General features: G+C 33.7%; 8 protein-coding genes and 1 pseudogene across 11 annotated transcripts in view; 4 read left to right on the top strand and 5 right to left on the bottom strand.

The window, feature by feature from the left end:
* The window catches only part of LOC124846855 (calcium-transporting ATPase 4, plasma membrane-type-like), an 11947-nt gene extending 2993 nt beyond the window's left edge, over positions 1–8954 (top strand). The window contains exons 2-7 of one of the 3 annotated variants that reach the window (XM_088116337.1): positions 4579–4633; positions 4736–6681; positions 6804–6962; positions 7229–7400; positions 7482–7780; positions 7954–8954. In XM_088116337.1, coding sequence (XP_087972463.1) covers positions 4579–4633; positions 4736–6681; positions 6804–6962; positions 7229–7400; positions 7482–7780; positions 7954–8259 — 2937 coding nt within the window. In that variant the 3' untranslated portion in view covers positions 8260–8954. Of the gene's footprint in view, positions 1–4578; positions 4634–4731; positions 6682–6803; positions 6963–7228; positions 7401–7481; positions 7781–7953 lie in introns of those variants that run through there. The other 2 variants (XM_088116336.1, XM_088116335.1) reach the window with 2 other exon arrangements.
* A 1251-nt stretch (positions 8955–10205) lies between these two features.
* LOC124835978 (putative disease resistance protein RGA1) lies at positions 10206–13327 on the bottom strand (annotated as a pseudogene).
* Positions 13328–22181: 8854 nt separating this feature from the next.
* LOC148197935 (uncharacterized) lies at positions 22182–22568 on the top strand. The gene has a single exon (XM_088115683.1). The coding sequence runs from the start codon at positions 22182–22184 to the stop codon at positions 22566–22568; it is 387 nt and encodes a 128-aa protein (XP_087971809.1).
* A 2110-nt stretch (positions 22569–24678) lies between these two features.
* On the bottom strand, positions 24679–26297 carry LOC148197934 (uncharacterized). The gene is made up of 2 exons (XM_088115681.1): positions 25820–26297; positions 24679–25742 (listed from the first exon to the last, which is right to left on the bottom strand). The coding sequence occupies exons 1-2, from the start codon at positions 25932–25934 to the stop codon at positions 24679–24681; spliced, it is 1179 nt and encodes a 392-aa protein (XP_087971807.1). The 5' UTR covers positions 25935–26297.
* Positions 26298–28925: 2628 nt separating this feature from the next.
* Positions 28926–32044, bottom strand: LOC124835979 (putative disease resistance protein RGA1). Its single transcript, XM_047311031.2, has one exon. The coding sequence runs from the start codon at positions 31760–31762 to the stop codon at positions 29153–29155; it is 2610 nt and encodes an 869-aa protein (XP_047166987.2). The 5' UTR covers positions 31763–32044; the 3' UTR covers positions 28926–29152.
* A 902-nt stretch (positions 32045–32946) lies between these two features.
* Positions 32947–33518, top strand: LOC148197933 (protein HAPLESS 2-like). Its single transcript, XM_088115680.1, has 4 exons — positions 32947–32968; positions 33124–33208; positions 33286–33384; positions 33503–33518. Exons 1-4 carry the CDS (start codon positions 32947–32949, stop codon positions 33516–33518), a joined length of 222 nt encoding a protein of 73 aa, XP_087971806.1.
* Positions 33519–36569: 3051 nt separating this feature from the next.
* LOC148197932 (putative disease resistance protein RGA1) lies at positions 36570–39522 on the bottom strand. Its single transcript, XM_088114904.1, has one exon. It carries the CDS (start codon positions 39410–39412, stop codon positions 36797–36799), a length of 2616 nt encoding a protein of 871 aa, XP_087971030.1. The 5' UTR covers positions 39413–39522; the 3' UTR covers positions 36570–36796.
* A 10424-nt stretch (positions 39523–49946) lies between these two features.
* Positions 49947–53323, bottom strand: LOC124825286 (UDP-URONIC ACID TRANSPORTER 1-like). The gene is made up of 5 exons (XM_088091439.1): positions 52923–53323; positions 52305–52784; positions 51420–51523; positions 50372–50600; positions 49947–50263 (listed from the first exon to the last, which is right to left on the bottom strand). The coding sequence occupies exons 1-5, from the start codon at positions 53001–53003 to the stop codon at positions 50117–50119; spliced, it is 1041 nt and encodes a 346-aa protein (XP_087947565.1). The 5' UTR covers positions 53004–53323; the 3' UTR covers positions 49947–50116.
* Positions 53324–65605: 12282 nt separating this feature from the next.
* Positions 65606–71364, top strand: LOC124846858 (uncharacterized). Of its 2 annotated transcripts, XM_047324229.2 has the most exons (8): positions 65609–65797; positions 66073–66129; positions 67020–67085; positions 67174–67472; positions 68712–68897; positions 69636–69830; positions 69932–70241; positions 70324–71364. In XM_047324229.2, the coding sequence occupies exons 1-8, from the start codon at positions 65791–65793 to the stop codon at positions 71016–71018; spliced, it is 1815 nt and encodes a 604-aa protein (XP_047180185.1). In that variant the 5' UTR covers positions 65609–65790; the 3' UTR covers positions 71019–71364. The 2 variants fall into 2 exon arrangements, with proteins under 2 accessions (XP_047180183.1, XP_047180185.1); XM_047324227.2 differs by having other exon boundaries at positions 65606–65797; positions 67020–67472.
* Positions 71365–72089: the final 725 nt, after the last annotated feature.

Genomic DNA, 72089 nt, shown 5'->3' with positions numbered 1-72089 from the left:
CAAATGTTACTTTCATGTTGAGCACTACCAATGCCAATCTATCATGCGGGATTTGAAATTTCCATCGAATCTATTTGTTACACATTTTATTATTTTTAAAATTAGGAATGAGATTAGGAAAGGTAACCAGTCTGAAAATTACAAGTTTAGCTATATTGGCCGGTTTACTGGAGAGATTAGATCAACACGTTTTTAACGTAAATTCGCAAGAATCTACGCTTACCTTGTGACTTTTGGGTGCATGCATGGCCAACATTCTTCCTCTATTTGTCATTAGTTTTGAATATTCATCCTCATAATTTCCTTTCTAACACTATATTTTTTAGTAATACAATCTCACGAGTTTCTCCATCCCACAAGATGCTAACCCTCTTTCTCTCACTGTTTAGGTTTCATCTAAGTGAATGAGAATTACAATCTCTTTCCTTTTGGTAGTGTGGGCTGTTTAGCTATAGCAATTTGAGTGTGTTCAACATGATGAACTTTGGTTTGGTTGTACGTTTGTTCCAACCAATTAAAAGTGTCAAGATATTAGTTTTATATATTAACTTATCGAGACTTATTTAGATAAGACAATCTCTTAGAAAATTTTTTAACTTATCTGTAAAATTAAAATTAGTTTATAAATATCATAGAAATTCTTTAATATTTAAATTTAACTTGTAAATAAGTTAATTTTATTTTATAATTAATTTATTTTTTTATGTTATTTTTAAGAAGTAGCCACGAAGAAGTTTGCTCATATAAGCATTTTCTTCCTAAGCTCTTCTAGGAAAGAAAAATAATTTAATTTCTTTATAAGTTAATATTAATTTATGTATAAGTCAACATATAAGTTAATATTAATTTATGCAAAAGTTAAAAATAAAAAGGTATGCTAGAGAACTTTTATAATTTAATAAAACATTTTTAATTTTTAATTATTTTATTTCCTGGTTTGTGAAGAAATCAGTCTCAATAAAGTCTACATATTTTATAGTTAGAAGTTGATTAGAACTTTTTTTATATTTTTATTTTTACGTTTTTGTTCCTTTTGGGATAAAATCTCAGATCATTTATACTATCCTCGGTTGTTTTTACTATTAGACTATTTGGTTTAGTTGTTTTTATTACCTGTATTATTTAATATATTGTTTTAATGAAATATACAATCTTTTAATTCACTTAAATTTTCCATACATTCCTTCTAATCCCTAATGTTGATTAGTTATGAAGTATGCAGAGTCTAAGATATAATTTCACGAACAAAGAGTAAATATATACTAGTTGAAATAAAAAAGATTAATAGAGAACAAAATTTACAAAGTCAAACATATTAAATATTGCAAATTAAAAGTATAAATATAGTAAATAAATAAATAAATAACATTTTAATAATTCTTTCTTTCCTTAAAATATATTTGACCCAGTGTTTTATATTATACTATGTATTTTAGGTTGTTACATAATAATTTAAATTTTAATAAAACATTTTATCTTATGGAAATATTCATAATTATTGAAAAGTTATGGGAAAAAACTAAAATTATAAATTTCTATAATTTTCTTGAAATTTTTAATGTAAAACATACGCATGCACACACTTTTTTTTATCATCCAATTATTAACCTTTAAATTTTTCAACCAGTTTAAGAGTCGTTCTTATTAAATACTTCCTTCTTAAAGGTGATAGCTTGTAAATTTTAAATTTAAACTTTCGGTTCATATTTTTTAAAGCTTTAAGTTTATCAACTTTCAATTAATGTATCAAGTAGTTTTATCAAATACTCCATTGAAGGGTGTACATTTTCTATTAAAATTTGTGGCTCTTCTGTCTTTTCTTCTCATTTATGTTTCCTTGTTTGTTGCCATGTAACTTGTGGTCCTTTTGGACTACTAAAATTGTAAGTCTCTGGCCCTATTGAGAAATAAACAATGAAATAAATTTGAACAAGGTCAAAGCAAACTTAAAAGAAGGTCTATACTTAAGCCTTGTATTTCAAAAACAAGTTACTGTCATCTACACTGGGAAGGTATGTAGACCTTTCTTTATGCGGAATATGTAACAATTTTACAGTTTTGATAATTTATTAGTTTTGACTTTAACAACATTCAAGGCTTGACTTTTTTTGAAATCTAGGATGTAATGTTAATATTTTTTTATTATATTGTTGGTACCTTAGCTTTCTACACTGGAAAAATAAATGCTTTTTTCTCATATAAAAACATATATTTTAATATGTTTAAAATATTATAATTAAATTAATAGAAATTATATATATATATATATATATATATATATATATATATATATATATATATATATATATATATATATATATTTACGTGTGCGTGAGAGAGAAGTGTGAAATGTCAAGGTATCTTGGAAGTATTTGGTACGTACATAATTGACCTCCGCTACGAAAGCATATTATAAATTTATATATCCTAGCAAATTAGTTTAATACTTAAATTTATTTATGCAACCACGGTAAGTGGAAACTTCCTGGAAATTTCGTTGCTAAAAGAAGAAGAGCCAAGTACCTGACTAAAACATTAATTAGTTAATAATTGAAATTGATAGACATCAACCGCAATCAGACAATGAGACAAACAAATGCTGGAAATAAAATGAAAAGGCAGTTGGTATTTATTGTTGCACAACCTATGAAAATGACATTCGTGTCCTGTGTTTGATGACATGTTTGGTCTAATGACTCTAAAAGAGGTGAAATATGATATAGTTTTGTAGGTTATTTACAAAGGAGACGATGAAGATTGATGGAATTGAAAATAAATTTTAAGTATAAAATAAAATTATTCGAATTAAAAATGAGATAATTTTGTTTATTATTTTTGTAATAATTTATTATTTTATTATAATAAAAGCAGAGAAAAATTATCCGATTATGTGCATAAATAATAATTGTATTTTTTTCTTTCTCGTGGTCTTCTACCGCAAATCTTTCCTCTCAAATATCGTGGCCTACATTTCATCCTATAATTTCTTTTCCAAGTGGAAACAATCCAATATACACCGGAAAATGATACTTGAACAACCATTTTTGACAACATTTAGACACGCACACACGTATCAAAATCTGAGTGGTCCAGTTAGAAAAATTAAATGAAAATGAACCACTCAGATTTTGATACGTGTGCGCATGTCTAAATGTTGTCAAAAATGGTTGTTCAAGTGTCATTTTCCATATACACCCTTTCAAGTTGGGAAAAAAAATGATCTCATAGCGTGTATCGTGCTGCACGATCACGTAACCATGACTTGACATTTTTTTGAGTTGAGAATGACTTCAAACGCGCTTTAGACGCGTCTGTTGGACTGTTCCCCATTTCAACAAAGGCACAGCATCAGCAATGTTAGGAAATGTAAGAACACCTTTGAATTGAATTTGCTTGCAAATGTAAACTGTCGCCGAATTTTCTGCTGCCGTATTCATGTCAACGATGGCTGATGCGAGTTCCTTAAACTAAATATTTCCTCTAAAAGGGTTTTCAGACTAGAGGAAAAACATGGTTTACCCTGAATCTTGGTCCTTCTCATTGACTAACAGTTAAGGAAGAGTATAGTATGATTTTTTTCAATCAATCAAATATTGTCTTCCAGTTTATTCAATATTTTCTTCACAAAATTAGTGATACAGTTACAAACATTTGTTTGCTCAGAGAGTATCAGTTTGTGTCTTTACGAAAAACGTGTTTAGAATAAGTTGGGAAGTTATAAATTAAAAGACAAAAATTGAAGAATACAACCTTTGTAACTTGATAATGTAAGAAATTAATTTCTTATCAAGATGAATACTACAAAATTTTTTAACCTGAGACTTCCTTCCACAACTTCCTCTGATAACCTTTTTATTTCTCTCGTCTTTTATATTAAGAAAATCATGCAATTTACTTTTCTGTAAATGAAAATATCCTGAAATCAGGATATTTGCACTGCAGTGTAAATGTGTAACAGCAACTTTTGGTAATCTTGGATATAAGATGAGTGAGATAGCTTAAATAAAACACATGATTTAGGGAATTTAAATTCTGCTGCACTGCAGTTCGGTTGAAACATCATTATCTGAGTGATTGACAGATAAGTGTATGTTTAAGAGGAAATAACGAGACTCGAAATTTAAAACCTTCTCCGAGTTACATAACAGTTGAACTCGAGTTGCATATGGCCAAACTACCTAATGATGATGAACGAAAAATTGAAAATGTCTTTCATTTCATTATTCTTACATGTTGACACATTAATAAAGGGATTTCCCCTCCATTCTTTTAGACAGAAATTATAGTAATGATCACTCAGTGTTATGATTAATCATCCCTTTACTGGCTGACTAACTCGTTTCGGAAACAGTCGTGACTAGATGAGAAAAACTGGCATATTTGCTCTTAAATTTTAACCGAGGCTTCCTGAAAAAAACTCTTCTTAAACGTTGTCAAAATTTTATTTCAGCATTCATTTCACGAAATACCATTTCATGTGATAAGATGTATGACGATATCGCTACTATTTTTTTTTTTTGTATATTGTCAATTCGCAGTTACCAATTTTAACACACCATATTTGGCTTACCCTGTCAGGAAAAAATTCGAATTGCTCTCTATGTCCAAAAGGCAGCTTTACAATTTATCGATGGTATGGTGCTCCAATTTCAGTAGTCAAAGTTCTTATCACTGCATTAGAACTGATCACTTTCTCTTTATGTGTTTTCTAAGCTAAACTGGTTTCCTGTTGCAGCTGGTAATCGAGTTGAATACAAGCTACCGAGTGAAGTGAGAGAGGCTGGTTTTTGTATTCATCCGGAGGAGATTGCTTCTATTGTTCGTGGCCACGATAACAAGATCTTAAATAATATTGGTGGAGTTGAAGCCATCGCAAGGAAACTGTCAGTTTCAGTGGATGGAGGTGTCAGCGAAGAGAGTATAAATAGCCGACAACAGATTTATGGATTCAATCGTTTTACAGAAAAACCTTCTAGATCGTTCCTGATGTTTGTGTGGGATGCACTGCAGGACTTAACATTGATCATTCTCATTGTTTGTGCTGTAGTTTCTTTAGGTGTAGGGATAGCCACTGAAGGGTGGCCAAGGGGAACGTATGATGGTGTGGGCATCATACTCAGTATATTCTTAGTAGTCACAGTTACAGCTGTGAGTGATTACAAGCAATACCTGCAGTTCAGGGATTTGGACAAAGAGAAGAAAAAGATATTTGTTCAGGTCACTAGGGATGGGAAAAGGCAGAAGATCTCAATTTATGATATAGTAGTTGGTGATATTGTTCATTTGTCAACTGGAGATCAAGTTCCAGCAGATGGACTTTTTATATCAGGATACTTTTTGCTTATTGATGAATCGAGTTTGTCAGGTGAGAGCGAACCAGTAAATGTAAATGAAGAAAAACCGTTTCTTCTTTCAGGAACCAAAGTGCAGGATGGTCAGGGGAAGATGTTAGTTACAACTGTTGGCATGAGGACTGAATGGGGAAAATTGATGGAAACTATTAACGAGGGAGGAGAGGATGAGACCCCGTTGCAGGTTAAGTTAAACGGAGTTGCTACTATCATTGGTAAAATTGGTTTGACATTTGCCATTCTGACATTTGTGGTATTGATCATAAGGTTTCTGGTTGAAAAAGCACAAAATGGTGAGTTTGCCAACTGGTCTACGGCTGATGCACTGAAGTTACTAGACTTCTTTGCTATTGCTGTAACCATAATAGTTGTTGCGGTTCCTGAAGGATTGCCACTGGCTGTGACACTCAGTCTTGCTTTTGCAATGAAAAAATTAATGAATGACAAGGCACTTGTAAGACATCTTTCTGCTTGTGAGACTATGGGTTCAGCTAGTTGCATTTGCACAGATAAGACAGGGACACTGACCACTAACCGAATGGTGGTTACTAAGACATGGATATGTGCAAAAGCAATGCAAATAACCGGTAACGAGAGTGCAGACGAACTGAAAACATCTACACCTGAAGGAGTTCAAAACATCCTTTTACAGGCTATATTTCAAAATACTTCTGCTGAAGTAGTTAAGGATAAAGATGGAAAGAACACAATATTGGGGACCCCAACAGAATCGGCATTATTGGAATTTGGCTGCCTTTTAGGTGCTGATTTTGATGCCTATGGGCAGCGTAAAATGTACAAGATACTCAAAGTTGAGCCATTCAATTCAGTCCGAAAGAAAATGTCTGTGCTTGTGGGTCTTCCTGATGGAGGGGTCCGAGCATTCTGCAAAGGTGCATCAGAAATAATATTAAAGATGTGTAACAAAATTATTGATTGCAATGGGGAAGTAGTTGATCTTCCCGAAGAGCATGCAAATAATGTCTTTCGTATTATAAATGATTTTGCTTCTGAAGCTTTGAGAACTCTTTGTTTGGCCTTCAAAGATATAAACGAAATGCATGGGGAAGCCAACATTCCTGATAGTGGCTATACTCTAATAGCATTAGTAGGAATCAAGGATCCTGTACGCCCTGGAGTTAAGGAAGCTGTTCAAATTTGTAAAGCTGCTGGAATAACTATCCGCATGGTTACTGGTGATAACATACATACAGCAGAAGCTATAGCCAAAGAATGCGGTATACTTACTGAGGGTGGTGTAGCCATAGAAGGTCCAACGTTTCGTGACCTTTCTTCCGAGGAAATGATGGATACCATACCTAGGATCCAGGTTCTTCTCTCATCGCAAATTCTGTGATTAAGTTCTTGAGGATAGGGGAAAGGGATAGGATTGGTGATTTGTATCCTCTCTTGAGATGCTTGACTTTTCTTTTGTACTTGATATGGTTACAGGTGATGGCACGATCCTTACCGCTCGACAAGTATAACTTGGTAAACAATTTGAAGAGTATGTTTGGTGATGTTGTTGCTGTTACTGGTGATGGATCTAATGATGCTCCAGCACTTCGTGAGGCAGACATTGGACTTGCAATGGGCATAGCAGGAACTGAGGTTTGTATCTCTTGTTTACTATGTGGCAGTTAAGCGTAGTCTTAGTTTTGTACAATTGTCCTCCATTATGTTTAAGTTATAATTTATTAACTTATATTCCTGTTACATAGTTTATATAATTTTTTTCCTTTGCTGTCTTATCTGTCCTCCCCTAGAATTGTATGCCATACGTGGAGGTATCTTTTTCCCTTTTTATATTGATGACAATTTGCTGCAATTGATTCCTAATAGCACTTTTTGCCCTTGTTAATTAATAACATTTACAGGTTGCAAAAGAAAATGCTGATGTCATTATCCTGGATGATAACTTCACGACTATTCTGAATGTTGTCAAATGGGGACGTTCAGTATACATAAACATCCAAAAATTTGTGCAGTTTCAATTGACAGTTAATGTTGTTGCTCTGGTTATCAATTTCTTTTCTGCATGTATCACAGGTTTGTTTGTTAATGAAATTTATTTTTATTTAGATATTCTTCTTTTTCACGCAACATCGGTGATAGTCTTCCTTCTTTCAGGATCTGCTCCACTCACAGCTGTTCAGTTGCTTTGGGTGAACTTGATCATGGACACTCTTGGTGCATTAGCCCTAGCTACTGAACCTCCTAACGATGGTCTTTTGGAAAGACCTCCTGTTGCAAGGGGAGCAAACTTCATCACCAAACCTATGTGGAGGAATATCATTGGACAAAGCATATACCAATTAATTATCCTTGCGATTCTAAATTTTGACGGGGAGAGGCTCCTCGGAATTAGTGGTTCGGATGCAACAGAAGTTCTCAACACTCTGATATTCAACACCTTTGTATTTTGCCAGGTACTCTCTGCAAGCATCATGTCCGAATTGTTGGTTATACTTTATAGACTCCAAACATGAGAAATTCCGAACATGGATGCTAAAACAAAAGTTCATACATGTCAAAAGAAGTGGCATGATACATTGTTTTGTCTTTATTTAGCTTGTTGTTTTTCCTTTCTCTCTACGTTCAGGTGTTCAATGAGATAAACAGCAGAGATATTGAAAAGATAAACGTTTTCAGAGGCATGTTCGACAGCTGGATATTTTTGTCGATAATTTTCGCCACTGTGGCATTTCAAGTGGTGATAGTTGAATTCCTTGGAACGTTTGCCAGCACCGTGCCTCTAAACTGGCAATTCTGGGTACTGAGCGTGTTAATCGGAGCAGTTACCATTCCTATAGCTGCTATCCTCAAGTGCATCCCAGTTGAAAGAGATAACAGTAAGGAGCACCACGATGGTTATGATGCATTGGCATCTGATCCCGAGGTGGTATAAAGTATAGGAAAAGTATGGTCTCGTTTTCCTTTTCTTTGTTTTTGGATCAAGAACATTTATTTTGTTTTATTTTCCTCATTTTCTTATTGGGAAACTAACCATACAACAACTGGATGAGTGTTGAGAAGAATGCCTAACCGTGTTACTTTACATGAAGACATTATCTGGGTTGCTTTTGCTGATTTCTCCTAGTAATGCTGTCGTTCTTTGCAGCATGTCATTTTACGTAGTTTTGTAAAGACTTGATACTATACTGAATTTCCAGGCAAGACAAAACATACAAGGGTTTTGGGAATGATATGATTGAAGGCATATATCAACAATGGTCCTCTCTGCTTATCAGAACCAGCTGTTTGAGGAGCCTTTTTATTCGAGAACAGTTCCAAAATTTTACAGCTTATAGTTCTCATAAATATTCATAAAATTCATTCGAAAATATTGTTATGCAATTCTCTAAAATTCCTTTCATGGGCTCTTGTTACCAGCATTACAAGGGGACGATGTTATCTGATACCGAGCAAGATGATGATGGAGAGCCTCTCATTATTAGCAGCTGCATTTGAGCAGAGTTTTGACCGTTTGGTTTGTGATACAAATATATTTGTTGAACTATAGTGCTTACTGGTGCATTTTTGTAGTGTAAAATATACTTTGTTAAATGTTTACAAAATATATTTTTGTGCCTTACCTTGGAATTTATTTTAGTTCTGAATCTATACCCTACCATATTCAAAATAAAGTGTGTTTGGTTGGATAGGCTATCTTTTCGGCTAAAAGAGATAGAATTAAGTGGTTAAAAGATTATATTTGATGGAATTAAATATTCATGTTGTTTTTAATTGATTTCCCTTAAAATAATTGGGTGTTAACGCTTTTTTATTTGTCATTGGTTTCAAAGGAGTACTCTTCATTGAAAATTATAATCAACGATAATTATTTTTGGAGAAAAATGAATATTTTGGAAACCACGTCATTTTTATATATTTTAGTAAAGATATCGTTTGTGTTATAAAGTTTTAATATATTTCCTACACTTAAGTGGCTCCGAATCCAAAATTTTGTGATTTTCTTTATCTGTATGGTTTTTTCATTGTTTTTCATAATAGACTACCGTAACAATCTTGTTTTTTAACTATTTAATTTTCGGTCGTCATCCCCGTTGCAATTGCGACACCCAATGTCATTATAGTATTGAAATGTGTTTGGATAAGCTTAAAATGAGATGGTTTATTGAAAAAAAAGCGTGGGATGGGAGGATTTGAGTTTAACAAGGGTGCCCCACTTGATGATGAAGTTGAAGAGGTTAGAAGTGAGGAACTATAAATCTATTAATATTTGTTATGATATCAGAATTTGTAGAATATTCTATATTTTTGGATATTTAAAAACTTTTTGTTATATTGATGTAATTGTCTAATATACTTTTTGTAATGATAAACCAATTAATGAAAAAAATATGTTGGTTATTTTTTGTGTGTATTCACTCTTATTTTGATATGCTTTTTTATCTGTTATTACTAAAAGTGTATTTTATTAAATTACGAAATTAAAAGTATAAGGGGATAATTATAAATAATAAAATATCTGAATTACGACAAGACAATTGATAATAAAATATTTTATTTAATGTAATTATAATAGTGACAATTGTAATTATCCTGATATAAAGAAAATAATCATGTTTTTATGTGCTGTTATTTTTGTTGGATTTGTTTTCTAATAGAAAAATTATGTCAGTTTTAATTTAAGTTATTTAACTATTTTATATATATTGTATAAAATGATGAATGTTGTGATAGTTCGTCTTAAATCACTATATATCACATTTTTTTAAATTATATCAATAGTATATAGTGGCCATTAAAAACGATTAAATAATCTTTACAATTTACAGGATTGTTTGTAATGTATTTATCATTAACCGATAAATCATGAAAAGTAAAAGATGCAAAGTAACTGTGTGGATTTTTTTTCTAAATAGCAGTCAATACAAAAAAGTAGCACTGTTACACAACCACCTCTTCTAAATTGAATTGTCTTAACTAAAAGTTACAATTAATTTTCACAAAGACAAAATGAAAAACCATAACAAGAAATCAACATTATGGAAAACATCTTAATAAAAGAATAAATAAAGAAAACAAGGGACTTTGGACAAAGTCTTACTCTTCAAATATATCTTCTGGTTCATCCATGAAAATATTGTTGATGTGTGATATTTTTGGCAAAAACTCTTCATCTAAATCTTCTGGTTCATCCATGTCAATATTGTCGATATGTGTGATATTTTGGGCCAAAACTCTCCAACATGCGGCTCATACTTTTTATGTAAGTCAGCTGCACAATCTACAATCGTCAAATATTCAAGGGTGGTGAAGAGATGAATGTTATCCGGGAGCGCAACCAACTTTGGACAATTTTTTATAGCAAGAGTTTTCATATCAGTCAGAACTGGCAGCCAGTCTGGAAATGATTCAAAATTGTGGCAATCCACAACAATCAAACACTGTAAGGAGTTGACAACTTCCTCAAACCATTTAGGTAAGGTCACTAGTTGTGATAAAGTTGAAAATATAACAAATTTTAACTTCAGCTTGGGGCTTTGTTCTTCATGATCTCCCTTCCACAGTTCCAAATCCAAATTACTGCACTCTACAACATACAATGTTTCTAATTGAGGAAAATTTTTACACTCCAGCAGCAGAAACTTAAGACTCTGACAGTCTTGAACTATCAAAGTTTTAAGAGTAGGAAATTTCATCCCTCCAAATACGGATTCCACATTATGGCATGATCCAACAGTCAATAATTCAAGCGACCCCAAGTTGGCGATTTCATTCAAAGGCAAAACAGTTTGCTTTATGGAAAACTCAAAACAATAAAGACTGATAAGTTTTCTTAATCCTTTGGGCAATGCTTCCAACTCCACGCATCCTCCAAGGTTCAACACTTCCAAACATTGGAGCTTGCAAATAGAGTCGGGGAGTCTCTTAATGTTAGGATTTTTGCTAATGTCCAGATATCTCAGATGTTTCAACTTGCTAATTTTACGAGGCAAAGTCTCAAATGTTGCACCACTCAAATCCAAAACACGCAAGCATTTGAACTTTTCCAGACAAGTCTTTAGTATAGCTTTACCGTTGGCAGCTGCTACCTCATTTGGAAACAGGACGGTTCTCACAGCTGTTGATTTTTTGGTGACTAAATTGCTAAACAAACCCCTTTCGGCAAAAGACAGATGCCGAATATTATCAGGAATATTTTGAATGTTGGAATTGATATGTAGACACTCATCCATAGCAACAAATAGGGCGAGATCATGCACCAAATCATGTATTCTGAATTTATACACAGTGCCGAAGTTTTGAAAATCTTGAAGAAAGGATCTTGACAGAAGTTCATGCAAATATTGATTGGCTACATCTTCACGTTTTCTATCCGTTTTTGGTAATGCGATGAGTCCAAGTGCCCCCCAAAGCCAAATTATTTCATAACTAATATATTCATAATCTTTTGGGTAAAGGGAAAACAATGCAAAACATTGCCTCAAATAGGAGGGCATGAGATCATAACTCAATTTAAGGGCAGGTAAAATGTCATCCTTTTTCTGAGGCAAAATCCAGATTTCATTTTGACTCACATATTCCCATTCATTGGCCTCAAATTTTGAGAATAGTAAACTGCCTAATGTTCTCACTGCCAAAGGAACCCCTCCGCATTTTTTCACAATTTCTCTCCCAATATTTACTAAGTGAGGATATTTTTCCTCTTCTCCTTCTTTAAATGCCCATTTGACTAACACAGAAATTGAATCCTCCTCAGAAAGACCTTCTAAAATATGAGAGGGAATTGTGCCCATCATGGAAGCAATTGAACGACTTCGTGTAGTCACAAGGATTTTACTTCCTGCTGCACTTACTTGGATTAAATCCCTCAACTCATACCATTTAACACGGTCTTCGTTCCATACGTCGTCCAATACGAGTAAGAACTTTTGACCGGAAAGTTTGTTTTTGAGTTGATTTTGCAGTTGTTCCAGATCTAACATGTTCAAATTCATTTGGTGAATAGGAGCATGATCAGATTCTGAATCATTCACGGAATTGATGATTTTGATAATCAGTTGTTTAATGTCAAAGTCATCAGAAACACACACCCACATCTTCAATGGAAAGCACTCCTGGATCTTCTTATCATTGAACACAAACTTTGCAAGTGTAGTTTTTCCCAAGCCTCCAATCCCCACAATGGGGATAACAGAGAGACTTGTATCATCATCATCATCAGGATTCTGCTGCATCAAAAGCTCTATGATCTTTTCTTTATCGTGTTTCCTTCCTATCACATCTGAATCACTCACACGAGAGTGTGTCATATCTCTCCGATGAACAACACGTGTGTCAACATCACTCATTTGAAGACTAAACTTACGCTTATTAGCTGCAACCTTGTCTAGTCTGTTGTTGATATCTTTAATTTGTTGAGCCATTTTGTAACGAAAAACAAGTGGATTAGAACTTGAGAAGAAGTGACTGACCTTGTCTTTGGTGCTACCATGAGCTTTGACCACTTTCTTTCGGAGTGTTTGGCACTCAAATTCATCCAAAACATCTTCGGCATCGGAGAAGACAGTTTTGAGTTGAGAGAGCCATCGACGGAGCTCATGGTTGTGTTCCTGCTTTTGCTGAGCATCTAACAAAACGTCCTTGACTAAAGAGAGAGTGTTGGTAAGGTCTTGAAGATCGTCGTATAAACCCACCAATCGAGAAGCTTCTTGAAAAGTACGAGAAGTAAGATTTGCTATGAGTGACTCTGCAATGCTGAAGATAAATGATTCGGCCATAGTTGTCTGAAATGCAAACGGCGGAGATGAGATGGGAAGGCAAAACAGTGTTTCGAAGTCAACTGTGTTGATGAATGGATTCGACAACAACTAAATAACGAATGCCACTTGCTACTATCTTTTAGCATATAGTATTGAAAGAGGAGGAAGACTATGAAGTATTAACTATTTTTCTTCTACGAAACGACACGAACGTCTTCCACAGTTAGACAGAGGCAAAATACGATAAGGCTTCTTTAACAACCAACCAATTGGTGATAACATTTTAACAACAGCGTTTCATTGGTGCATTTCAAATAAATTTAAAAAAATTGAAATATGACGTAGAGGACAATTTCGGAAGAAAGAAGGGTTTCGCAGTTTCTTCCATTTCACCATTTGTCCTTTGTTTCGCATTCCGCATCTCTCGCGTTCTCGACCATGCGGTGTCATTTTCTCCACTTGTTCAAGTTCTTGTTGTGGGAAGGGGTGTCTTGCTTAGACGACCAAGCCACTACTGAAATTATGCATATAAAATATGATTAGAATTAAAAAATTATTTTGTAATTTTTCAAAAAAAAAAAAGTAAAATATATTATATGATGACAACATACCCAAACAAGTGGCTGGCATTGGACAAAATGGCGTAGCAAGCACCCAAAGTAGAAAACCAAAGATAGTTTCTGCTCCATTTTCTTATTCATACTTCAACAGTGATTTTTGAGCAATTTGATTGTGCAATTTTAATTTCACTGATATTGCAATATTTATACTCAACTAGCTGCAAAATATGTTGATTTTTGGTTTAGTTTTGTAATCTTTAATGTTCATTTACCATAAGTTGTTTTAGTTGAAATGAAATATGTAGTAATCAGCTGAAAGAATATAAAATTTTATTTCATTTATAATATAATTAAAATAGTGACTGTTCTGTCATTTCAGTTTTGGGATTGGCAGATCCCTTCCATGCTCTGGGATTAAATCCTATTGTTGTGTATTTGTTGAGCAATATCCTTGGACCTTTACCTATCACCTTTGCCTTCTGACCTGAATTTTCTTCTTCTGTCAAATAAACTAATAATACAATCTGTCTGCTTAATGTTGAATGCAACAAAGCCCTTTTGGACCTGCTTGCATAATCAATTGTGGAATTTTCGGGAGGTTGGTACTGTAACTATTTTTTTTTTCTTCTTCAACTTTTATTCTTATCTTGCTTTTTGGTTTCGTTTTAGTCATTTTCTTTTCACTTCTATTTTGCAACTGTATTAATTTCATTTATTGGTGTATGCTTGTCTTTCCTTCCTCTATGGGGACCATTTACCCAAAATCTTAATTTGTCAAAGACTCATGGATGACTTTTAATAACTCTAACACCAAACCTGACCGACCATGTATTTATTTGGGATTTCCGGTTCGCTTAAGTTAGCTTCTTGAATTGAGCTAGTTTCAGTTCATTTCTAATAATTTCAAATCACATTGTTTATCATCCAATATTTTTATTGAAACTTTGTATGTATTTTTCTTATAATTGTTGAAAATTTGAAGAATCTTTTTTCTTCATCACAGGCTGACCTGAATCGAATAAGATTTTGTTTTTATTTATTATGGTGTCATCTGTTTTAGAATTTTTTTTTATATTTTATTTATCTGCAGAGTGTTAGGAGTTATTCATTCTCCATAGGATTGACAGAGGTTCTTAATACAAACCTTTACTAGAATTAAGCGCGAATGATGTAGAGTATGTTTATCAAAGGTATTATAATTTATTTGGTCTATATATGATTTCGAAAACGTTCTTCATAAATGTTTATCAAAGGTATTATTATTATTTTATTCGTAGATCTTTAATGATTTATCTTTCATGAAAGTTGCAGATATGGAAGACATTAGAAAAAAACTTAATTTTTTTTATTTTAAGTGTTAGTAGAAACTTGATTTCAATTCAGTAGTGTATGTACGTTAATTTAATATATAGTTTTATGTATAAATGATGTATTAAATATTATTAGACAATCTAATATTTGAAATGAATTATATTTTGTTAGTTCAATTGAATTTGTTCATTTGAGGCTATATTGATTATAAATTGATTGGATGAGAGAATAATACGTTATTATAATTTCATTGTATGTCAATTGTAATAATCAATTTTTTTTTTATAAAAAAGACATATTATGACATACTAAACCATGTATGTCATAATACATTCAACATATTATGATTGTTAACAATATTTATGTCATAATACATCACATATTTTAACATATAAATACATCTATGTCATAATATGTTTCGCCATATTATAAGGGACAAATGAAAATTTATCATAATAAATTACGTATATTATGATTGATTACAGAAACTACGTCATAATATGAGCTATTATGACGTAAATTTCTGCTATGTCATAATATGTGCATACTTACTATATCACCCAGAACTATGTCACCAGTAACTACGTCATAATATGTAACTTTTGTACTTCATAAAATGTTATTTCTGCACCAGTGTTAACAAAATAGTGTTTATAAAAATGATCGTATAGAATAACATACTAAGTGCAACGAGTATGTTAAACAATATCTTAAATGCGATGTCTATCCTAAACATTAAAGAGAAGAGTCTAGCATGAATGCAATAGATTACATTAAAGAGAAGAGTCTAGTATGAAGATGGAACGAATGTTTAAATATACTTATCCACACATTGAATTTAAAAAATGTTGCATTACCAATATGCATATTTCTATCCTATCATGCAAGTGCTCCATCAAAATAGGAAGGATTTTGGATAATATTCACGTTGATAGGTTTATTTTTAATCCTAATAGCACATCAACCACATTATACTAGAGGGCAGAGGAAACATTATGCAAGAGAATGATATTGTTGGGCGTATAGAAGAAAAATAAAGTAACAGAGGAGAAAAAAAAGAACACAGTGGATACTTTTAAGAATGAAGATAGGAACTTAACTTATTCAACATATGTTTATAATAATTCTAGTAAAATGGAAAGCACCCAAGCACCCACTAACCAAGATTTTAGTAAAACGTGGATACAAAACTGACTTGCTCCACTTATTAACTGAGTGTTATCTAATAAATTGAAATAAATTAAGGCAGTTACAAAAACATAATTTTAACACTCCTCCTTGTCTTTTTATTTATATTTATTTTGTTGCCTCGTAAAATTGTTTTATTAATCAATTATTTATTATTTATATTTTATTATGTAAAAATTAAACTAATATTTATTAATTATTATAATATAATAAATGATGATACTAGAAAAATTACTCTTAATAAACGTTTGTTAATTTTTTTGTCATTTGATATTTCTATAATATTAATTATTTTTGCTACATTACTATTTTTTTATGATATTTCATTATATAGTCATTTAATAAAATTTAACGTTAAAAATATATTTAAAGTAAGATGATTTTAGTGTGTGCGCTTACACATATTGATATTTATTTTAAAGTAAGATGATTTTTAAAATAATAATATTGATAATTATTTTAAAGTAAGATGATTTTTAAAATAAATAGTTATTTTAGTGTGTGCGCTTACACATATTTTAATATCATTAAAAGTTTTTTTAACATATTTTTACATATTTAATAATATGTTAAAGAATATAATATATTTAAAGTATTATTTTTTTTATATAGTCTTTTTTTTCTTTTATGATTTCTATTACTTAATCATTTAATAAAATTAAATTTTAAAAAATATATTTTACTTTTATTACTTAAAATAATATTATTTAAAAAGTAATATATGTTTATTGATAAAAAAAATATAAAAATTTGTGATAAAAAAATTTTGTCTTAAAAAATTCATTATTAATTTTTTATTTGAACGGTTTCTTTTATTATATTTTATTATTAAATAACGTTTTCTTAGCAACGGAGAAGTTGAACGGGAACTAGAAAAGAGAAAAGAGTATATACAGTTCTCACAGTTAACTGAACCGAAACTGTTATAAGTTCAGTTTTTAAAAACTAAACCATAAAATAGTATACTGAACTTTTAGTAAAAGTGGATTAGTTTTTTTTAAGTATAATATAGTATAGTTAACTATAGTATAGTACAGGTTATTTTTGCCCAACCCTACACATACTTACTATATCACTCAAAACTATGTCCCTAGCAACTACATCATAATAGGTCATTTTTGTACATCATAAAATGTGATTTCTACACTAGTGTTAACAAAATAGTGTTTATAAAAATGATCGTATAGATTAACGCACTAACATATATGTTAAACAATATCCTAAATGCAATGTCTATCCTAAACGTTAAAGAGAAGAGTCTAGCATGAATGCAATAGATTACTCTAAATGCAACCATTTGATAAATAGACTAGCATAAACGCTATAGTACATGGACCTTGCTAAAGGCTATAATGAACGTCTAATGTTTTAAATTCAAATGTACGAATAATACTCTTTTGTTTGATGTGTTATTTCTTTTTATTTATGCAGATACATAAAAGACAAATGCTTTATTCAAAAGTTATGTGTTGAAGGTTAAGAGATATGAAGACATTATAGGAATGCTTCTTCAATGCTTTATGTCTGGTCAATCCATACAAGCAACATAGTTGCCTTTGCAAAAGCAAAGTAGCATCTGACTTAGTACAAAGGCTATAACACCTACATCAAAGTCAATACTTCTGAGTAACAAATCTTTTTCGAAATTGTCCATATAAAGAAGACCGCATGAAGAGAAGAAACGAGAATAGAAATTGCATATATGTTGTCATTCGCTTGCATTGATAATAAATAAATAATAAAATAATAAACGAGAATCAACAATAATATAATACTAATTTAAAAGAAAAAAATATTAAAATATCTAAAAAATAAAAAGATAAGAAAAAATTATCTTTCATCGTTACATTTTTTGGATGCTTGTGTGGTTACTGAATAGACACTTTGCATGGTTGTCTTCCAATGTGGGTTGGTTCTGATACCACTATTGGGTCTATTGAGGAGGAGGTTCCCATGTGGGTTACACGAACACCAATAACATCTGAGCCAACTATATAAGGGATCGACACCACTCTTTACCCAAAATCTTAAGACAATAGGTTAATGGGTTTTTCATCTTTATATATTGCTCTACTTTCTCAATTCTATCCAATGTGGGACTTGGACTCACACTTGGATACCCAAGAGTCTGTAATCTCATATTTGCCAAAATAAAGGTATCAATACTTGGGTGACCATATACGTCGTCCTAATACCAGGCCTTATTTCTTTTTCAAATAATTCACAATACAAAAAAAAATATATACAAAAGGTTTTGAAAACTAAAAAATCAATCAAAAACATAGAAAATATAATTTTTTCAAAATTAGAAATACCAATATTTTCAACCGAACAATTCCTCATAAAAAACAATGTGATCCTTACTTAATTTTTCATTATAAATGAAAATGCGTAGAAGCGATGGCAGTCATTATTGAATTCACTTAAAAAAAATAAAAGATATTTTCAATTAGTTTTTCACTTAGAATTACATAATTTTGTTTATCATGAATAGAAATACGTAATAGCAAGATTAATTTATGACCCAAAAAATTAAAAAAATAATTTTGTTTTTGGATAATATTTTCTTATTTTCGGGAAAAATAAATATTTTAAAAACTACATTTTTTTTCTTTATATTTTAGTAAAAGTATATCTGAAAGGTGTTATAGAATAACCCGTGGCGCCCACCGTGGGACCGAGATTTGATATCCCCAAAAAAGACCACAAGAGCTATGGGAGACAACAACACTTTAGATCTAATCAGGCAACTGCAGGCGCAAATCGAAGCATAGGCTCAAACCATACGGGAGCAGTAGGAAATTCAACGTAAACAACACGAAGAAATAGCGGCGTTGAGAACGCCACGTCCCCCGCCTGAAATATCGGCCTCCAACCACCAGGACGATAATGAAGGCAGCCACCATGGAGGACCCTCTGAACCAGCCGGAGAGGGAAGGAGGGGACCCACCTCTATACGGCTTACTAACTTGCTTCCCTTTACGGAAGCCATCATGCAAGCCCATATGCCAGAAAAGCCCCCTCCGGTATTAGAACGGTATGACAGTTCAGCGAATCCCGACAATCACCTTCGCAACTTCATAGATGCCATGGCATTCTACACGGATAATGATCCCGTCATATGCTGCGCTTTTTCGTTATCTCTGAAAGATGAGGCACTGGAGTGGTATCACACCCTCCCTCAAAATTTGGTTGATTGCTTCGCCACCGTAGAAGCTCTATTTCGTAAACAATATGCTACCAACCGGAGGCCATAAATGACCCCCGCTGAGCTTGTCAACACCAAGCAGGGGAAAGATGAAACCCTGAAAGCCTTTATGCAGCGGTACAACGAGACGGCCCGACGTGTGAGGAACGTAAATCACACTTTCATAATCAGTAACCTACCTTCCTGCTTACGTCCAGGGTATTTCGTTGAACAGCTATACGCAGATCCTCCCAAATCCATGTAGGAGCTCCAGGCAACGATCGCGAAGTTTATTCGCATAGAGGACCTCAGGAACTCTCGGAAAAAACAACAGGAAAGTCCGACCAATAATCATAGGAAGGACATAAAACGGTCGTCTAACGACCATAAAAGTGATCGACCCCCTCGAAAAGAGTCGGGATGGACGCCCAAGTACGAGCGTTATACGTCACTCAACGCACCCAGGGCAAAGGTGCTCGAAGAGGCTTTGCATGCTGAACTCCTGACCGTTCGACAAAGGACTACTCCAAAGAACGCTGACGGCAGTAAAGCCTGTCGATTTCATATGAACCATGGGCATGATACAGAAGAATGCAACATGGTGAAAGATGAGTTGGAAAGACTCATCCGCGCCGGCTACCTCCAAAATTATGTAAAGGAGAGAGCATCTCACATCGCAGCAATTCCCAACCGGAAGGCATCTTCCTGACGAAGCCTAGAACGATCGCCTCCAAGAGACGACCGACGAAGACGCCGGTCCCGAAGCCAACCTCGACGCTCAGAAAGGGAGAGATCAGTCCGGGGGCGAATCGATACCATATCCGGCGGCTTCGCAGGGGGAGGATCGTCAGCATCCGCCCGGAAACGACATTTGAGACACTTGAAGTCGGTACACATGGTAGATCGACAACCTCGATCCATACCCGACATTACATTTACTGACGACGATTTCTACGCTCCCGACCCTGATCACGATGATCCCATGGTCATCACAGCCGAAATAGCCCGCTACGACGTAAGCAAAGTCCTCGTTGATCAGGGCAGTTCAGTCAACATTTTGTACTGGACAACCTTCGAAAAAATGGATTTGTCCGAGGACCTGATAGCCCCTTTTAATGAGAAAATTGTCGGCTTCGCTGGGGAGCGAGTCGACACTCGGGGATACCTAGACCTATGGACTCGACTCGGAACAGGCAGGGATGCGCCCGAGCTTAGAGTCAGGTTCTTACTGGTAGAGGCAAACACCTCGTATAATGCTTTGTTAGGCCGACCTTGATTGAACGCTTTTGGAGCCATCGTATCCACCCCTCATCTAACCATGAAATTCCCCATGGAACGAGGGACTATATGTACCGTAAGGGCTGATCAGCGAACGGCTCGACAGTGCTATGTCGCCGGTTTAAAGGTCACCCCTTTTATACCATCTAGGAGGGCAAGAGGAGCCGAAACAGTGGCGATTGATTTGGATCCCAGGACCAACATAGACGAACGTCTTCATCCCCAAGGCGACGTCAAAACATTTCAACTAGGGACGGACGCATCCAAAACCACGACCATCGGTGGGAGTTTAGCACCACATGACGAACGCGATATGACGCAAATACTACGTACCAATGCTGACTTATTTGCGTGGGTGGCCGCCGACATGCCTGGGATCCATCCGGGCGTCATGGCCCATAAAATGTCGATCTTCCGGGAGGCGCGCTCGGTTGCGCAGAAGAAACGATGATTTGGGGAGGAAAAGCGCACAGCCATCCAGGCAGAGGTCACCAAACTGATGACCGCTCGGTTTATCAGAGAGATAACTTACACCACGTGGTTGTCGAACGTGGTCATGGTCAAGAAATCCAACGGCCAGTGGAGAATGTGCGTGGACTTCACCGACCTCAACAAAGCATGCCCTAAGGATTCATACCCTTTACCGAGCATTGATCGATTGGTGGACGACGCTTCAGGGCATACTGTGCTTAGTTTTCTTGATGCGTACTCGGGATATAATCAAATCCCCATGTACGAGCCCGATCAGAGCATAACAGCTTTCATTACCGACCAAGCTAATTATTGCTATGAGGTAATGTCGTTCGACCTTAAAAATGCGGGCGCTACCTACCAGCGCCTTATGGACAAAGTTTTTCACCACCAAATCGGCAGATGCATGGATGTCTACATAGATGACATGGTTATCCGAAGCCAATCTGTGGAGCAGCATCTCAAGGACTTGGCAGAAGTTTTCCACCAAATCCGACACTACAACATGCGCCTTAACCCCTCCAAGTGCACCTTCGGAGTCCCAGCGGGTAAATTTCTGGGGTTCATGCTCACCTGCAGAGGCATCGAAGCCAACCCAGACAAATGTAACGCCGTGCTCGAAATGCCATGTCCAAAGACCCTAAAAGAAATACAATGCCTGGTCGGTCGACTCACAGCGTTATCCCGTTTCATCCCCAAATTAGCCGAGCACGTCAAGCCCATCCTGAAAAACATGAAGAAGGGCACTACACAACACTGGGATGACGCTTGTGAAGCAGCTTTTTGTGCTGTTAAACACATTCTCACCAGCCCTCCGATCATGGCGCGACCGGTCGCGGGGTTCGACTTGCAACTCTACATCGCAGCATCACACCATGCTGTAAGTGCTGCTTTGATACAAGAGACCCCCACTCTTAAGCTGATATATTTCGTCAGCCGCACGCTACAGGGAGCAGAAGAGCGGTACTCAAATTGAGAAGGTCGCATTGGCCCTGCTCATCGCATCCCGTCGACTTCGACCATATTTCCAGAGCCATCAGGTGGTTGTTCGAACTAATCACCCGATTGCCAAGATCCTCCGGAAGCCCGACCTGGCGGGAAGATGGTCTCATGGTCAAAGGAACTTTCTGAGTTTGGACTCCGTTATGAACCTCGGGGGTCCGTTAAGGGTCAGCACCTAGCAGATTTTGCAGCTGAGTTAACACCCACGCCCGATAACTCTGAACCAACGTGGTTCCTTAATGTGGATGGATCCTCAGACAAGAGAGGAGGAGGAGCTGGTATCGTGCTAGAGGGACCAAATGGTTTAATCATCGAGCAAGCCATCACGTTCAGGTTTTCGACCAACAACAACCAGGCGGAATATGAAGCTCTGATAGTCGGTCTCACCCTGGCCAAAGAACTCACGATCGCTCGATTAGAATGCAGGATGGATTCACAATTAGTGGTCGGGCATATGAACGGGACATATCAAGTCAAGGATAATTAGTTGCTGCGCTACTTTCACAAAGCTAGCACCCTCCTCCAAGATTTTGTCGAGGTTAGCATTATCCATGTCCCCAGGGAGCAAAATTCCAGAGCAGATCTCTTGTCCAAATTAACTCATTCCAAAGAACGCGCGCAGTTGTCTTCAATCATCAAGATGACACTCGATCATCCAGTCGTGGAAACTTTCGCCACCGACGTTTCACAGCAGGAGACGGATTGGAGACAACTTATAAGGGACTTGATGAAGAAAAAAGAACAGGGGGAAAAGATCACCGCGAGCGACTCAAAACGTATCGCACGTTTCCTATATATAGGCGATGACCTATACAGGCGCGGCCACAGCGCACCTTTGTTGAAGTGTATATCGGCGGATGAGGCTGACTACGTCTTACGCAAACTACATACCGGGATCTGCGGTTTTCATTCGGGCAAACGTGTCCTCCGGGCGCGCGTCCTTCGCGCAGGATATTATTGGCCGACACTCGACCGAGACTGTGAGACGTTCGTCAAAAAATGTCTCTCTTGTCAAGCACACGGTCATGACTTCCACGTCCCTCCCGAAGAATTGCATGGTATCATCTCCCCATGGTCATTCGCTCAATGGGGAATCGACATCGTCGACCCTCTACCGCTAGCGAAGGCGCAAAACAAATATCTCCTAGTGGCAGTCGACTATTTCACTAAGCGGATTGAAGCCGAGCCACTTTCTATTATCAGCGCCCAGCGAGTACAAAAATTCATCTGGCAGTTAATATGCCGGTTCGGTTTGCCTCAGAAAATCATCACCAACAACGGCCGACAGTTCATTGAGAAGAAATTAGAGGATTTTCTAAGAAATCTGGGGATCCAACATGCGACCAACTCGGTCGAACATCCACAAACTAACGGACAAGCTGAAGCCGCGAACAAGGCTCTCCTCACAGAGTTAAAAAAGCGACTCGGTGAGGCTAAAGGTTTATGGGTGGAGGAACTACCCGAAGTCCTATGGACGTACAGATGCACCCCACACGGATCCACCGGGGACACTCCGTTCAATTTAACGTACGACACCGATGCCATGCTCCTAGTTGAAGTCAGGGAGCCCTCCCTAAGACGCAGCATCACCAATATGACCCTTAACAATGAACAGTTACATATTAATCTCGACACCCTGCCCGAGCGTCGAGAGGTAGCCACAATCCGTGCAGAAGCACAGAAAAGAATGCTCTCCCGTCGTTATAACACCAAGGTCAAGCCCCGAGCGTTCAAAACTGGCGACCTTGTGTGACAGAAACGCGGAGAAGCCAGGAAGAATAAAGCTCACGGCAAGTTAGCAGCTAACTGGGAAGGACCGTTTCGCGTCGTGGAGGATCTCATGAATGGAGCGTACCGCCTCCAGCTCCTCACTGGACAACCCATCCCCAACACATGGAACGCTACTCACCTCAAATATTATTTTAGTTAAAGTTCATTTATGTTCAGAACACATCATTTTTCAGATAATTTATATATTCTCCATTTATATTGTTCTCAAATGTTGAGTCCCAGGGTCAAACTCTTTTCGGATTCACTCGACATATGACACGGTCGTCCACAAGCAGCCAAATAGACACAGGTACTCGACCGGATATACGTTCACAAGCGAGCGTCCGCACCTTCACGAATCAGAACACCCAACTACACTCGGGATCCACTCCCTCTGGTAGATGTTCTCTCTCGAACACCAAGTTACGTTTGGGATCCACTCTCCCTGGTAGATGTTCTCTCTCGAACACCTAGTTACGTTTGGGATACACTCCCTCTGGTAAATGTTCTCTCTCGAACACCCAGTTACGTTTGGGATACACTCCCTCTGGTAGATGTTCTCTCTCGAACACCCAGTTCCATTCGGGATACACTCCCTCTGACAGATGTTCTCCCTTGAACACCCAGTTAAATTCGGGGCATTACTCCCCTAGTCGATCTTCATCTAAGATGATCGTTCATAAAAAACTACCAGCACATCTGATCTAGACGATCGTTCAACACATCATAAGGTGAAAACTATTTCATCTTCACAAATATTCAAAAGTCATCGCAAATTCATGCCAAAACAAAAACCAAGTTCATCATTACATCAAAATTCAAAAAACTTAATCTATTACAATATTTGGAGATTCGGCAACAGCTTCTTCCGCCGCCCCGACACTTGACTCCTCCTCAGCGGCCACTTCATGAGGACCTTCCGTAGCGATCGTCGCATCCTCGACATCATCTTCAGCTTCCAGGAAAGCGTCTTCCGAAACCTCCGCTAGAGGCCGCATCTGACCCTCATATACATCTTTGCGCACGTCAAATGCCACTCCCTCGGTCGACACTTGGAGAAGATGTGCGACCTGTCTCAACGCTTTATTAAAGCCTCTCGTATGCTCCACCATTATCGCTTCGCGCATTTCTTCTCTTTCCTCTCGATTTTCAGCGGCCGCGGCATTCAATTCATCCCTCTCCTTAATCGCGCCATCTCTTTCTTGAGTTAACGCAACTACAGTCTTTCTTAGTTGCGCCAATTCGGATGCCATCTGATCGTGTGCTAGTCGTAGCTCATCCTTCTCTTTCTTCAAGGCAAAGCTAGTTGCCCGAGTAGAGTTAAGTAATGCCTGCCCTTCACGTAACAACTGTTCTGATTGCCTTTGCCTTTGTTCACAGGCGGCATGTGCGTCCGTTATCTCTTTCAGTTGCGTCCGCAACTTCTCCAACTCAGCCCTCAGGACGCCTCTATCAGAAGCGTATGCCATGTGCCAAGCCGCCATAGCGGTTCGACTCGCCATCTCTAGCAAGTCGTCGGCCATCTGCTGCTCGGTCATGCTCTCCACCACCTTCTTCTCGGCATCATCCAAATTAAAATCCATTTTATGACTCAAGTTGAAAGAAGGATCCCACAGGCCCTTCGGAAGGGGACGATCTGTCTCCTCGGCAGTCTCCTTCATTCTTTTTGACACGCCTCCAGTGGCGTCGACCGTTTTGCCTTTCCGTTTCCTTACCAATGGCTGCTCCTCAACAGCCACTACTTCGTCAGACGACACCACCCGCACGCTCGGGAGGACTTGAACGGGTTTGGAAGAGGGTCCTGAACGCCCAGCACTCGCCTTGCCAGTGTCGTTGCCAGTGTCGAAAGCATGAAACCAATTGTGGACTGACCCTTTTCTCCCCATTATCTCTGCCAAACATAGAATCCCTCCAACACAGTCAACAACAATCCAATAGCATACACAAACAACAATAAGAAAAACATACCGAATACCCTCGAGCCGAAATCATCATGCTCAAGACAATTTATGAGCCGACGGGAAGAAAAGGGGCGTGGCAATGCCGTCAACACATTCAAGGCCTCCAACTCTTCGATCGTCATCTTATCCTCGTCCCACGAAGTGAACTTCAATGGATCCAGTGTCCAATATAGAGGAAACTTCAGATTTCCATCCTCATCAAAAAAGTTCACCCGTCCTGACTCAAGGATCGACACTTTAAAAAATTTTTCTTTAAAACCCCTATACGACTGCAAATAGAGCTCTAGGAGAGCATCACCCGGTTCCGAAATTAAGGATACCCAACCCCTCTTAGCAACCGGGCGACACCTAAAGAAACGCAAAAACAATGCCACAGTAGGCTTAATCGCCAAGGCTTGGCAGACGACAGCGAACGCCTACATATACCCCCAACTATTGGGATGCAATTGCGTAGGGGCCACGTTTATGGTTTTTAGTACTGCCATTTGAAAGGTCGTCAACAGCAATCGCAGATACAGATCGTAAAACGGTGGAGAGTAGCAGTAGAAAAAATCGTTGGTGGCATTTTCTCTTCCATGAAAAACTCTCTCATCCTCACGACAGGCCACCAACTTAACACACGACCTATAATCTAGGGTTCTCAAAATACAACTGTTTTCTACCCAATCTGCTAGCACTACTTTACTTCTAAACACACTACGGAGTTCACTTGCTTCACGCGAAGCCCAGTCATAACCACCACCCCTAGTCGTGGGCTCAGCAAAAACTTCAAGACCTTCACTCACCACGCCTCCGTAACAGAAAGCACTCTCACCGCTCAGAATGGTGGTGATTTCATGATGTTCCGTCAAAGATGACGATCCCGATGCGCCAACATGGGCATTCTGCCCCTTTTCTTCCATTATCGGTAAAAAACCACACTAGAACACAGAAAATATTAGGGATTTACCTGGCAAGTTCGTATGGAAGCAGAATCGACTGATAAGCCAAGCAAGAACTATCGCCAGAAGGAAGAGAATGCTTTTTGATTAGGGTAAAACGTATCACACCTTTCCACCTTCCCCTTCGTGTTAAAGAAGCCAAGAGTGCCACAGCATCATACGCCGTAAGATTAACTCGATCCAACGGCTCTAATTTCATGTCTTTTCGCTTCCCCCAGAAGCGGGAAACTCTAACTTTTTCTCCGCCAAAAAGGTGCGTAGCACTTACCCTAAAAACTTTTTCTGCCAAAACGCTGCGTAGCACTGGCCCAATAACTTGTATACTCGACGTCCTGTAGTAACCTCGCACGCCAAACCGACGGTCGTTTACTCAGACTCGGGGGGCATGTATCATAGGATGCCTAAGCTCACCAACGGTCGACTGGTAACCCGGGCGACCATTAAGAAGCCGAGATATATTGCGATCGTAATATAGCGATCGCATGTGTCGATGGCAATAAACAGTTGTCGAGCGATGTCACGACAATTCAATAACACGAGCGACCTTTAAGGAGACGTGTAGCCTAAGCTCACTAACGGTCGACTGGTAACCCGGGCGACCATTAAGAAGCCAAGATATATTGCGGTCGTAATATAGCAATCGTATGTTTCGATTGCACTAATCAGTTGTCGAAGCGAATACGTCTGGTCAAAATTAGTCAAGTTGAACATATTAAATCTTAATAAACAAAAGAACAAATAGTTAGTGCCACAAATCACGGGATTAACTGACCCAGTATCAAACACGACCTAACGGTTGTACTTTCCAGATGGTCAACTTCAACCGGATTTTTAGGTAAACGGTTTTATTTTATCGTTTTAAATATGAAAAACAGAAAGGATAAAAAGGTACGTTTTTTCCTGAGAGAGATTTACGATTTTCTTCTATTATTGAACTGAAAGAGTTCTACAATTCCCTTTTTTCTGACTTGAGCGTCGGAGTGCCTTCGCAGGTACCCACCCCATTCTCCCTGAAACGCACTGAGCAGGAAGAGGACGTGAAGATAAAAGCATTCTAGGAGGAGAGGACGCGATTCATCAGGTTCATATTTCGGTCCCAACTTTTATACTGAAACACTAATTTTTTTAAATCATTTATGGTTTTTTTTTTTTTAATTTTTAATAGACTATGATGATAATCCTTAATTTTGAACTTTTTAATTTTCGATCGTCATTCCATTGCAGTTTCAGATACCACACCCAAGATCATTATAGTATTGAAATGTGTTTGAATAAGCTTAAGATGAGATGGTTTGTCCATTCGGTATTCTTGTCTATTATACTTGATACTTTTAAATGTAGGTGTACATGATTAAAAAAAAGGCGTGCGATGGGAGGATTTGATGAGTTTAACAAGGGCGCCCCACTCGACGATGAAGTTGAAGAGGTTAGAAATGCTATCTCATATCTAAATCTCTACATGACAGAGTAATAAGGAAGAAAGACATAATGAAAGTGACTATAAATTTATTAATACGTGTTATGATGTTTTGTAGAATATTCCATATTTTGGATTTTTTTTTTTGTTATATTGATGTAATTGTCTAATATACTTTTTGTAATGTTAAACCCATTAATGAAAAAAAAATGTTGGTTGATTTTTGTGTGTGTAATTTACTCTTATTTTGATATACTCTTTTTATCTGTTATTACTAAAAGTATATTTTATTAAATTATGAAATTAAAAATGTAAGTGAATAATTATAAATAATAAAATATTTTATTTAATTATTAGTTATAATAGTGAGAATTGTAATTGTGGTAATATAATGAAAATAATCATGTTTCTAACTGCTGTTATTTTGGTTGGATTTGTTTTCCAATAAAAAAATTATGTTAGTTTTAATTTATGATATTTATCTCTTAAAAATATTACTTTATATATTGTATAAAATGATAAGTGTTGTGGCTGCTCGCTTAAACTACCATGTTATACTTGTGACGAAAATATTTATGATATTTTTTAAACCGTGACAATAGTAAACAATAATGGTTAAAAACCATGTAATATATATCGCTACAATTTAGAGGATTGTTTGTAATGTATTTATCATTAACCAATAAAAGATGCAAAGTCCATTTTTTGCTAAATTAATGGGACATTCTTCTAAATATAAATGAAACACCACAAAGTTGTGTATAACAGTATTAATGATTGACAAAGAAAATGGCAATACAAAAAAGTTAACACTGTTACACAACCACCTTATGTAGGTCTTCTAAATTGAAATGTCTTAACTAAAAGTTGCAATTAATTTTCACAAAGACAAAATGGAAAACCATAAAAAGAAATCAACATTATGGAAAACACTTTAGTAATAAAAGAATAAATAAAAAAACAAGGGACTTCTTACAAAGTCTTACTCTTCGTCTAAATCTTCTGCTTCATCAATGAAAATATTGCTGATGTGTGATATTTTGGGCCAAAACTCTCCAACATGTGACTCATACTTTCTACATAAGTCAGCTGCACAACCTTCAATCCTCAAACTTTCAAGGGCGCTGAAGAGATGGATGTTATCCGGGAGCGATACCAACTTTGGACAATTCCTTATTTCAAGAGTTTTCAAATCAGTCAGAACTGGCAGCCAGTCTGGAAATGATTCAAAATTGTGGCAATCGTAAACAAGCAAACACTGTAAGGAGTTGGCAGCTTCCTGAAACCATTTAGGTAAGGTCACCAGTTGTGACAAAGTTGAAAATAGAACAAATTTTAACTTCAGCTTGGGGCTTTGTTCTTCATGATCTCCCTTCCACAGTTCCAAATCCAAATTACTGCATCCATCAATAATCAATGTTTTCAATTGAGGAAAATTTTTACCCTCCAGCAGCAGAGACTTAAGACTCTGACAGTCATAAACGAACAATGTTTTAAGAGTAGGGAATTTCATCCCTCCAAATATGGATTCCACATTATGGCATGATCCAATACTCAAGTATTCAAGCGACCCCAAGTTGGCAATTTCATTCATAGGCAAAACAGTTTGCTCTGTGGAAAACTCAAAACAATAGAGACTGATAAGTTTTTTTAATCCTTTGGGCAATGCTTCCAGCTCCACGCATCCTTCAAGGCTCAACACTAGCAAACTTTGGAGCTTGCAGATAGAGTCGGGGAGTCTCTTAATGTTGGGATTTTTGCTAATGTCCAGATATCTCAGATGTTTCAACTTGCCAATTCTACGAGGCAAAGTCTCAAATGTTGCACCACTTAAATCCAAAACACGTAAACATTTGAACTTTTCCAGACACGTCTTTAGTATAGCTTTACCGTTGGCAGCTGCTACCTCATTTGGAAACAGGACGGTTCTCACAGCTGCTGATTTTTTGGTGACTAAATTGCTAAACAAACCACTTTCGGCAAAAGACAGATGCCGAATATTATCAGGAATATTTTGAATGTTGGAATTGATATGTAGACACTCGTCCATAGCAACAAATAGGGCGAGATCATGCACCAGATCATGTATTCTGAATCTATACACAGTGCCGAAGTTTTGAAAATCTTGAAGAAAGGATCTTGACAGAAGTTCATGCAAATACTGATTGGCTACATCCTCACGTGTTCTATCCGTTTTTGGTAATGCGATGAGTCCAAGTGCCCTCCAAAGCCAAATTATTTCATAACTAGTATATTCATAATCTTTTGGGTAAAGGGAAAACAATGCAAAACATTGCCTCAAATAGGAGGGCATGAGATCATAACTCAATTTAAGGGCAGGTAAAATGTCATCCTTTTTCTGAGGCAAATTCCAGATTTCATTTTGACTCACATATTCCCATTCATTGGCCTCAAATTTTGAGAATAGTAAACTGCCTAATGTTCTCACTGCCAAAGGAACCCCTCCGCATTTTTTCACAATTTCTCTCCCAATATTTACTAAATGAGGATATTTTTGCTCTTCTCCTTCTTTAAATGCCCATTTGACTAACACAGATATTGAATCCTCCTCAGAAAGACCTTCTAAAATATGAGAGGGAATTGTGCCCATCATGGAAGCAATTGAATGACTTCGTGTAGTCACAAGGATTTTACTTCCTGCTGCACTTACTTGGATTAAATTCCTCAACTCATACCATTTAACACGGTCTTCGTTCCATACGTCGTCCAATACGAGCAAGAACTTTTGACCGGAAAGTTTCTTTTTGAGTTGATTTTGCAGTTGTTCCAGATCTAACATGTTCAAATTCATTTGGTGAAAAGGAGCATGATCAGATTCTGAATCATTCACGGAATTGATGATTTTGATAATCAGTTGTTTAATGTCAAAGTCATCAGAAACACACACCCACATCTTCAATGGAAAGCACTCCTGGATCTTCTTATCATTGAACACAAACTTTGCAAGTGTAGTTTTTCCCAAGCCTCCAATCCCCACAATGGGGATAACAGATAGACTTGTATCATCATCATCAGGATTCTGCTGCATCAGAAGCTCTATGATCTTTTCTTTATCGTGTTTCCTTCCTATCACATCTGAATCACTCACACGAGAGTGTGTCATATCTCTCCGATGAACAACACGTGTGTCAACATCACTCGTTTGAAGACTAAACTTATGCTTATTAGCTGCAACCTTGTCTAGTCTGTTGTTGATATCTTTAATTTGTTGAGCCATTTTGTAACGAAAAACAAGTGGATTAGAACTTGAGAAGAAGTGACTTACCTTGTCTTTGGTGCTACCATGAGCTTTGACCACTTTCTTTCGCAGTGTTTGGCACTCAAATTCATCCAAAACATCTTCGGCATCGGAGAAGACAGTTTTGAGTTGAGAGAGCCATCGACGGAGCTCATGGTTGTGTTCCTGCTTTTGCTGAGCATCTAACAGCACATCCTTGACTAAAGAGAGAGTGTTGGTAAGGTCTTGAAGATCGTCGTATAAACCGACCAATCGAGAAGCTTCTTGAAAAGTACGAGAAGCAAGTTTTGCTATGAGTGACTCTGCAATGCTGAAGAGAAATGATTCGGCCATAGTTGTCTGAAATGCAAACGGCGGAGATGAGATGGGAAGGCAAAACAGTGTTTCGAAGTCAACTGTGTTGATGAATGGATTCGACAACAACTATCCCCTCTCTCCCTTTCACCAAATTAATTTCCAACCACCGCTTCTCACCTCTTCTTATCCCCTCTCTCCCTTTCACCATTTGTCCTTTGTTTCGCATTCCGCATCTCGACCATTGAAGAAAAAAATAAGTAAAATATATTATATGATGACAACATACCCAAACAAGTGGCTGGCATTGGACAAAATGGCGTAGCAAGCACCCAAAGTAGAAAACCAAAGATAGTTTCTGCTCCATTTTCTTATTCATACTTCAACAGTGTTTGTACATTCTCAGTAGTTTTAATTATCTTTGTTCATATGTTTTATAAAAAATTAAACTTTTTTATATATTTAAAATATGTTTATATATTTTAAAATTATTTTTTTATAATTTCAACCTATTTTGTAATGTTGAAGATGAAACTTTTTTTTTATGCAAGAACTTAAAAATTTGTATTTTTAAATTGACAGTGTGTTTAAAATAATAAGCTTTGATTACTTTAACAATAAAAATTTAAATTATTACTTTTCTTTTCTGTGTAGTTCTCAAATTTTTGGAAATTCAGCTATCAGGGTTAAAGGAAAACCTGGACAGGGAGCATCAAAAATGGCGGGCAGCTCAAACTAATTACGAAAGACAGGTGCTTGAAATATGTTCACTTGCTTTGCATGATGACTTTGCTAGTTTGTCTGATTTTTGAGCAATTTGATTGTGCCATTTTAATTTCACTGATATTGCAATATTTATACTCAACTAGCTGCAAAATATGTTGATTTTTGGTTTAGTTTTGTTATCTTTAATGTTTATTTACCATAAGTTGTTTTAGTTGAAATGAAATATGTAGTAATCAGCTGAAAGAATATAAAATTTTATTTCATTTATAATATAATTAAAATAGTGACTGTTCTGTCATTTCAGTTTTGGGATTGGCAGATCCCTTCCATGCTCTGGGATTAAATCCTATTGTTTTCACTTCTATTTTGCAACTGTATTAATTTCATTTATTGGTGTATGCTTGTCTTTCCTTCCTCTATGGGGACCATTTACCCAAAATCTTAATTTGTTAAAGACTCATGGATGACTTTTAATAACTCTAACACCAAACCTGACCATGTATTTATTTGGGATTTCCGGTTCGCTTAAGTTAGCTTCTTGAATTGAGCTAGTTTCAGTTCATTTCTAATAATTTCAAATCACATTGTTTATCATCCAATATTTTTATTGAAACTTTGTATGCATTTTTCTTATAATTGTTGAAAATTTGAAGAATCTTTTTTCTTCATAACAGGTGACCTGAATCGAATAAATAGGAATCAAGTGCCACTCTATGGTTTGGAAGGAAGGTTTGAAAGGATAAACCAACATCCAGTTACGTTGCAATAATTTTGTTTTTATTTATTATGGTGTCATCTGTTAGAATTTTTTTTTTATATTTTATTTATCTGCATAGTGTTGGGAGTTATTCATTCTCCATAGGAATTACAGAGGTTCTTAATACAAACCTTGTACTAGAATTAAGCGCGAATGATGTAGAGTATGTTTATCAAAGGTATTATAATTTACTTGGTCTATATATGATTTCGAAAACGTTCTTCTTAAATGTTTATCAAAGGTATTATTATTTTATTTGTAGATCTTTAATGATTTATCTTCCATGAAAGTTGCAGACATGAAAGACATTAGAAAGAACTGGATGTGTTAGTAGAAACTTCACAATTATGTACATTAATTTAATATTTGAATTTAATATATAGTTTTATGTATAAATGATGTATTAAATATTATTAGACATGAATTCTATTTTATTAGTTCAATTGAATTTGTTCATTTGGAGTTATATTGATGATAAATTAATTGGATGAGAGAATAATACGTGATTATAATTTCATTGGATGTCAATTAATAATCAATTTTTTTTATAAAAAAAACATATATTATGACATACTAAACCATGTATGTCATAGTACATTCAACGTATTATGATTGGTAACAATATTTATGTCATAATACATCACATATTTTAACATATAAATACATCTTGGTCATAATATGTTTCGCCATATTATAACGGACAAATGAAAATTTATTATAATAAACTACGTATATTATGACTGATTACAGAAACTACGTCATAATATGAGCTATTATGACGTAAATTTCTGCTACGTCATAATATGTGCATACTTACTATATCACTCAGAACTATGTCACCAGCAACTACGTCATAATATGTAACTTTTGTACTTCATAAAGTGTTAACAAAATAGTGTTTATAAAAATGATCGTATAGAATAACACACTAAGTGCAACGTATATGTTAAACAATATCTTAAATGCGATGTTTATCCTAAACCTTAAAGAGAAGAGTCTAGCATGAATGCAATAGATTACTCTAAATGCAACCATTTGATAAATAGACTAGCATAAACGCTATAGTACATGGACCTTGCTAAAGGCTATACTGAACGTCTAATGTTTTAAATCCAAATGTACAAATAATACTCTTTTGTCTGATGCGTTGTTTCTTTTTATCTATGCAGATACATAAAAGACAAATGTTTTATTCAAAAGTTATGTGTTGAAGGTTAAGAGATATGAAGACATTATAGGAATGTTTCTTCAATGCTTTATGTCTGGCCAATCCGTACAAGCAACACAGTTGACTTTGCAAAAGCAAAGTAGCATCTGACCTAGTACAAAGACTATAACACTTACATCAAAGTCAATACTTCTGATTAACAAATCTTTTTTAAAGCTGTTCATATAAAGAAGATTGCATGAAGAGAAGAAACTAGAATTAAAATTGCATATACTCTTATGTTATCATTCTCTTGCATTGATAATAAATAAATAATAAAATAATAAACGAGAATCAATAATAAAATAATACTAATTAAAAAGAAAAAATATTAAAATATCTAAAAAAATAAAAAGATAAGAAAAAATTATCTTACATCTTTACATTTTTTGGTTTCTTTTTGGATGCTTGTGTGGTTACTCAATGGCACTTGTGTGATCACACAGGTCGTGTTATTGTATAGTACCTTTATCATTTTTCTCAAAATCCAAAAAATAAATTTCTCTATTTATTGTAGAATGTATGCATGGTTGTCTGTCATCTTATATTTGCCAAAATAAAGGTATCAATATTCGGGTGACCATATACATCGTCATATACGTCGTCCTAGTACCAGGCCTTATTTCTTTTTCATATAATTCAAAATACAAAAAAAAAATATAAAAAGGTTTTGAAAACTAAAAGATTAATCAAAAACATAGAAAATATAATTTTTTCAAAATTAGAAATACCAATATTTTCAACCGAACAATTCCTCATAAAAAAACAATGTGATCCTTACTTAATTTTTCATTATAAATGAAAATGCGTAGAAGCGCAATTATTGAATTCACTTAAAATAATAAAAGATATTTTCAATTAGTTTTTCACTTAGAATTACATAATTTTTTTATTATGAATAGAAATACGAGCAAGATTAATTTATGACCCAAAAAATTAAAAAAATATTTTTGTTTTTGTATAATATTTTCTTATTTTCGGGAAAAATAAATATTTTAAAAACTATATTTTCTTCTTCATATTTTAGCAAAAGTATCTCTGACAGGTGTTATAGAATACAATGTTAATCTTTCCTACGTCTAATTGACTCTTGGATTCAAAATCTAATTTTATAAATCATTTATGGATTTTTTTATTTTTAATAGACTATGATGATAATCCTTAATTATGAACTTTTTAATTTTCGATCGTCATTCCATTGCAATTTCAGATACCACACCCAAGATCATTATAGTATTGAAATGTGTTTGAATAAGCTTAAGATGAGATGGTTTGTCCATTTGGTATTCTTGTCTATTATACTTGATACTTTTAAATGTAGGTGTACATGATTAAAAAAAAGGCGTGCGATGGGAGGATTTGATGAGTTTAACAAGGGCGCCCCACTCGACGATGAAGTTGAAGAGGTTAGAAATGCTGTCTCATATCTAAATCTCTACATGACATAGAGTAATAAGGAAGAAAGACATAATGAAAGTGACTATAAATTTATTAATACGTGTTATGATGTTTTGTAGAATATTCCATATTTTGGATTTTTTTTTTTTGTTATATTGATGTAATTGTCTAATATACTTTTTGTAATGTTAAACCCATTAATGAAAAAAAAAATGTTGGTTGATTTTTGTGTGTGTAATTTACTCTTATTTTGATATACTCTTTTTATCTGTTATTACTAAAAGTATATTTTATTAAATTATGAAATTAAAAATGTAAGTGAATAATTATAAATAATAAAATATTTTATTTAATTATTAGTTATAATAGTGAGAATTGTAATTGTGGTAATATAATGAAAATAATCATGTTTCTAACTGCTGTTATTTTGGTTGGATTTGTTTTCCAATAAAAAAATTATGTTAGTTTTAATTTATGATATTTATCTCTTAAAAATATTACTTTATATATTGTATAAAATGATAAGTGTTGTGGCTGCTCGCTTAAACTACCATGTTATACTTGTGACGAAAATATTTATGATATTTTTTAAACCGTGACAATAGTAAACAATAATGGTTAAAAACCATGTAATATATATCGCTACAATTTAGAGGATTGTTTGTAATGTATTTATCATTAACCAATAAAAGATGCAAAGTCCATTTTTTGCTAAATTAATGGGACATTCTTCTAAATATAAATGAAACACCACAAAGTTGTGTATAACAGTATTAATGATTGACAAAGAAAATGGCAATACAAAAAAGTTAACACTGTTACACAACCACCTTATGTAGGTCTTCTAAATTGAAATGTCTTAACTAAAAGTTGCAATTAATTTTCACAAAGACAAAATGGAAAACCATAAAAAGAAATCAACATTATGGAAAACACTTTAGTAATAAAAGAATAAATAAAAAAACAAGGGACTTCTTACAAAGTCTTACTCTTCGTCTAAATCTTCTGCTTCATCAATGAAAATATTGCTGATGTGTGATATTTTGGGCCAAAACTCTCCAACATGTGACTCATACTTTCTACATAAGTCAGCTGCACAACCTTCAATCCTCAAACTTTCAAGGGCGCTGAAGAGATGGATGTTATCCGGGAGCGATACCAACTTTGGACAATTCCTTATTTCAAGAGTTTTCAAATCAGTCAGAACTGGCAGCCAGTCTGGAAATGATTCAAAATTGTGGCAATCGTAAACAAGCAAACACTGTAAGGAGTTGGCAGCTTCCTGAAACCATTTAGGTAAGGTCACCAGTTGTGACAAAGTTGAAAATAGAACAAATTTTAACTTCAGCTTGGGGCTTTGTTCTTCATGATCTCCCTTCCACAGTTCCAAATCCAAATTACTGCATCCATCAATAATCAATGTTTTCAATTGAGGAAAATTTTTACCCTCCAGCAGCAGAGACTTAAGACTCTGACAGTCATAAACGAACAATGTTTTAAGAGTAGGGAATTTCATCCCTCCAAATATGGATTCCACATTATGGCATGATCCAATACTCAAGACTTCAAGCCACCCCAAGTTGGCAATTTCATTCATAGGCAAAACAGTTTGCTCTGTGGAAAACTCAAAACAATAGAGACTGATAAGTTTTTTTAATCTTTTGGGCAATGCTTCCAGTTCCACGCATCCTGCAAGGCTCAACACTTGCAAACTTTGGAGCTTGCAGATAGAGTCGGGGAGTCTCTTAATGTTGGGATTTTTGCCAATGTTCAGATATCTCAGATGTTTCAACTTGCCAATTTTACGAGGCAAAGTCTCAAATGTTGCACCACTTAAATTCAAAACACGTAAGCATTTGAACTTTTCCAGACAAGTCTTTAGTATAGCTTTACAGTTGCCAGCTGCTACCCCACTTGGAAACATGACGGTTCTCACAGCCGCTGATTTTTTGGTGATTAAATTGCTAATCAAACCACTTTCTGCAAAAGACAGATGCCGAATATTATCAGGAATATTTTGAATGTTGGAATTGATATGTAGACACTCATCCATAGCAACAAATAGGGCGAGATCATGCACCAAATCATGTATTCTGAAGTTATACAAAGTGCCGAAGTTTTGAAAATCTTGAAGAAAGGATCTTGACAGAAGTTCATGCAAATACTGATTGGCTACATCTTCACGTGTTCTATCCGTTTTTGGTAATGCGATGAGTCCAAGTGCCCCCCAAAGCCAAATTATTTCATAACTATCATATTGATAATCTTTTGGGTAAATGGAAAACAATGCAAAACATTGCCTCAAATAGGAGGGCATGAGATCATAACTCAATTTAAGGGCAGGTAAAATGTCATCTTTTTTCTGAGGCAAATTCCAGATTTCATTTTGACTCACATATTCCCATTCATTGGCCTCAAATTTTGAGAATAGTAAACTGCCTAATGTTCTCACTGCCAAAGGAACCCCTCCGCATTTTTTCACAATTTCTCTCCCAATATTTACTAAGTGAGGATATTTTTCCTCTTCTCCTTCTTTAAATGCCCATTTGACTAACACAGACAATGAATCCTCCTCAGAAAGACCTCCTAAAATATGAGAGGGAATTGTGCCCATCATGGAAGCAATTGAATGACTTCGTGTAGTCACAAGGATTTTACTTCCTGCTGCACTTACTTGGATTAAATTCCTCAACTCATACCATTTAACACGGTCTTCGTTCCATACGTCGTCCAATACGAGTAAGAACTTTTGACCGGAAAGTTTGATTTTGAGTTGATTTTGCAGTTGTTCCAGATCTAACATGTTCAAATTCATTTGGTAAATAGGAGCATGATCAGATTCTGAATCATTCACGGAATTGATGATTTTGATAATCAGTTGTTTAATGTCAAAGTCATCAGAAACACACACCCACATCTTCAATGGAAAGCACTCCTGGATCTTCTTATCATTGAACACAAACTTTGCAAGTGTAGTTTTTCCCAAGCCTCCAATCCCCACAATGGGGATAACAGAGAGACTTGTATCATCATCATCATCATCAGGATTCTGCTGCATCAAAAGCTCTATGATCTTTTCTTTATCGTGTTTCCTTCCTATCACATCTGAATCACTCACACGAGAGTGTGTCATATCTCTCCGATGAACAACACGTGTGTCAACATCACTCATTTGAAGACTAAACTTACGCTTATTATCTGCAACCTTGTCTAGTCTGTTGTTGATATCTTTAATTTGTCGAGCCATTTTGTAACGAAAAACAAGTGGATTAGAACTTGAGAAGAAGTGACTTACCTTGTCTTTGGTGCTACCATGAGCTTTGACCACTTTCTTTCGCAGTGTTTGGCACTCAAATTCATCCAAAACATCTTCGGCATCGGAGAAGACAGTTTTGAGTTGAGAAAGCCATCGACGGAGCTCATGGTTGTGTTCCTGCTTTTGCTGAGCATCTAACAAAACGTCCTTGACTAAAGAGAGAGTGTTTGTAAGGTCTTGAAGATCGTCGTATAAACCGACCAATCGAGAAGCTTCTTGAAAAGTACGAGAAGCAAGTTTTGCTATGAGTGACTCTGCCACGCTGAAGAGATATGATTCGGCCATAGTTGTCTGAAATGCAAACCGCAGAGATGAAGAGATGATATCCGAAGGCAAAACTGTGTTGATGGCAGAGTGTTTGACCAATGGTTTCTTAATCTACCCAATAAGCAATGTCACTTGCTACCATCTTTTTCTATATATTACTGAAAAAGGAAGAAAACTATATTTTTCTTCCACATCACATGACATCTTCCACATTTTAGACAAAGGAAAAAAAATTGCTAACGAAACTTGTAGATTCAATAAAAACAAAAGCAAGAGTTAAATAGTTTTTCTTACAGCACAAGAACATATAAGTTTTGCAGGAGTTAAAACAATGGTTTCCATACACATATCTATCGAATTTGTTAAAAATTAATTTTATTAGGTAACAATATTATACCACTTGCATATATATATAATCTTTATCTGTTAGTATATTATGTTTCTTGATCATTATACTTTTTATTATGAGCTGGATTTTGAACTCTTCTACCTTGTCACTTCACCAGGCTTTTTTAAAATGGTTGTTGTGACAAATTTTTTGTTTGACTAATGCTTATGATGATAACATACCCAACAAGTGGCTGGTATTGGACAAAATGGTGTGTAGCAAGAACCTAAGCAGAAACACCAAAGGTACGTAGTTTCTGCTCCATTTTCTTATTCATGCTTCTAGACTTTACACCACTGTTTACTTGTTTTAATTATCTTTGTTCATATGTTTTAGAAAAAAATTAAACTTTTTATATCCTTAAAATATATTTATATATTTTAAAACTATGTTTTTATAATTTCACCGTATTTTGTAATGCTGATGATGAAACATATTTCTTTTGTAATGCTCATGAAAGTTGACCCTAAAGTTGGGTTGACTGGAAAAGATGGTTTGAAAAATAACTTAACCAATAATAAAAAAATGTTTCTCAAAATATTATATTTCTTAGACACTTAATTAGCTTCATATTTGCACGTATTTTTGTATTTAAATATACGTATTATTTCTATTACAAAATGAATACACATTTCAAATTTATATTTCTAAAGAATGCATGATACTAATTAAAATCCATACTTGTATCGGGGCCAAAGATGTCAACATCGGACGACACAACATCAGACGACACATCAGACAATATTGCCTTAAGAAGTATTATCACTTAGATAATAAAAGATTAGGATAATTAATCATCTAAAGAAACCTAAAAATGGGACAGACATATAAATCCTAGGCGTATGAAAGTTAGGTCCATATAAGTACTATAAACAGTCAATGCTCATGCAAATTATTTTGATTTAATGAAATTGATAATGTACCCATTTGAAAATAATGTAATGTGATAATAGAAAAAATATCTTAAGTGAACTTTATGTATGTAAAATAAGCCAAACTATTAAAATAGAAGAGAAAAAATGTATATTGAAAAAAATAAAAAGAAAAACTACAAAATTAAAGAACAAGAGAAATAATATATATAATTTTTAGGTTATTTAATAAATTATAAATATTTTAACAATTTAAAGTTTTAATTTGGATGAGTATTGAGAAGAGTATGAAAATGGAACGAATGTTTAAATATGCTTATCCACACATTGAATTTAAAAAATGTTGCATTACCAATATGCATATTTCTATCCTATATATGCAAGTGCTTCATCAAAATAGGAAGGATTTTGGATAATATTCACGTTGATAGGTTTATTTTTAATCCTAATAGCGCATCAACCACATTATAATAGTGGGCAGACAAAATATTATGCAAGAGATTGATACAAAGAAGAAAGATAAACAGAAAAGGGAATGCAATTATGTTATAACTAGATTCAAAGTCTGATTGTTATGAAAAATTAATTAGAAAAGATATTCCACATCAGTTTTTTTAATAACCAAAGTTGAAAAGTTTGACAATTGTAATTCTTTCGATAAGCAATTTTTTTATGTTGGTTTTAATTTTGTTTTTTATTTTCTTTTCAATTTAGTGTTCCTATTATTTAAAACAGTTCAATTTGATTCTTTCTGTTAAGTTGACATTAACATTATGTTTTTACATACTACATGTTAATTCATAGAATTTTTTAATTTTTTAATTTTTTTAATTTTTTGTTTTAAAACGTAACTATAATGTGTCATGGTCGTGCCACATAATACTAATATGTGTCATTGTTATTGTCGCATAATAGTGATTGTTTTCAATTTAGTTCATATATTTAAAATTTTGATTCAATTTAGTTATGCTATATTTTAAAACAATCTAATTTGTTCCTCGTTCATTTGAGACCAAATTAGTAATTAAACTTAGTTATAACTTATATATACATCTTGTTTCGGTGGATACTTTTGGGGACCGAGAGACTAACCTGCTGACGCGTCTGGGCTGCTCGCTCGCTTCCAAACTCCTCCTGTTGGCCGATCGGTGTTGGCGCAAACCGATCGGTCTCCTTCTTGACGAGGGGGATGTACCTGCAAAAGGTACTCCGACGCCCAAGTTAGGCGTGTGATTTGAAGAGCCTCGGCTCTTAGTTGAATATTTAGTGAATGATTATCACTATTGAGTATTTGAGAGTAGCTTAGAGTGAATAATGCGTAAGTGGAACGTACCTGGCTTTTGGCCCTGACTTTGTATTTATAATTTATCTCATGGATCCTGAGCTGATATAAGCCCAATAAAATATAAACAGAATAAGATATAAACAGATTACCTGAATATCCGGTTGGTTGTTTGTAACCACTCGGTTAATATTTTATACTATACATTATGCCCCCCAAGTCCGAGTTAAGCGGTTGGCTTTAGCCGTGGTTAACTATAGGACTGATGAGTTTGAGGGAGGCTGTGTTGGCGAAATTGAAAGCGTTTTACCGCTCGACTTTCAACATTAACCGAGCGGGATTTACCGCTCGTCCTTCAATAGGAACCGAGAGGAATTTACCTCTCGGTCTTCTACGTTAACCGAGAGGGCTTTACCTCTCGACCCTCGACATTAACCGAGCGGGATTTACCGCTCGTCCTTCAACATGAACCGAGAGGGATTTACCTCTCGGCCTTCGACTTTAACCGAGCGGGATTTACCGCTCGTCCTTCAACATGAACCGAGAGGAATTTACCTCTCGGCCTTCGACTTTAACCGAGCGGGATTTACCGCTCGTCCTTCAACATGAACCGAGAGGAATTTACCTCTCGGTCTTCAACATTAATCGAGAGGGTTTTACCTCTCGACCTTCAACATTAACCGAGCGGGATTTACCGCTCGTCCTTCAACATGAACCGAGAGGGATTTACCTCTCGGCCTTCGACATTAACCGAGCGGGATTTACCGCTCGTCCTTCAACATGAACCGAGAGGAATTTACCTCTCGGTCTTCAACATTAATCGAGAGGGTTTTACCTCTCGACCTTCAACATTAACCGAGCGGGATTTACCGCTCGTCTTTCAACATGAACCGAGAGGGATTTACCTCTCGGCCTTCGACATTAACCGAGCGGGATTTACCGCTCGTCCTTCAACATGAACCGAGAGGGATTTACCTCTCGGCCTTCGACTTTAACCGAGCGGGATTTACCGCTCGTCCTTCAACATGAACCGAGAGGGATTTACCTCTCGGCCTTCGACTTTAACCGAGCGGGATTTACCGCTCGTCCTTAGACATTAAGCGAGAGGAATTTACCGCTCGTTCTTCAACATGAACCGAGAGGGATTTACCTCTCGGCCTTCGATATTAACCGAGCGGGATTTACCGCTCGTCCTTCAACATGAACCGAGAGGGATTTACCTCTCGGCCTTTGACTTTAACCGAGCGGGATTTACCGCTCGTCCTTCAACATGAACTGAGAGGGATTTACCTCTCGGCCTTCGACTTTAACCGAGCGGGCTTTACCGCTCGTCCTTAGACATTAAGCGAGAGGAATTTACCGCTCGTTCTTCAACATGTACCGAGAGGGCTTTACCTCTCTCCCGAGGGGGATTTATCGCTCGGTCTTCGACCTAGGAGTGCTTCCTAGGGAACGGGCTTTACCGTTCGCTCGGTCTTCGACCTAGGAGTGCTTCCTAGGGAGCGGGCTTTACCGTTCGGCTTTGAGAGGGTTTTACCTCTGTTTTGAGCTAGGATTGTTTCCTAGTGAACGGGATTTACCGTTCGTCTTTGAGAGGGCTTTACCTCTCTCCCGAGGGGGATTTACCGCTCGGTCTTCGACCTAGGAGTGCTTCCTAGGGAACGGGCTTTACCGTTCGGCTTTGAGAGGGTTTTACCTCTGTTTTGAGCTAGGATTGTTTCCTAGTGAACGGGATTTACCGTTCGTCTTTGAGAGGGCTTTACCTCTCTCCCGAGGGGGATTTACCGCTCGGTCTTCGACCTAGGAGTGCTTCCTAGGGAACGGGCTTTACCGTTCGGCTTTGAGAGGGTTTTACCTCTGCTTTGATCTAGGAGTGTTTCCTAGTGAACGGGATTTACCGTTCGTCTTTGAGAGGGCTTTACCTCTCTCCCGAGAGGGATTTACCGCTCGGTCCCTGACTTGATCGTTAATTATGAACTTTGCTGACGAAATTGGCAATCAGTGTTTGTAATAGGAGACTTCCCCTTCGTTAATTGAATTCCATGAAGTCCGTTTATGACTAGATCTTAGTATGCACTTGCATAATTGATGGCGTGGATTTTGATATATATTTCTTCAAGATGTTCATTGCTGAAATTCTCACGATGATATATATTATGGTATATAATCGTATAATAAATGATTCGGTTACCAGATATTATGAATTGCACCGAATAAATCACATAGATAATAAACAAGGTATCAAAACCGTCTTGAGATTTTATAATATTGATGTTGATAGTTATCTCTCACACAACAATTTCTTTGACTATTTTAATCATGCCAAAAAATGTTCGGTTATAATAATTAGATAACTATATTTATAGTTATATACTATAATATATATATCATATATCATATAATATATTATGGATTATACTATATATATTTAAAATATCTATATAAAATAGTTGTTATAATATCTATTATTAATTAGATATTTTATGAAATATTCATATTTCAAAAAATACTTATCTTGTTGATGACGTCTCACGTAGAGATGATGATTCACGTAGAGTGCTTCATAGGGAACGGGCTTTACCGTTCAGCTTTGTTGTTCCTCCATGCTCCTCGTGGTCACCGTTGGGTTTGCCGCTCGGCCCCACGGTGGGCGCCAAAATGTTTCGGTGGATACTTTTGGGGACCGAGAGACTAACCTGCTGACGCGTCTGGGCTGCTCGCTCGCTTCCAAACTCCTCCTGTTGGCCGATCGGTGTTGGCGCAAACCGATCGGTCTCCTTCTTGACGAGGGGGATGTACCTGCAAAAGGTACTCCGACGCCCAAGTTAGGCGTGTGATTTGAAGAGCCTCGGCTCTTAGTTGAATATTTAGTGAATGATTATCACTATTGAGTATTTGAGAGTAGCTTAGAGTGAATAATGCGTAAGTGGAACGTACCTGGCTTTTGGCCCTGACTTTGTATTTATAATTTATCTCATGGATCCTGAGCTGATATAAGCCCAATAAAATATAAACAGAATAAGATATAAACAGATTACCTGAATATCCGGTTGGTTGTTTGTAACCACTCGGTTAATATTTTATACTATACACATCTTAAAATAATTTTTTTTAGAATTTATATATTAAATCATTTGACATAAATATTTAAATTATTTTTTTTCCTTGTAACAAGTAAAATAATTTGAGTATTTAGGTTGAGTGATTTAATATATAAATTTTAAATAATTATTTTAACATGTATATATAAGTTGTAATTAAATTTAATTACTAATTTGGTCTTAAAATTAAAATAACCAAATTGGATCATTTTAAAAAATAGGAGGACTAAATTAAATCAAAATTTTAAATAACGAAACTAAATTGAAAAATATCACTCTCATGTAACAATAACATTGATATGGGACATTACTGTTACCGGTGTAACATCCCAATATCTCATGCTGGATAATGCATAATTTATATATTGTAACATTACATTTACGGTAACATCCCGTAATCTCACACTAAAAAATTCATAGTTCATATATTTTAAACTCAGATTTCAACTATAAACTCCTAAATATAACTTGGATTCTTCTAACTTATTCTTCGATCTCTTTCTTCATTGGTATTGTTCCAGACGACATTCCTTCATCTGCTCCCGTATAATATCACGCATTATACGATCATCGCATTCACATGCACACACAAGTAAGGGTGAGCTAACAATTCAATACAATAACCATACCTCGATACCAAACCATACTATGCTCACTCTACCAGATCAAATTACATAAACAAATACGAGTGACACAATAAACCACATTGCACGCATCAATATATATCAAACACCAAATCAGAATGCATACACCAATATGCATCAATAACAGATCAGAATGCATACACCAATATGCATCAAACATCAAATCAGAATGCATACACCAATATGCATCAATAACAGATCAGAGTGCATACACCAATATGCACCAAATTAGAATGCATACACCAATATGCATCAACAACGTATCAGAATGCATACACCAATATGCATCAAACACTAAATCAGAATGCATACACCAATATGCATCACGTCCATCCATCCCAAGAGTCATACAAATTAATTATATCACATATATTCACATACTTTCCACATAAATCACATCGTTATAATTCACAATCATGTTCAGATGCATAAATTCAAATCAAATAAAATCCAATTATTTCAGAAATCATACAAACTGAATATATTCCAACAAGATATATTACACAATAATTTAACAGTACATAATCTGTTCAATAGGATTTAAGTTAAAAACTTGTCGAGTAGACTTCCAGGAAAGAGAGGTGCGTCACAATGGACAACTTAAGTACCAAATGTTTCCTTAGCCAAAGCGTTCCTCAACTAGTTTTTAACAAATTTCTTATTTACAGATTTAAAACACAGCATATAATATTAACACCGAAATTTAATATAGATATAAAAAAAACAAATAGAAATTAAGCAATATTGAGATCCCTGAGAAGATACGAAATTAATATCTCTAAATCTGTAACTCCGATTTCAAATCTGAATGGTCACAATAATTCACTATTTGTTATAAACTACATATTAAAATTTCAGGTTGATCCAACGGTTAACTAGATAGATATTGAGGTTTTACCGAGGTAACTCAGGTGCAGAATTTTAAGTGGTTTTCAATTATACTCAAAATGCGGAACTAATTTCCCTGAGCACAAACATTTAATTACAAATCTGAACGGTCAAAATGACTTAATATGTCTTATGAATTACATACTAAATTTTGGGCTCAATCTAACGGTAAATAAAATATATATGAAATTTTTACCATAATAACTTAAGAACAGAAATATAGTGTTCATCAGATTTTTCAAAACTTAAAAATTATTTTCTCCAAACATAGACTTTCAATTTATAATCCGATCGGTCAAAGTGTATTAATATATCTTAGGAATCATATATAAAATTTTCAAGTTGATCTAACAGTCAAATAAGTCGTAATATATATTTTACCGAGATGACTCAGTAACAGATCTACAGGGGTAATTAATTTACTCAAACATGCAGGATTTATTCTTCTAAGTACAGACTTCTAATTACAAATCCCAACGGTCAAAGTGAAGAAATAGGTCTTAGGATTCATATATTAAAATTTTAGCTAAATCCAACGGTCAAAATAATTAAAAGAAAAGTTTTACCATACTAACTCGAAAATAAGAAAATTATAATCATGAAAACTAAATTTATATAAGTGAATAGATAACTACCATTACCAAAATTTTAACATACTCATAACTCATATTCATTATCATAACATGGATAAAAATCATATACAAGAAGGATTAGCTCCCCTTACCTCTATTCCAGACTTAATCTCCTGCTCCGACTTTGTTTCCCCGAAACCCTTCAGAACCTCTACTCTTCTTGCAACTAAAAATTTCTCCCTAACTCTTTCTTCTCTATTTCTCAAGCTCTCACTTGTTTCCTCTTTTCTTGGTGCAAAATACCCTTCCCTCCCATGGCTATTTATAGTAAAAAAAAATTTACTATTCATTAATATTTTAATATTATTTAAAAATAATATTTCAATCATTTTCTCACCAAATCTGATCCTAATTTCTACCTACTACTTTCTTCCATGCTAAGGAATCTTAATGCTGAAAATTTATTTTTACTATTTACTTTTTACTATTTACTATTTACTTTTTACTATTCAATTTAAAAAAATTTACTAAATAAGTTACCAAAAATTTGAACCACTCCTTCTAAAATTACTATAATTTTATATCCAAAATTTACAATTTTCTATCCATTAAAATTATTATTACTAATAAAATACTAAAATTTACTACTATATATATATATATATATATATATATATATATATATATATATATATATATATATATTTTCATGAATCTTACAACCGGCACTGAAAAAAAAAAGTCCATGAATTTATGTGTGGCATATACAAACATGGTCTTAACATCAATTTAATGAAAATGATCCAATTGGACTGTTTTAAAAAACTACAAGACTAAATTAAATAAAAAAAGAAAATTAAATTAAATCAACTAAACAAATATGATGACCAAATATATAATTAAGTCATATTTTAATTACTTTTTCTTCTATGTATTCAAGGACATTTTCAAGAATAAAAATAATTTTTAGAATTTTATAAAAGTGTAAATAGAATTACATATACCATTAAATATTTTCAAATCTTTTGAGGCTCAGGAGTGCTTCGATGTTGGTAATCCTTGACACAGTTAAATCTTTTGATGTTTATTAAGATGTTTCTCATTAGGTTAGGTTGTGTGCTTATGCAAGAGAAGAAGGTAGTGACTTATGCTTCAAGTTAATTAAAGATTCATAAGTATAACTATCCTACTCATGATTTAGAGTTGGCAATTGCAGTGCTTGCTTTTGAAGATATGCAGACACTATCTATATGGTGCACAGTTCCAAGTATTCGTTGATCATTAAGAGTTTGAAGTATTTGTTTGATAAGAAGGAGTTGAATATGAGGCAAACTTGGTGGATAGAGTTTTTCATAGATTATGACTTCGAATTACTCTACCACCCAAGAAAAACGAATGTGGTAACTGATGCTTTGAGTAGGAAGGCAATGCATGTTTCTCACATGATGATCAGAAAGTGAGTTAGTAGAGAAGTTTAGATATTTGATGTTGCAAGTGGAGTTGAGAGTAGATTTCATTATGTGTACTAATCTGACTATATCTAGTGATTTTTTAAGTTTGATAAAAGATAAGAAGTTATTGGATCCTAGTTTGCGAAAAATCGTTGAGTGGCTTGGCACAAAATAGGCTAAGGAGTTTTTGAAGGGATCATATGGTCTTTTAAGGTTCAGAAACAAAGTTTATGTACCAACCAGTGCAGAGTTGAAGAGGTTAATCCTTAAGAAAAGACACGAGTTATTTTAGCATGTATCCAAGTATGACTAAAATGTATCAAAATCTTAAAGAACTCTTTTCGATGGATTGATATGACGAAAGATGTGATTCAATTTGTCACAACTTGTTTGACCTATCAAAAAATAAATTTGAATTCTGTTTTATGAAAAAAATACAAATCAATCGGTTTGCACAATTAAGACAAGAAATTGTTAATCAATAATTGAAAACTAATAAATAATGTGAATTTTTCACTCGATCTCTCTTCCTCACACAAAATAAGAATGGTGAGTTGAAAGAAGGAAAGAAGAAGTTAGGTCATCAGGGACTAAAAAGAGAACTAAAAAGGAGAAAAGTTAAGTTCTATTTTTTTTTTTAAATGAAATAGAAGGTTTCCAAATCCTTACTCACACCCACACATGGCTAAGAGAAAAAAAATAATAAAAGCCACGTAAGCTGCCACATCAGTAGATTAAAATGAAGTAAGAGAACATATGGATCAAAATATCCCTATTGACTTTATTATACTTGAACTTACAGTTAGTTTCAATATAAATAATATGAATTAATTTTTTCCACTATTCTTAAAAGTTAAAGTAACATACACATTTCACATACGCTATAAAACACAATCAAGAATGTACACTTTCTTGAAAACTTACTTAGAAAGACATTAATAATATACTACTATTATTTCTTTTAATATTTATATTATTATTATTACTATAACTCTTAGTATTACTGAGACATTCAATTAATAATGTAACAACTTTTTATTACTAATATATATACCTCTGCGCTTCACAGATATCCGAAATTAGAAATTCGATTAAACAGTTTAGAAGTGGACTTGAATCAATTAGGCTAATCAATAGTATGCATGCATTTGATTAATTATTCGTATCGTAGTTAGATGGCAGCAGATTTATCATTATAAAGTTTTAAGAATTACTTGTTATTTTTGAAACGACTACTTTATAGAGTTGTTTATGTGTTTCAATATTATAACGTTGAGATAGAAGTAGATTCTGACACATTCATATGCAGAACTTGTTGTGTGGTCGAAGTCAGCATAAAAAATGGGACGTTGAGTTGGGAGAAAATTTACGAGTGATAGATAATATTTATGTGGTAGATACAACAGCATGAGTATGAAATCACTTCCTTCTACTCCTACTCACGTTACAAGGAATCTTGTTCATATCATAAATAACTACAATAAAATACACGAATAAGACAATGTGGTGAATGCTGTGCCATGTTCATCTAAACCTCCTTTTTGTTTCCCCATATGCAGCTACTCCCATCACAGTAATTGTGTATCCACCCATGCCCACAATAGTCACAGGGTTTCTGAATAGAAGTATGGAGATTACAACAGCCACTGCACCTTTTGCATTGCCTAACACCTGCTTAACATCATTGATGGTTTTAATGGTTAAAATAACTTGGATCTTATTCTTTTAGCTTTTAACTAAACATGTTTCACAATTTGTAGTAGTGACAAAGAGGCAAACCTGGAGTGTGAGAGCACTGGTATGTTTAGTCACCAAGAAGTTTGTTAAGTTTGCTGCATATGCTGTGGTAGAGTTAAGAAAAAGAAGAAGCCACATAGATTTATGGTCCTTTGTAAGCGTCAGTGTGACATCTACCACATTGGGTTCCATGATAAGAGCTGCAGGTAACAAAACTAGGATTGCGATTGGAGACATGTACAGGAGCAAATTCATCGAGTTCAACTTTTCCCTGTTAAGTTGAAGTATAAGAAACATTATTATAACCATTGGTACCAGCTAAGAAAAAGACTTATCCAGTTCTCGTTAACTAAGTCCAAGAGGAATCACAACTTCTGCTCATTGTCATACTGATATTATCATCTTGGAGAAACATAAAAGTTGCCACCAATTATTGCAAGAGAAATATCAGGGTATTAGGAGTTCTATTGTTCGTTTTCAATTGCATAAGAGCAGTGGAGAGGAATAAAAAGAGAGAGAAAAGAAATGCACGCTTCTCAGGCAGGTGGCATTGTTCTACCAGCCAGTTTTTCATTCATCAAGTAACAATGATATATGAGAGAGTCTGTTTTGAAACAGAGTTAGATGACCTTCTTTACCAGAAAATGCTAGCATACTTCCAATAGAAAAGCTCACAACAGCACTTCTAACTGGTATCCAAACAAGTCCAAACATGCTTAATTACATAAGTTGGTAAACAGGCCCTTGTTTTACCAAATCTAATATGTTTATCAATGACAACACCAATTACACTTTCCAGTATTTTATTAAAAAAAACTAAGATGTTGTATGAATTATGAGTCATGGCATCATACACAGTAAGGTAAAAACTTCCTAAATACATCCTTCAATGGTTGTTTTCCAAGAAAAGTAAGTTTAGACAGCTAGCTCCTTACAAATGCAAAAATCACGGTTTCAAATAAGCAAGGTGAAGGGGACCATATTGTTGCAGATTTCAGAAATCTTAGATATAAATTTCAGCTGGATAGCTGTTGAAGTTAGATGAAAAAGAGACAGTCGGAAATACTAGCTATGGTGTAGAATATTTTACCCTTCAGAAGAAAGTAAAAGGCCCTGAAGGACAGACTTGAAAGCTCTTGCAGCGGTAGCACTCAGGCACATAACGAATCCAAATAAGTGAAACCCTGGCTCACCCTGTAATCACCAAGAAAATCTTGAAGCTCCATAGAGGCAAAATGAATAAACACGGAACACAGAAAGGAAAATATGCACCACGCAGATCCAAGGGAACTACTATTACTAGCCAGTCATTCATCAAATTAACAAATTATATTGGGTGTGCATGCAATACACTGAATGCCACTACAATTGAGAAGCAGATAACTAAAAAGAGCCTAATTCATGACAAGCTTCAGGGAGATATCGTAATCGTATATATAACCTGATTAAATGAAAAAAAAAAATATAGCTATCTGATATAAGCTGATAAACTAGAACCGTGCAGATCCAAAAAGAACAAAGAAAAGCATAACAGAGAATAATGTCAAGAAGCACCATTGACCCAGTGTCCTGAAATTTCACCATCTATTTCATGTGAGAGAAAAAACAGGAAAAGGAAAAGAAGAGCCCTCCCCTTGTCATTGATTTGCAGTTCTTGAAAAGTTGAGATCTCATTAACTTCTCCGGTGGCAATTCATGACAAATAATTTCCTTGTAATTTTCAAACAATCACAGACCAACTAAATCGCACAAACAATCACAATCCAATCTGGCCAACATCACTTCAGATCTGGAGTGGCACATGAAACTTGATACAGTATTGAAATGTCTCCATAGTTACACAAACACCCTTCACAAATCAGTAATCAAGGCCCCTATCCCAATCTCAAAAGGAAACACACACCCATGATTAGTCACAACATTAAAATACAACAAAACATTCGAAATGACTGAGATTAGGAAGAACCGAGCATACCCCACTTGCAATGACAACCCCAGCAACAACAGGAACAAGGGCAGCATACGTAACCCAAGCCTCTCTCTTAAGGGTAGCCAAATAGGCAAAGACAGCAGTGAAAAAGGGTGTGGTTGCCCCGACCGCCTGGTTGAAGGACACGGCGAGGTACCTGAGGGATATGTTGCCACCCACAACAGAGGCACAGAAGACAAGACTCAAAGTTGCAATCTTCATGAACTGGGACCTCGATTTGATCATCTGCTGAGGCACCACCTTGAAGAACACAATGGAGATATAGCTGAAAACAGCACAGGCTGACATGTGGCACATTGTGAGGAAGATGGGGAACTTGAACCCATAGTTTGAAAGCAGGTACTTGTTGAGAAGGATCACACCAATGTTTGAAGAGTACCAAAGTGTCACCAGAAAACATATGAACAGATTCTCCTTGCTGTTGGAGGACATTGTCTTCCCGCTCTTCCCTCCACTCCCTCCTCCCTGGATTTCCAATTTTTCACAATATCAACAACCTTTCATCATTACATTCTCGATACTCAAAACAACAATAATTAAAAAATATGTACTTTTTTATTATTTTTAATCTCTTTTTGTGCTTTTCTTTATTTATCGACTTACCCCACTTTCTTTCACCGTGGCCTTGGCTTCATTTTCAAAGGAGGCTTTGGATCTCATGCTGTAAGAACCATGTGTGCTCATTGAAACTTTTTGTTGGTATGTTTCCTGTGGATGGGTCACAAACCCTGCTTTTATTTTGTTAACAACGACAATGGGGTCTTAAATTTTAGATGTTCTCGGCCATCGCATTCAGCATTGGCGATCGTGAACGTTGGTTGAAAGCTTGTGGAATAGAATTGAGTGGGATTTTGGTAACGTTATTTGCAATGGTGTTGTTCCAAATTAGAGGGGAAGGACCATTTATAGAAAGGTTTTTGTTTGACATTTTCAAGGAACCACTCAACAATCTCATGCATCAAGGGCTATCAACACTCTCTCTTAACCGATCATTCTGCTCACATTTTAAAAACTAACAGAATACCATCGAACAAAAATCTTTACACAAATTTAAGATATTTTCTAATCAACTCCGGTGCCTTCATTAGCTTTTAAATTTGTTGCAAATTTCAACTAAATTTAATAAAAGTTAATGCAATCGTAGGAAAAGTAAGCTTTTTTTTTTATCTCTTGGAATAATATGAGTCACAAAATTGAAACACAACTCTAATATGAAAAAAATAAAAATTGCGATGCGAATGCGAGAAGCGGTGACAAACGACACGTTGGGAATAAAACGACAAAGATCTGAGAGTGTCGTATGATGTGATCTTTCTTTCATTTGTGTTCCAAACGCAAACTCTTCCATCTGCCACCGACACTCATGCTAAGGGATTTTCATAAAAAACTATCCGTATATCAAATTTTTTTTTTCTTTATTCAAATTCATATATTTCCATTTTAAAGATGTGACTATTTTCTGTTCTTATATTAAAATATATGACATTTAACTCACTTTTTTTTATTGTTTTGCAAAAATTTTGTTAACTTTCCTTTTAAGAAAATATTACTCAATAGCTTTTAAGTATTCATCAACTAAATGTTACCCTATTATTTATATTTATGCGAGTACACACTTCTTTTATAATATTAAAAGTAACAAAATTAGTATTATAAAATTAAATATAAATATTTTCTATGATTTTATTATAAATAATTTTTATTTATTTTATATATAGTTTTATAATTAAAAATAGTTAAGTTTGTAAAAAGATAACAAAATTAAAAATAAATTATTTAAAAAAATTAATAAAATAGTTAATTTAATGTTAAAAGATTTTTATTTAAAAGACAGAATTAAAAAATGAATGTAAATGCTTTGTTCACATGAGATGATTTGTGAGAGATGATTTGTGGGAAAATGATTGAATAAATCTGAGAGGATTTGAGGGAATTTTTGTTGTTGTTTTTTTTGAGTGGATTTGAAGGTAATTGAGAGTAGATTTGTAAGTATTGGAAGTTAGTGTAAGACTTTATTGATGTGACAAATAAAAAAAATTTGTTTAATGGATAGAAATTTAAGATTACCAAAATACCCCTAAATATTAATGTAATATAAAATTATATTTGTTAATGTTATATTTAATTATAAAATGAGTTTATAAAGAGTAAAAATTAACATTAATTATTAAAATTAATTTTAATATTGTACAAAAATAATTTAGCATGTCACTTATTGTTATTTTATTTTATTTTAGTTTCTTTACAATTATGGAGAAAGAGAACGAGAAAGAGATTTATATAATTTAGCATTAGCATTTAGGATTTCTTTAAATAATTTATTTATTTATTTTTTTTATCCTAATTGAATATGTTAAGAGGAAACCCTAAATTTAATTCCCTTTTCCTATTGGGGTTTCCTTTTTTTTTCACGCATCATATTTGGGTTCGCTTGATGAAGCTCACGGTAGTGTTTCTTTCACTTTCCTTTGCCTTCGCACACTCTTCTCCTTCAGAAACAAACCTAGATTAGGGTTGCTAGGGGAAAATCTTTCCCCAATCTCTTCTCTTTATCAATCACTGTAATACAGAGTAATTAAGTTTTCTCTTCTTGATTAAATCCTCTACGGTTAACCCCCTTCACAACGCACACTGGTCCTTCTTTCACCTGCAAAATCAAAGAAACAAGTGAGATAGCCATCAAAAGGAAGATCTCAAGCCATCAAAACGAAGATCTCTTGCACTAGAATCAAGTATGAAGGAGTGTATTCGGTTTCACCCAGTTTCGTAATCGAATACGAAATGCTGAAGCAATTGTCAAGGCTATGGAACCAATCCCAACAGTTGGAACTGAATATGCTGCAACACAAAACATGATGGAACCGAATCCTTCCACACAGAATCAAATACAGCCTCCACTTTTATATCTTCTACGCGCTGAAATAGATTACTTGGAATCGAATACTTCAATTTGACATGAGCTATTTCAAACAAAAAGTGATAGCATTTAAAGAAAAAACTGAGGGTAAATATGACATTTCTCAATAAATCAGCTTAAATCATCGATACCAAAAAGACATCAATCCTACAAATCATCTCAAATTCTTCCTCGTTAATCACTCAAAACGAACATGAGATCAAATTTAAAAATTAAAAATTATAAATACCTCTTTTAAAATAGTTAATGTTAGTCACATCATATTATTTTTAATTTTGATCAAAGGCTTGTTATTTGTTGCTTTTATGTTCTTACTTATCCAAGTTTTTATTTATTTTTTTATAATATTCACTTCCTTCGTTAGTGTGTGGATTTAAAGCATACATGTTTATGCAAGTTACTTGTAACTTCTAATGATGCATATGTTGTTCTATTTTTGAAATAGATTCATTGTGGTTTAGTTATTACTATTAATGCTATTTTTGATATTCGACCATTGAATTTTTAAGAATTACTTTATTTGACTAGCATTTGTAATGGTTAAGGAAACAACTATATTTTATTTGGTGATTTACGTCCTTAATTTTCATCTCATATTTAATATATATATATATATATACTACATTTCGTAATGTAAATATGAAAAGAAAGGTAAATAAACAATCTTACTAATAATTTATTAAGATTAAAAATCTTATAAAAAATTTTAATATTTAAAAAAAATTAAACAGCACATATATAAAATAGAAAAATATTAAGTATAATAAATAATAATTAAATACTGATATAATATACTTAATATTTCTTACACTAAAATGTGTTAAATATCATTTAAATATTAATATTTGTCAAATAATTATTAAAAATAATTTGAAGAATGTAAAATTATTCTTTTTATTTTATAAGTGTCTTGTTTATTCTTGACCGAACGAGTTGTATTATAGACGGTACATGTCAAGTTACTTTCTAAGTTATATTTGTTTCATTGCTTGGTTTTTACTATGTTTACAGTGTTTGGATAGTATCTACAAAATGTATTATGATACTAAAGTTAGTAGATGATTGTTGGATCAACAATCCGTGCATATTATATTAAAGTCATACTTGAGATCCTTATATATGGTAATTGTGATGAACATTTATCTTTTGTCATCCTGATGACACTTTAATCATACCTTAATATGCATTAAGAGGTTAATTCGTCATTAGTTACTATTGTTAATCTAACCACTAATAAGCCATGTTGTAATCCTTCGATCTAAAATGGGTTATCAAAGGGGCTTTATCTGGGAGGGGCTCAACCTTGGAGAACTTAATTGAAGAAAGTCGGTTTTAAAGCTTAGTTAGAGTAAGTTGGCCTTTGGTTGGAGCAGGTCAGCCTTTGGTTGGAGCAAGTCAGTCTTTGGTTAGAATGAATCAACCTAGAAAGCTCAACTATAACAAGTTCTCGCTCAACCTATGAAAGTCAATCTGATCAATTCATTAGAACATATTAACCTAGAAAGTTCGATCCGTGAAACTTAGCTTGTAGAGCTTAACGCTTAGTTTATAAAAATTAAGCTAAACAACTCAATAAAAAATCAATTTGAAGAATTCAACTTAAAAGACTCTAACATAGTTAACTTGTTGAACTGGAAGAGCTTAGTTATATAAACATACAATACATTTCTTAAATGTTGCAATCTATGAGTAAAATTTTCGTCGGATTTCTAAAATTTGAACTTTAAGATCGTATTATTAAGACATTCACAATCAATTAATGTTTTTTTTCCCTTCTTTTATGAAACATTTACTGACAAAGTCAATGAATGGCTAAGTCATCCATCTTTAAAAGAATTTAATACATTCCTACCACTAACAATTAATAATTTGGTTTTGCAATCAATACACATGTTAAATACCTGTTTTAATGACTACAAAAACTATATATATATATATATATATATATATATATAGGAATATTTTTTTTTTTATTCTTGTGATTAGTTGGGTGAGAAATTCACATGACCTCGAACCTTACAATTTTTATTATTAAAATTTAAGTTTTATACTTTGTTTAACTACATCACTTGTACAAATTATTTATTCACATTTAACATACGTTTTTTATTATAAGTCACTCATAATATGTTATTATTTGTCTCTTTCTTTTATTTTTTCCTATTTATATTGATGTTTTGTATTTATTATATTATCTTTTCGTGTGTTATTCTCTAGGTTTTGAATTGCATTGTAATAAGTTATATATGAATATATAACTTTGGTGGAAAAGGATAAGAAACATATTTAGAGCGGACTTGAAGCCCTTTTAAAGGAGACATTGTATGCAAATAGGAAAAGGTTATTCTCATGTTCTTTTATTCTTATCTGGATTATGCCATTTTTTTTTTCAAATTGGTTTTTCATTTACTCACCAACAATCTACACTCATGTTTGTTGGTTCTCATGTAACTGGAGTTGAAATGATTTTGTCAATGCTTTTTCTTTTATCCAATAAAATAGCAATTTTTTTTTTATGTATTAGTTATGTTACCTGATAAAGTTGAATCTACTTTATCTGGACATCAATATGATATAAGATTGAAAAAATAGTAATGGTTTTAGCATGTTTCGCTTGCTTTGCGGGTTGCTGAGTATAAGCTCAAAAACACATTCAAGCGAACAAACAAGATGACAAAGGCGAAGAAAATGATGAAATCAAATTAAGGTTAGCAAGTTGGTTACGTGTAAAAAAGTATTAACGAATCATAACGTTCGTCCTAAGACGTTCTCTTTTAACTAAGTGTAAAAAGAAGAAAATTTGTAAGATATTCATTTTTCCAAAAAATCAAAACAACACTGCATATACAAATAATAAAAACACATTTAAGTTTATTTGCTTCCAAAGATTAATATTACTTTTAATATTTCCATTCACAATAAAAAATCGGTGTTATTTAGTTCCTTTTCGAAAAACTATTTGAAAATTATTTTAAAATTTTATTTATTTATTAAAAGTGAATCCAACAACGAGTAACATCACTTTTACGTATTTTTATTCTCAATGGAAAATTAATTATTATATATATTTTTTAAAAAAATTAGTTGAGAAAATGATTTAATTTTTTTTTAAACCCAATAAGAATTGATCTCACTTATACATGTTTTTATTTATAATAAAAAATCAAGAATCATGTACTTCTTAAAAAAAACTATTTGAGAGAATGTTGATTTTTAATTCATAGAATCCAAATTATTCGTTTAAAATTAAGTCAATTAGAAATTATTTTTTTGTAATTAAACTAATTAAATCTTTGTAATTAGGTTATTAAATATCATATGTAATTATGATATGAATAATTACATTCTTCATTTAGATCATACTCTTATATATATATATATACTTATTTCCAATACATAATTACCGAAATACACTCAAATCATTTTCTTTCTTACATGGTATCACAAGTTTCTCTTTGATCTAAATCTCGCCTTTTTGCATTTGACGTAGTGCACTCCTTCTCTTTTCCTCACTGCATCACGCTCGAAGACTCTTTTGTGTTGCCACGGTTCCCAATTATCGTTGCGACTTCCCTTCATCAACAACTTGCTTCCACACCTTTACTCCCTTCCTTATCCAACTTGTGTGTTAATAGGAAGCATCACATATTCAATAAGAAAAAAACACTTACTTAAAAGAAGATATATAAGATGTTATTACAGTTATTCAAGTATAACCACAACACCAAAACATATATATACAAGATACTACACTAAGTAGAGTTCTTTTACACTTGAATCTATTAATCAAAGTCCTATTACACTTGAATATAAAGTGCAATACTAGAACTTATCAGAAAATCTAGATATACAAAGAAAACCAAAATCCTAATCTACGCTTCAACTCCATCACCATCTCCTTCACCTACTCCATAAATACTTCATTATCTGCTCACATCATTAAGATGATCATAACAAACAAGAAAAACACACAAACAAAGATAGAGAGATAAACTAATTTTACCAAAGAATACTTACAATTGATTTATGGAAATAATAATTAAACACAAGTAAATGAAATCATTCCTAAGCATACAAACATTAACTCTAGACTTAATTATCTCAATACATGTATTAATGTAGAATTCTAACGAATTTTACACTTGTTGTGGCCCCTACTACTTTGCAAAGTATTGTCAATAAGTTTAACCTTATCACACACAAGGTTAGTCTGTTAACTGCCTTAAGTTAAGATAAAGTCCCTAGATTAGGACCTTCTGCTCCTCTCACCACATACTCCATTTTTCTCTATTTGAGATTGGATAATTATTAGAGTGTCAGGAAACATCCCCAATACTAAATCATTACATCAATACATACATAACTTGAAACAATATAAGAAAATTTTCATTAAAATTTCCTTTTACAACATATTTGATACATACATATAGTTACAATATAAATATTTAATTGCTTACTTGATTCCTACGTTGGTAAATTTTTTTCTGTTTAGTACCCACTTTTAAAACTACATGAATTACGTTCCAAATAGTATAAATTGTATCAATCAAGTCTCTTCCTTTAAATGGACAGAAAAAAAACTAACTTCATACTCACGTGGCAAAGAAATATGATTTTTTCTTCTCTCCTTCTCGTCGCCTGCAAAGCCCACCTTTTTGTCCTTCTATATTAATTGTTTTCATAATTGTAGGATGTTTCTTTTTCTCTTTCTGGAATTCGGAAGCCTTCAAATTCATTACATTAATTCTATACTGTTATATTAATAGATTCAATTCTTTCTTTTCCATTCATTTCTATTTTATCTCCAACCACATCTTTACCTTCCTTTGCACAGATCGACAATAATTAATATTTACAATATTTATTATTTATGAATAATAAATGCTTGATATTTTAATATTTTTTTTCTAAATGTAGGTATTATATTATTAGTACTGTAAAATAAATTTAATTAAAATTAAAATTTAATATATATTATTAAATTAAATATAATAAAAATGATAATTAAATTTATATTTAATTTAATTTATACTTTATAATTTATTTAGATTTATAAATATAGTTAGCTTTTTTAAAACTTACATATATTTATTTAGATTAAGAATGTGATATAAAAAAGGGGTTTGCTAATGCGCGTAAGCCTGTTTTTCAGTTAGTACATGTGTAACGAGTTTTAGTACATTAAAATATAAAATAATTTTCATTCTCAAAACTAAAAAAAAAAGAAACCCCCAAACTCTTACTGACCTCTCTCATTCCTCTCAACCCTTTCTCTTTCATCTTTCTCACTCCAATCTTTTCTCACTCATCCCTATTGTAGCCCAAATTGAAAAAATCAGAAACAATTGTCGTTAAACAATCTTACAAGAAAATGATTTTATAATGAGTTTTCATCTTATAATTTTTGTCTTATCTAATTTTATCCAATTTTCACAAGCATAGAGGAATTGGTAATTGACCTGGAAAAAAATAAAAAATACTCGTTGTTAAACAATTTCTTACAAAAAATGATTTTATAATGGGTTTTTATTTTATAATTTTTGTCTTATCTAAATTTCACAAGCATAATGACATTAAATGAATTGGTAATTGGCCTGAAAAAAATTAGAAACACTCCTTGTTAAACAATTTCTTACAAAAAATGACTTTATAATGAGTTTTCATTTTATAATTTTTGTCGTATATAATTTTGTCTAATTTTCACAAGCATAATGACATCCGAAAGAATTGGTAATTGGCCTGGAGGGTTTTTTAGAGATGATTATTTAACATATGCAGATGATGAAATTAGAGAGGTTAGTGAAGATGGTGAAATTGAAGAGATCTTGAATGAACCTTTGTCTGAAGGTGAATATGTAAATGACTCAACTCTTTACAAAGACAAATTGTTTAAAGGCAAGTGTTTCTGATTTTTTTAATTGGAACTACAGTAGGGATGACAGAGAAAATGTTTGAGTGAGAGAGATGAAAGAGAAAGGATTGAGAGGAATGAGAGAGGTGAGTAAGGGTAGGGGGTTTCTTTTTTTTTTTTTTAAGTTTTGAGAATGAAAATTATTAAAATACCCTTAACCTTAAAACTTAGAATCCATGATATATAAGGGTATTTTTGTCTACTAAAATCCGGTACACATGTACCAACTGAAAAACAGTCCTATAAAAAAAATAGCTGATAAAAAATATAATAAAATAAGATATTTTATTTTTGGAAGGAGTTATTAATTGTTACCGTTATTATTAGAATTAATATGCATAGATTTATTTGAAGATGGTTAAGAAATATTAAGACAGTATTATTTTAATGTGCATATCAATTATAAAAATATAAGTTGTCTTATTATTGTAGCTTTTCCAATATCATATTATTTTCAAAATATCATTACATTTTTTCCTCTATTGCAAACATCTTATAAAATTTATATTTTAATAGTTATAAAAGTTGATTAATTTTTTTTATAACTTTATATTATATTTACATAATCTATTTATGTCTATCTAATAATATTCTGGGATATTATTAAAATAATATGTTAAATTATTTAAAAATCATTTTCATAATTTTATGATTGAGAGGTTACGAAATAATGTGTTTTAAACTATAAAATACTCCAACAATTCAAAGAACAATACAAATCACATAAACATGATTAGGATATGGCATTAGAACTATTGATCACTAGAGAGTTTTATAGAAGACTCAAGGGATATATGCGACAAAAAAATATACACATACATGGAAGAACACATAAATTAGAGAAAAGAGCATAAATTAACATACTCTTTTGAAGGAAGTGATCGAATAGACTTAAAGACCTGATCTTAGTGATCACATAATCATTCTTTGATCTCAAATAGATGAACTATTGATCACTAGAGAGTTTTATAGAAGACTCAAGGGATATATGCGACAAAAAAATATACACATACATGGAAGAACGCATAAATTAGAGAAAAGAGCATAAATTAACATACTCTTTTGAAGGAACTGATCGAATAGACTTAAAGACCTGATCTTAGTGATCACATAATCATTCTTTAATCTCAAATAGATAAACTATGAGTCAGAAGGCTTAGAGAGAGAATACATGTTCTTTAGAAAAAGACTTTTTGAAAGATAATTTTCTTCTAATAATAAAACTTATTAATTGAAATTTTATTTATATATTTAATCTTTTAATATTAAAATAAATGACATTATTTAAAACATTATTCTATTTTTTAGATTCTCACATTAACCTTAAAAGAAAAACCCAAAAATAAGTATAAATGTTGTGGATCTCTTCAAAATAGAAAAAGAGAATTAAAAAATAAAAAATATAAAATATAAAAAAGTTATCGTAATTACGTATACAACTTTATATATATATATATATATATATATATATATATATATATATATATATTTATTTATTTATTTATTTATAAAATACCAATATGTTAAATTCGGGTAGCGAATTATGACTTTCAATAGAATAAAAAAAAAGGTTAAAATTATATTTAGAAACGTGACTTATTTTTTCTTGAAGTTGTGTTTCTTAGTTAAATTTATCTATTTTCGATTTTCTTTTAAAATAATAATCATACATAATTAACCGGTCAAGAACCTTTAGCAATTGTGTTAATTGAACTTACCCCTTACGTAATCTTGCATAATCAGAAGTTAAAACCAATAACGTGAGTGCTCGCTTCAAATTCAATGGTAATATAGGCTTCTTTATGAAGGGCAAGTAGTCTAAGTGTTTAGCCCTAATAGTTGAGTCAAAACAAGAATTGGAATTGGAAAGCCAAGAAGAAGGCAAAAAATAGAAAAATGAGTAACAGATGGAATTGCCAAATTTGAAATAGGGCTTTGAATTTAAAATGCATGTGTATTGCAGTGCAGCACCAAAACAAGAGAAGAAGTGCATGTGACAAATTTCAGAGTGGTTGAGGCTTCCTTCTCCTCTGTTCAAGTTTTGTTTTGCAAAGTGAATTGGCAACATCAGACATGTCTGCTGCTAAAAATGATAAGGGAAATTAGAGAACATCGTAATCATGACAACAACACTGCAAGTTCTGTGTGAAAAGAGAAGTAAAATATGAGAAACTCAACACAGCTTATAATGTAAGTGTTTTTTTTTATAAGTGTACCTATAATCGGTTGATCAATATATTCTTCTATACTGGCCGACTGGTTAATTTTTCGTAATTGTGAAAATTTTTCCAAACAGATTTGGGAGATTATGTATCTTATAATCGGTTGGTTTACGTTGCATGGATGACCGATCGGTAAGAATAATATAAATTACTTTTTATAAATCTAATATTATTAATAAAATAAAACATATTTATGAAATTTTAGACTAATTGGATTAATTGTAATGAAAATCTTACTTCAAAGTAAAAAGATAAATGATTGTTTTTAAGATTTAAAACTGATAAATATAATTAACTTGAACATTGGATTTTTTTCACGTACAGAGTTATATAAAGTTGAAAGAAATAAAAACTAAAAAATACTACAAAAGGACCAAATAAGACAAAAAGGAATAGCATAAAATGTAAAAGAGGAGTCGTGGATCCTTACATCCAAAACAACAATAAGTATTATAAATTTGAAAAGAGATAGTATCTTTATCTCAAAAGTTAATTAACATCTGTCACCATAAGTAACTTTGTTTTCTAATTGGATCACTGATGCCTTTTCCAATACACCAACCTGTTTGGATTTTATTGAATTATCACATCAGATAGTGTTTGGACAAAGAATTTAGAGTGTTTTTTTTCTTTTTTTGTATTTTTAATTATTTTTCTTATTAAATATTATGAGTATTTGTGTTTGTATTATTGAAAAGTATGAAAAATAATTAAAAGTTCATTAATAATTAATGATAAAGATTAATTGTTAAAGAATTCAATTCAATTAATTGTTATTTTATTAATTTATGCTATTGCGTTAGACGTGTATTATTGTACAAACGATAAGAGGAATTACGTAATCACTTGGAAATGATTTAAACAGAAAAACTATTGATGAAAGAATTAATTGTTGTATAAATTAACACTACGCAAAGTTATTAAAATTATAATATACTCTAATGGAAACTATGAATGCAATAATCAATTGCAACACTACAAAACAAAACATTGACGTAAAACCTACGTACATGCTTACAGATGGCAAGACAAATAGAAAAAATACGTGGCAAATCGATCTTGGAAAATTAAATCTAATAATTTTGTTATCTTTTAAATGTACAAAACTATTCCAACTTTAAAATAGTTTTATACCAAAAATCGTTTAATAAATCATTGGTTAGTTTTATTTAATTCATAACAAGGTATATTAGAAAGTACGTATAAAGTGACGTGTCCTTTTCCTTTAGTATTAAACAATAAATCTTTTTATCTCAGGATTATGTTTAAAGTAAGAGATACCAAATAAACTTTTTAAAATGCTAAAGAAATTATATTTTAATATGATAAATAAAAAATTTAATAATCTTTATTTTTCTCAATCACTACATCTGAAGAATAAGGTGAAAAATGGATTTCGATTAATGTACAATATATTGAAAACGTTAACAAAAAGAGCATTGGAAAACAATTAACATTTTAAATATTTTAAAAGATAAAAAGAAGACAAGACGAAAAAATCTAAAACAAGAAAAATAAAATAAAAGTAAAAGTTAATATAAAGGAAAACGATGTGAACACTCAACAAATAAAGAAGAAAAAGTACGCAATTGAATATAATTAATAACCTTAGGTAAGAAGAATATAAAATAGAAACTTTACTGTATTTTAAATATAACTTAAATAGAGAGACATTCTATATTTGACAAAGAAGACGGGAAGATCGAGTCATTCATAAATATTTGTTTATTTAATTAAAAATTAATATTCGTAACATTTTTATTTTAACTCGAAATAGTTTTTGATATTATATCTTATGGAATTAAATTTAATGTATTGAAAACATAATATATTTTTCCTGCATTTGGTAAATAAAATAAAATAAATGTAATAGGAAATAAAATAGACGTGTGGGCCCTATTGGCACCGGTTCGCCGATGAAAATAGCACCTGAAAAAAAATTGACGGCCCATAACGGGCCCAGTCAAACAGGGCCCCACCCCAAGGCAGGGGCCCACGTCACAGTGGGAGAATTTACAAGATAACCCTCTCTCACCGCTTTCATTTTCAGTTGCAGCTTTTTCGCTGCACAGAAGGCGCACGCACAGAGAATCACACACTCCAATTTCTTCTTCTGCTGCTTTATCTATGGCGAGGCTCTGAATTTATGGGGATTGCGAAACCCTAGGTGTTCATTCACTTTCGTCGCATTTCGCGGACTCGTTTTCCAGGTGAAGTCAAAATGCGGTTCCTCGTTTTGCACTCTACCGATTTACTCTGGTTTTGTCCCCTTTTGGCACCTTCGTTTTCATAGTTGCATTGCATTTATGAGCGTGACTCGGTGGATGCGGAGAGAGAGTGCGTTGTGGTGTGTGATGTGACGATCATTCTTAATGCTTCCTTCTCTCTTCATTCATTATCAATTAATGCCATGCACTTAGCATGGTTGGTAAGCACTAATTCCACCCCTTTTAAATTCCTCGCTCACTCTTTCTCTTCTTCCAATCCCCTTCTCTCCTTCCATGCCACTGATGCTTTCGTCGTTCCAACTCAACAGCACTAGCAACGAAAACAACCGCATGTTCGTTTCATTATTATTGCATTTCTTCCTTCAATTTTTGTGCTTGCATGTTGTCTACTTTTATTTCTTACTATTCCGCTTCTGAGGACCCTGCTTTTTGTTTTCTCCAACGCCATCTCTCAAAGGAATAATTTTTTCTTCAGGTTATAGGGACTTGCTGTTCATGGAGTGGGATCTGTGGAGTTCGACGTATGACCAAGGTTTTTGTTTCTCCCTGTCTCCACTGCTATGCGCATTCTTGTTAGTTTGAGATGCTAGTTTCTGTGATGTAATTAATTGATCGTCTTGTGGGTTGATAAGTTCTCTGAATGTCGCGTTAGAATCACTCTGTGAAAAGGGCTTGTTTTCATTTTTGTGACGAATTTCGTCAATGACTCCGTGTATTTATTTTATTAGATTATATTAATCTATCCGCTAATTTTTTTTGTGTGCATACAGGTCTTTGTGCTTATGTAATCTTAAAATTGACATTTACTTATCTTATTAAAAAGTACTGCATAATATATCTTGAATTTATTTAATGAGATATCGAATAGATTTAGAATTTTATGAAAATTCGTTGATTTGATATAATCAATGGAAATTTTAAGGCTTAATTGCACTATTTGCCCTCAATTTCCCAATTTCGTCGGTCGTATCTCCAAACTGTTCTCTTTTTCCAAACTTTGAACCTATTTTCCAAAAAATATTTGCAATTTGTCTTTATTTTGAGGAAACGTAGTCTGTCTTAATTGTTTAAAGCAAAAATCACTACACAAAAGTTTAAAGGAAAAGTAGCCACAAAATTGTCTCAGTTGTGGTGATTTTTCAGTGTCGGACAAAGGTGGCTATATTTTGTAATTAGGGGGACAAAGTTCTGTGAAACTTTGGGACACAGTGTAATGAAGTCAAATTTTTTATTTATGGATTGAGTTAATAAAATTTAGTATAGAGTTGTGGAGCTTTTGAAGGGGTAACTTCACCAGGAGTATATACATGGTAACTTGATCCCTCTTATTCTCTTGTTTCCCCTAAATGATTGTGGACGACAGGTTTATTCGAACAAATCAAATTGCTTTTGACGTGTAATTTATTTATTTACTTTTCTCAGATGCGACTGGTAGTAATTACTGGTCACCGCAACATGAATGCGACTTCTACTTTGGGTGTGGCCCAGGTAATCATTGTTTCTTACTCCTTGACGCTTGGCATTTTTTGTGTTGTCCTTGTGTTGTTTTTACTCTGGCTTTCTGTTAATTTTGTAGATGTTATAGAGGAGGACGCGTTGAACATGGAATCCTGTATTCGGGTTTTGAGAATATTGATCACCAAGGCGGATACTGAGATTGAGGAACTTGAAAGAGATCTCTTGGTGCTTCAGAAGGAGTTGGTCTGTTTTGAGCATGAAAAATGGCCTGATATATTCTGTGGTGTTCTCAGTGAGAGAATCAGCCAGCTTGATGTGGCGATTAGGACTTTAAAGAATGATTGTGCTGATGAGGCTGAAGTGCAGTTACTGCTAGATAGTGAACCTGCTGGGACGCTTCATGAAATACTTGCCCAGGTTTGGAATTTGGAATCCGGTATGGAATTCAATTGTTTTATTCTGATGATTGAAAAAGAGGCTGCTACATTTACCCGTTTTACATGCAAACTGGGTATTCACCAGCCATATATTAGGGATTATTGTCTTTAATATTTTCCCTGCAAAATAATATGTAGTCTTTTGTTTTGAGTTTCTGTTGATAGTTAAAAGCTTTACTGTGAACAGTTTATCTTCTAAAGTTTTTTTGTTTTTTTTAGCAAATGGAGTGAGTTAAGGGTTAATTTGATCTGCAAAGCATTTTCTGTAATCATTTTTTGGAAAAGTGAAATAGAGAGGGCAATTCTTTTTTTTTTTTGCAAAATATTTCTATTAGTCTTGTTACTTACTAGATAAAGATAGCATTAAATGGTTTAAAAGTTTCCAGATACTGTAGCAGATATAACATTACAAAATCAGTGAAGTTAACTATTGTTTTTAATGTTTCTCTCATAAAATTTTAAAAAAATATGAAAATAAGATGCCATTTTTATGATTAAAAATTGAAAACAGAATATGGTTTGGGAAACCACACATTCCCAAGTCCTTTTTAAACTACTCATAATCATGTATTATATGCATATCAAAAGTGGGTATACTGGATACAACTAATAAATAAGACACCTAATGCAATGCAATCCTTGTGGAATCTAAATCTAAGAAGTTTATCTTAGGACTTCAGTGTCAGAACAATTTTGTTCCTACAATAATTCAGCAAGCTTGGTTGACGATGTTTGGTGTTTTGTCCTTTACAAGAATAAGCCTGTGATCTATGAACCCTGCATGCCTTGTGTGAAATTTCACCTAATTTTACTTGGAGCTGTAAGAGAAGGTAGAGGGAAGATTGAAAGTAGTTGGCTCTTTCGGAAGCATGAGATACTCCCATATATTCCTAATTTCTATTATTCAAATATTTATGCAGGAGCACATGACTGTCATGCAACTATTGATTATAATTTATACTACTATATATAATAAATTATGCATTGCACAACTGTACTTTTTAAATTTTAATTTAAGGATGGATTTTCTCGGCCTTACATTTGCTGGATAATCGAGCAATATATATTAATTTATCCCCTGCTTGCTATTTAGGAAATATATTTTACTCCCGTCTCTTTTTTTGTGTATCTTGTGGTAGTATAAGTATTTAACTGTTAACACTTGGTTTTTGAATGTAACCATCTTTTTTCCCTCCCTTGTCTTTTCGATTTGAAACAGTATCTAGATGTGAATGTCTTGAGTCCAGTTGTGAATGTTACTGAACATGCACCAGACAAAGATTCTAGCACCCTTAATATGATCATTAAGGAAGAAGGACAAGATCTTCATGGAACCTCAGAAAGCTCTGGAAGCTTGGAACTTATTTTGGAGATTCAGAAGTCAGATAATCCGGAAAAGATTGAGGTAGAGAAAGATGTTACTCTATTTAATTTAAAAACAATATTTTCCTGCATGCCTTAATCGAATTAGAAAACATTTCTTTTAAATAGTTAATTGCTGCACCAACGTTTTTTTTTGGAAATCTTTTAGTATATGGAACGTGTAATATTAGACATTATTTAAGAATAATGTTTATTTTATCTATTTGTGTGATGATTGATTGCTTGACATCTCATATGCAATTGCTTTTAATCGTACAAGTTTAACATAATGTGCAGTGATTCTTTTTAAGGAGAAGGCTGTACCAAACACATTTAAAGGATAACTCTTAAAAACCAACGACATTATTTTCTGTAAGAGAAAAGGGGAGTAAATAAGTAGGCTTTTGAACAGCTTCACACTTAAGCCTCCTCATCTTGAGCTAATCAATATAGGACAAAGAAGCAGGTTTTGTTTTAAAGGAGCTTTTTTAAACTGTCATTGTCAAACTGCTTTTTATTTTTAAGCTTTTCTTTAGAGCTTTAACTTTTAAGGAGCATTAAAGAAGGGATTCACATGACAGTGTGAACTTTTTTGGCTTTGAAACCTAAGGTAAATGGAGTAAATCCCAGCAAGTGATAGGCCGATACCAGGTTCCTGACTTTACGTTGAGCTTGCAATGGCAATCCGTATTGTTTTATTTTTACCGTTTTTTGTAGGTCTAACCTTGGTAGCCATTTTTAGGCATGATAAATTTGAATAGTATTTTTTTTTTCTTTTAAGGAACTATCTGAAGAAACACTTGTTAGAAGTCCTGATTTGGCGGGCATTATCCTTGCATCCTACCACTCTGATGGTATAAAATTATCAGAAACATTTGATGATCAAGTTGCAGGAAATGAAGTCAGAAAAAGCCAACTCATTAATTCAAATACAGGTCAAATGTTGGATTTGTTTTCGGCCAAAAGTGAAGCCAAGGTGCAGGAAGTGCTGTTCTCCTTCTAATGAATTTAAACTTTTATGTATCAGTTAGCATTTTATACAAGGTTTTTAGTGCATATTCTTCTTAAATTGTGCAGAAAGAAAATGAATTTGTCAGAGAAAAAGATGTTAGCCCAGATGAATTTAGACCTGCAATTGACATCAATGGGAAGAAAACGGGTCCACATTCCATATTAGATACTTCACAACGACAAAAACGAGCAAAACCTAATTTAGACAAAGAACCATGTGATTTTGCTCCAAAAGCTGCACAAAGGGACTGCAAGAAAGAACCCAAGGTTGCTCCAGACGAAGATTTGAACTCCCTGAATTACCCTTTACAAGTTGTTTATCCTAAAACATTATGTATCACTGATACAGAATTTTGCTCCGTTAAAGATAGCAATGGTAATAATTCTGGACTAGTGTTCAACATTGAAAACACCACCCCTTATTAATGCTGAAAATTCTGCATTGATTTCACTGCTAGGGATGCATACCAAGAGTTCATTGTATACTGGGTTACAGCTGATGGATGTAGATGAAGATAAAGGGAAAGAACATGAACAAGACCTTAAATCCCAACTGAGAACTAACCTCAGAAAGTCCAAGATGAGTTTCCCTTCAAAGCTTAAAGCTTCGGAAAAGAAGGAACTGGAACTAAAGGCATTTTCTTCCAGAGAACCATTTGACAGTTGTACGGAAGTTATTCCAAGTGCATCCATAGTTGTATCAGCTAAGAGCCAGCGAAGATCCAAATCCTGTACTGATGTTACCATTTTAAACGAGTCAATGAAGCGGAAGATTATTACTAAAGGGGCAGTGAAACCAGACAAGCATGAGACTGAAGGTCGTGCTATTGTTCTTTATGACAGTAAATTTTCTGAATTACAAAAGAAAAGAAGAGTTACAAAGTTGCCTATCACCGTGGACATACAAAATTCAAGTGTTAATTTGGACGTACCAAATTCAGACGGGGTTTCTATGGACAAAAAAAGCAAGTTAGCTCCTCGTACTCACAAGTCACATTCCTTGGTGGATTCTCATGATGAGACCTTATCTTTGAATAGCTTGTCATTGACTGATTTGAGGGCTATGGCAAAGGAACACAATGTGAGAAAATATTATAAGCTTCGAAAAGTAGATTTGGTTGAACAGTTAGCTCAGCGACTGAGTAGCTGCTGAACTTAGTGTGTTCTGCCTTACTTTTTTGGGTTTCTCTTGGTTGGTTAGGTCCAGGGCTTCCCTGTAATTTGGTATAGGATCCTGACGTAGTCATGAATGATACATAGGCATCAAAAATGGTTTTTGCAACAGGATATTGTACAGCCTATAGATAGAATTCTTAGGGTACTTTGTAAATGAAAGGAAGTATAGGTTTTCTTCCTTGAAGTTGGTTACTCCTATAGGAGACTTAAAACTTAACGTTGGCACCATTAACGTGCTGCTGAGATCCATCGTTAAATATGATGTGCGGGTCGCAACATAGTCAAATTTGGTCATGTATGTGTCGCATTCAGTTTCTACTTTTTCTCCAATTCTTTTTTTATATTTTCTTGTACATAGAACATAGTTTTAATAGGAGCATTTGCTGATCACTTTCAATACATCAATTCGTTCATTTTTTATCTTGGAGTATTCGACCACAGACTCATGGAATCAAATGGTATTTGAAGATCTTTGCTTTGAAGTTTTCCTTACTAAAGGACGAACGTGACAAATGCTTGCGTAATTATAATTGTCACTGTCCCGACAATTACATGAATCGATTTTTTAAGTAACATATGAGCAAGTTTTGGATAATTGAATTATTAATTTTAGTGGATGTTATTTTAAATAAAATAAATGAGGTGAGTATGACTTCATTGGAATACAACTAGACTCATAACAGTGTAATTATTGTACAAAGCTCTAACCTAACATTAGATTTTTAGTAACTAAATTTCCAACAGAATCAGATCTAGTCATGTTCTTCAACAAGATCAATTTTCAAAACTATTTTTTCTCAACATCAAACTTCGTACCTGGATCTCGCCATGTTTGATTTAGGCAACTTCGATTGTCGGTGCTCCATGACTCTATTATCTCCAAAGGAAAAAGAAAAGGACGGTATATACAAAAACAGTAATGCTTAAGTGAGCAAGGACCTCAGAGGTTTTTCAAATGAAGATAGTTGAATTGGATTCTTGGATCTACCCCACTTATATATGAAGGTTGTATCCCAATGAAATTGGATAACTACCACCTCTTCACGAA

Source organism: Vigna umbellata, chromosome 5 (genome assembly GCF_029865625.1).
Source record: "Vigna umbellata cultivar VRB3 chromosome 5, Vumbellata_1.0, whole genome shotgun sequence".
NCBI lineage: Eukaryota > Viridiplantae > Streptophyta > Magnoliopsida > Fabales > Fabaceae > Vigna > Vigna umbellata.
The sequence above is the reverse complement of the archived record's forward strand: the minus strand, read 5'-3'. Positions and strand labels throughout refer to the sequence as shown.

Excerpts from the sequence above, each read along its gene's own strand:
- LOC148197935 (XM_088115683.1), top strand. The coding sequence starts at position 22,182 with ATGGTCTCATGGTCAAAGGAACTTTCTGAGTTTGGACTCCGTTATGAA.
- LOC148197934 (XM_088115681.1), bottom strand. The coding sequence starts at position 25,934 with ATGACGATCGAAGAGTTGGAGGCCTTGAATGTGTTGACGGCATTGCCA. Across the intron at positions 25,743-25,819 it reads TTTCGGCTCGAGGGTATTCG|AGATAATGGGGAGAAAAGGG; the intron begins GTATGTTTTTCT and ends TATGTTTGGCAG.
- LOC124835979 (XM_047311031.2), bottom strand. The coding sequence starts at position 31,762 with ATGGCCGAATCATTTCTCTTCAGCATTGCAGAGTCACTCATAGCAAAA.
- LOC148197933 (XM_088115680.1), top strand. The coding sequence starts at position 32,947 with ATGTATTTATTTGGGATTTCCG. Across the intron at positions 32,969-33,123 it reads GTATTTATTTGGGATTTCCG|GTGACCTGAATCGAATAAAT; the intron begins GTTCGCTTAAGT and ends TCTTCATAACAG. Across the intron at positions 33,209-33,285 it reads ATAAACCAACATCCAGTTAC|TGTTGGGAGTTATTCATTCT; the intron begins GTTGCAATAATT and ends TTATCTGCATAG.
- LOC148197932 (XM_088114904.1), bottom strand. The coding sequence starts at position 39,412 with ATGGCCGAATCATATCTCTTCAGCGTGGCAGAGTCACTCATAGCAAAA.
- LOC124825286 (XM_088091439.1), bottom strand. The coding sequence starts at position 53,003 with ATGAGCACACATGGTTCTTACAGCATGAGATCCAAAGCCTCCTTTGAA. Across the intron at positions 52,785-52,922 it reads CCACGGTGAAAGAAAGTGGG|GGAGGAGGGAGTGGAGGGAA; the intron begins GTAAGTCGATAA and ends TTGGAAATCCAG. Across the intron at positions 50,264-50,371 it reads CCAGTGCTCTCACACTCCAG|GTGTTAGGCAATGCAAAAGG; the intron begins GTTTGCCTCTTT and ends GATGTTAAGCAG.
- LOC124846858 (XM_047324227.2), top strand. Across the intron at positions 67,473-68,711 it reads TTCATGAAATACTTGCCCAG|TATCTAGATGTGAATGTCTT; the intron begins GTTTGGAATTTG and ends GATTTGAAACAG. Across the intron at positions 70,242-70,323 it reads CTCCGTTAAAGATAGCAATG|GGATGCATACCAAGAGTTCA; the intron begins GTAATAATTCTG and ends TTTCACTGCTAG.